Source organism: Homo sapiens, chromosome 2 (assembly GCF_000001405.40).
Source record: "Homo sapiens chromosome 2, GRCh38.p14 Primary Assembly".
Taxonomy (NCBI): domain Eukaryota; kingdom Metazoa; phylum Chordata; class Mammalia; order Primates; family Hominidae; genus Homo; species Homo sapiens.
The window spans coordinates 137,867,624-137,939,712 of record NC_000002.12 but is presented as its reverse complement, the minus strand read 5'-3'; the positions used below and the strand labels follow the sequence as shown (position 1 = coordinate 137,939,712).

General features: G+C 38.5%; 1 long non-coding RNA gene across 1 annotated transcript; it reads left to right on the top strand.

Annotated features, from left to right (window-relative positions):
- The first annotated feature begins 11,780 nt into the window (after positions 1 to 11,780).
- LOC101928273 (uncharacterized) lies at positions 11,781 to 60,959 on the top strand. Its single transcript, NR_120402.1, has 3 exons — positions 11,781 to 11,811; positions 13,305 to 13,476; positions 59,862 to 60,959. It is a non-coding gene; the product is annotated as an uncharacterized LOC101928273 (long non-coding RNA).
- The last annotated feature ends 11,130 nt before the right edge of the window (positions 60,960 to 72,089 follow it).

Below are 72,089 nucleotides of genomic sequence, written 5' to 3'. Positions count from 1 at the left end.
TCGCATGATCTGAATTTTTTTCTCTCCACTGTCACAAGGACAGAGTAAACCCCTCATACATCTTGGTGTCATTCCAGGGAAGTTCAGGAGTAGGAGAGAGAATCTGAAAGTCTGAAAAGCATCTAAAACAGATTGTGTTAACTAAATGACATGTCAATTACTAGATCAAACCAAGATCACAGGACTGCCTCCACTATCAGTGGGGGTGCAAGTTTACAAAGACTAGTCTACATATAGAACACTAAAAGGCCCCTGTTTTTCCCACATTTGACTCTAACATGGGTACATTTGCAACCCCACTGCACGTGTGTCATCTCATTGAGTTCCCAGAACAAACCTGCAAGGTAAATATTACTATTATTCTGATGAAAAAAACAGATCCAAAGAGGTCATATACTTTACTCCCAGTTTTACAGCTGGACATGTAATGTAGAATCAGTTCCACATTTGCATATAGATCAGTCTGAATCTAAAAGTCATGGTCTTCCCATGATGACTCATGAGTTTCTTTGTTTCTTGAATGTGGAAACATACAATGCTTTGTGTATGAAGGAAGATAAATGTAATTGATGTTGGGTATGCAATTTGCCTTTTGTCTTCAGGGACTCTTATTGGGACCTGTAAGGAGACATAAAGGACAAAGTGTTGTAGTCTAGTAGGTCTAAAGGCAGTGTGGCATAACAGAGAGATGGGTACAGAGCCTCTAGAAGCAACAGCGTTAATGTTAGAGCTGAATGTTACACCTTTGGAGCTGTTGGAGAAATGAAGAAACACAAAAATAATTATTGTTCAGGAGGTAGCAAGTGGCATGTGGTGTTGGTTTAATTAGGAGAGGTGAGAGCAGAGCTGAACTATTCAATGAAACAGACATTTATTTAGCTCTTAATATATATATGACACAATGAGAGAATACAGTGATACCTAAACCATGACAGGGTACAATAGGATAAAATATTATACAAGATGGTGCACTGAAACTGATTTTTTTTTCTTGTTTTAAAAGCAGCTTCTTTCTTGCTCTAATCTTTATAAAACTAAAAGAAAATCTGCACCTGTTTGGAGGAGATATGGTGCAGAGCTCTCAGGAAGGACTGAGCCAGTTAATAAATTTGCAGCCCCTTTTCACCTTGTCACCATCTCGCTCTCTACAGCAGTATCTGTGGCCTCTATCACACATTTTGCTTCTCTTATTTTCTTTATACTCTTATCCAGTTCAGCTTTGTTTGTCGGCTCTTATGCAACCTACACAAGTGGAATTCTCCTTGGACTCTTTTGTCTCCAACATAAATTGAAAAACCACAACTTTGGCAATGGCTGTGGGACACATTTCAGTGCACTCATATCTCAACCAACGGAGTCAAAGGGATCAACTTGTTTTTACTGACAACCTAAAGACAAAGGCTCTTCAGGGCTATGAGAAAAGCTTACTTTGAAAGTGCGGTAAAGGGGATTTTAAAGAAGAAAACAAATGGCAATTGAATTTTACTGTTTCCAGGAAACAAAAAATTAGAATTTTAGACTCTTAAACTCAGATTGCTGGAAAAATAATTGGACCTTTATTTGTTTGCTTTAGAGAAGAGAGAGAGAAAAAAAATCCCTTAATTGTCCTGCGAGAATTAACTGCAGATGGAGAGTAGGTTCTTAGGAATTTCTCACAAGGGAATCAATGGCACATCCTGCCCACCCTGTCCCCAAGCTAGATCAGCAGATTCCTGGCCAGGAGCCCACAATTATCACGTGACTTCAGTGGCACCAGCAGCTCCCCTACATACCTGACCCAACCAATAGCTCATGCTGAGAATGGTGCCTGAGAGGCCCCAGTGAACTGGCAGGGTGGCATGGGGCTTTCTTGCTAGAGAAAGAAACCTGCCCAAACCATGACTTTGCAGTGTGCTCAAGGTTTACATGGGGTTTTCTGGAAAGATAGTGGCGGGGGTGAAAGCCACGTATCTGTTCTTTGCCATTGCCTTTTCCTAGGGCCTTAGTTCTCTTGCTCTTCATTCTTACCAAGACAGAAAATATTGAGCAGTCACAGGAACTCTTTTCTTGTATGTGCAGAGATATCATGCACAAATCTGGTGACTCTGAATGTACAGTGGGAGGGCCTCAAGAGCGCTCATGCGTTCAAGGTGGAAAAAGCCCCTCACTACTCACTGTACATCCATCCTCAAACTGGCACACGTTGGCTCTTCCCTCATCCTCTAGAGCTAAAACATAAGCCGAAGGTGGCCCTACACTCCTTCTTCTTTATAGGAACACATTGCTCATGAACTTCTGAGTCACAGCCCCATAGGCAAACATAGGTGAGAAAAGTTTGGGGAAAGAACTTGAAAGTAGCATGCACTAGAGAACACTCTGGAAGAGCTAAGAAAAGGTGCACTTTTTTTCCCTCTTATGTCTAGGAGGTCCAACAACTGTGAGGAAGATTCAATAGGACTATTCAATAGCTAGTTATTCACAAAATTTATTTCCTTCCACACTGTAGACAGCTTTTCCCAATCTCCCTTGCAGTTAGGAAGAATGCAACTGCATTCAGCCAGTGGGAAGTGGGCAGAAGTGATTACTGACCTTGGCCACTTACCCTCATGTCTACAATTCTTTCTCTTCACTTGCTGCTGAATATTGACACTCAGGGAGATCCTAGAAGCTCCGTGCTGAAAATGGTGGATCCTCTTTCAGCCTGGATCTCTGAAAGACTACGTACCCTTCTCTCCTCCTTATAAGTAGAAGAAAGACCAGAGCATGCTCTCTCTCCCCCAGCCTAGCAGTGAGAGCACAGAGGAAAGAAGATGTGAGGGCACAGTGAGAAGGAGGCCATCTGTGAGCAAGGAAAAGAGCCCTCACTAGACAACAACCCTGACAACATCTTAGTCTTGAATTTCTAGCCTCCAGAACTGTGATTTTAAAATGTTTTGTTGTTTAAGCCAAACAGTCTGTGGTATTTTGTTATGGCAGCCTGAGCAGACTAAAACAACCATAGATGCCACTCTCGCCCCAATCCTTGTTGCAGATTGAATTTTACATGATGAAAAATAAATGCCTTTTTTTTATTAAGCCACCGAGATGTCAGGCTTTATGTCTTACAACAGCTAGTGTTTACATTTCTGATACAAAGACTGCGCAGAGCTAATCAAGTGTGTGATATCCCTTTTCTCAAAATGTACAGGCTGGATTTTTTTTTTTTTTTTTTTTTTTTGAGACGGAGTCTTGCTCTGTCTTCCAGGCTGGAGTGCAGTGGCGCAATCTCAGCTCACTGCAAGCTTTACCTCCCGGGTTTGCGCCATTCTCCTGCCTCAGTCTCCCGAGTAGCTGGGACTACAGGCGCCTGCCACCATGCCCGGCTAATTTTTTGTATTTTTAGTAGAGATGGGGTTTCACCTTGTTAGCCAGGATGGTCTCCATCTCCTGAACTCGTGATGTGACCCCCTTGGCCTCCCGAAGTGCTGGGATTACAGGCGTGAGCCACCGTGCCCGGCCCAGGCTGGATTTTTACATGAAAACTCTGCCTTAGTGCAAAAGATTCCTTGGGTCAACACTCAAGATTATTACAAAAAAAAAAAAAAAAGCTGACTAATACTTCATTAACAGATATTTAAAAAATAAGAGTACTTATTTAAGCCAGCTAATTTTTCAAACATTTTATGACTCTCAGCTTATTTCATTCTCATAGAAATCTATGAGGTATAATTCTTATTATCCCTGTTTTATAGATGAAGACACTGAAATAGCTATTGCAAAATTATAACTGAGAAAGAGATCTGACCTAACCAGCTCCATCTTGCTTCTAACCTCTAAGCTGTCCTTGTTCATTCCTGGGTGTAGAGTGTAGAACTAACTTTGGGAGGATCTTACTTTATAGTGTAAAACAAAGATGTTAACAGCCCTTTCTCTAAACAAACGTCCATCTTGCCTGGGGATTAGACTGCCTTTGTAAGACTAACAAATTAGCCACAAGATTAGAAGTTATGGTTTAGGGAGTCATGCAGCTGGAAGCTACAAGATCTGATCCTCCCTAAACTGCTCCTAAGATCAGTGCTTGAGATATTTTGCAGACCCTGCACTTGATGGATCAGCTGGCACCCAGTTTATTGAAACACTCAGATAGATAAACTGGCTCATCTGATCCTGTGGTCCCCATCCAGGAACGGACTCAGTGAAAGAGGACAGCTTTAATTCCCTATGATTTTATCTCTGACCTAACCAATCAACACTCTGGACTCACTGGCCTTCCTCCACTCACCAAATTATCCTTAAAAACTCTGAATGCCCTGGGAGATGGATTTGAGAAATAATAAAACTCCAGTCTTCTGCACAGTTGGCTCTGTGTGAATTTACTCTTTCTCTATTGCAATTCCCCTGTCTTGATTAATTGGCTCTGTCTAGGCAGTGGGCAAGGTAAACCCACTGGACGTTTACAACACGGAGGCACAGAGAGGTTGAGTGACCAACCCAAAGTTTCACAGGACACAGTAGAGTCAGGATTTGAACACAGACATTCTGACTCCAGACTCTATGCCCTTAACCACTACTCATTAGTGGTTAATGAATTAGAATTCATTTATCTTTTTTTGTCCATATTTTCATTTATTTTCTTTAACTTACAATAAAACTTTGATTTTTACACTGGCTGAGGATGAGGTAAGAATACTGCAAATAGAAAAATCTTAATTGAAAGACATAATTTATCTTATTCTAGCACCAGAAATGATCAGGCCTGTTTTGACCATGAATCACAAACTGTGCTCTCTAGACTTTGGGATGAGATGGCGTGGGCTCAGAGTCTGAGAAATCTCTCTCCCTCACTCCCTCTGCTAAGTAGGTTCCATGCTCTATTCAAGTTTCAGAGATTCTGCTTGGTTGGGGCCTGCTCAAGGGCATGAGCCTGCCTTTATGTTACTCCTATGCTTTACACTTGGCACATCACAGACCATGAAAAAATAATCTGGTGGAAATGGCAACTTTGGATTTTTAATACCAGTTGCTAACATTTTTCCAAATATATTTATCTTTTGAATAATCTAAGGCCCTTATCCCCTTAAGGTTTACATGACTTACTTTATACTGCTTTTACTTTTCAAGGCAGTTAATCTTTTGTAATAACACTTTGTATTCAGTTATGTTCCTTTGCTTAGTTTTCAACTTTGTTATTCTCCAAGCTGATTTTATTAATTGATGCAGTCAGGAGCATATGAATTAATTAGGTGATAGTGAACCAGGAGGAAATCACAGGCCTCAGTGTGAGACAAATCTGGATTTAAATCCTAGCTCTAACTCAGTCCGTGACCTTGAGGAGGTCAGGTAGGTTCACTGGGCTCAGTTTCCAAATCTCTAAAATGTAGGTGACAAAATCTACCTCACAAAATTGTTGAAAGGACAATTACATGTTTGAGAACATGTTACTGTAGTGTCTATAACCTATCAAGTGTATAGCAAATGATGATGATGATGATGCTAATTAAAAAAATATCTAATGAAAGTCCCAGAAGTTTTACTTTAACATGTTGATTTTTGTCCCATGGAAAGGCATAGGATTTGGTGGAAATATAACCCCAAAGTTATTATGTATTGCTCTGTAAGATATTAAAAAGTTTTATATATAACCCAAATATCTTATCTTAACATTTTAAAATTAAGTGTTCTATAAATATCTACCTCCTCAAATATTGTTTGAACTAATCTTAATATCTAATTGTTTCCCCACCTAATTAATGAGTTGAACAAAATCCTTACCATATATTCATATTATATTTATATCAGTGTCCTAATTATATCTTTTGAAATTATGCTTTTTAGCAATAAGAATAAAAGTCATAATCAAAATGTTAGCACTTAGCATGGGAATGATTCTATCAGTCAGGGTTTAGTCAAGAAAAACTGGTTGCTCTAGATAATCCAAATTAAAAAGGTTTAATGCAGATGTCAAGAAGCCTACACAACCATTGGACAACTGGAGGAAGCTGAGGTCAATGAAGCCATGGTGGACAGCCTCAGCCTCAGCTCCCAGCTGAACAGTTCTCTGTTCATTGTCCATTGTTCTTGAACTTCTAGACATTTCTCTTCAACCATCACAGTCTGCAATGATGAAGGACATGGCTTTCTGGTGGAGCCTCTTAGAATCTCACAGCTGTCCACATTTCTGCCTATAACCACCTCTAGCCTGTTGTTCGTTTCAGCCTTCCAAATCTTCAGCAAGAAGGGACTTCTTGGTCAACCAATCTGTAAACATATGGGGAAAGGCATTCTGCAAATATAGCTCCCAGCTTCTCAAAAGACAGAGGAACCCTTAGAAGGGAGTGTTGGTGATGCCAAATTGGCAGTAAATAACCCATGACTGCAGCTCAGCTTGGCACCTAACTCTGTAGGGCACTCACTTACTTCAGGAAGGGTGCATTTACTCAATAAGGCAGATTAAAGGATCACTTGGTTCATATGGACTCAGAAAAAAGTGGGCTAAGTGATCTTTAAACAGATTTGACCAAGCTGGGGAATACCAAAGACTTACTATTTTTCAATCAGAGAACACAGCATGGAATAGCAGGAAGAGTGCCAGACTGGAAGCCAGGGAACCTCAAATTTTCTCTTCTATGAAACAAGGAAAATAGTATCTGTCATGCCTCAGAGGATCACCACAAGCTTAACATATGTGGAAATATTTTAAAGTGTACAAGCCCCGTATCAATATTAAGGTCCCCATATGAACATGAAGACCTAAGGTTTACTTGGCTTAGTCCGAAGAAGCTTCCAGTATAAGGCTGGATTAGGAAAGATGAAAATGGAGACATAAAAGTTGGACTGGGGCCAGGTGCAGTGGCTCATGCCAGTAATCCCAGCACTTTGGGAGGCCAAGGTGGGTGGATCATGAGGTCAAGAGATTGAGACCATCCTGGCCAACATGGTGAAACCCCCCTGTACTAAAAATACAAAAATTAGCTGGGCGTGGTGGTGCATGCCTGTAATCCCAGCTACTCGGGAGTCTGAGGTAGGAGAATCACTTGAACCCAGGAGGCGGAGGTTGCAGTTAGCCGAGATCACACCACTGCACTCCAGCCTGGGCCACAGGAGCGAAACTCCGACTCAAAAAAAAAAAAAGTTGGACTGGGAGCCTTACAGAGTTCACACACGTTTGTAACATTCTTCAGATGTGGTCTGCACAAATTGGAGTTATTAGTCCAATTTTATAAAGAAAAATCATATTTTGAATGTAGCCGAAGAACTTCCTAATTAAAATGATATGATCCTTAAAAGGTTTTTTGGGGGTAATGGAGGGAGGATCAGGAGGATCAAAGTAGAATGCATATATTTGATAATAAATATAATATTTGGTCAAAGAAAAATAAAAGTTCGACCTAATCAGTTTGCAGAAATGCCTAGAAAATAAACCATCTTCTAAATATATAGTGATTTTAAAGAGGATAAAGTATGAGGAAAGGGTGGAGTTATCTGTCAGAAAAAATTATATAATTTTACAACATTTTATTTTTATTAAAACAGAGCATGGGTTAAAACCACCATGAGAATTAGGTCATCAAACCATCAACAATAGACTAATATTCCCCCCAAATTCCTATGTTGAAATTCCAATTCCCAATATGATGGTATTAGGAGACGGGATCTTTCAAAAGTGATTCGTGATTCATGAATCGGTGAATCAGATTAGTGCTTTTATTAAAGAGATGCAAGAGAGATCCACTGCAAGGGAAAGCCATTGTAAGAGAAGACACAGCGAGAAGACAGTCACTGTCTGTGAACCAGAAAACTGAGCCTCACCAGATACCGATTCTGACAGTGACTTAATCTCAACTTTCCGAGCCTCTAGTACTGTAAGAAATAAATTTATGTTGTTTATAAGCTATCCTGCTTATGGTATTTTTGTAACAAAAATGTTTGTAACAGCCCAAATGGCCTAAGATACCATCCCTAAGTAGGGCAGTCATCGTAAAGTAGTTACAACACAACAAAAACAAGGGGAAGACTTAATTGAAAAAATTCATTCCTGAGACGTAATAAAGCAGGTGAATTTAGTAATGGGAAATGATTCTGCAAGGGACTTTTAGCATTATCACCCTCCAGAAACATGTCAGAAAAATCTAGAGCATTATTCTCTGGGTGGGACAGATTTGGGAGAATGCATGCTACCTTATCAGCTCTCTGTTCCTCCCTGGGAGACTGATGCTTCCTAATGCACAACTCAATTCAAAGCAGCAATGTACTCTGAAGTTTCTTCTCTTTCTTTCTTTCTTTCTTCCTTTCTTTCTTTCTTTCTTTCTTTCTTTCTTTCTTTCTTTCTTTCTTCTTTCTTTCTTTGTTTGTTTCTTTCTTCTTTCTTTCTCTGTTTCTTTGCTTTTTCTTTCTTCCTTCCTTCCTCTTTCTTTCTTCTTTTCTATTTCTTTTTTCTTTTCTTTCTTCTTTTCTTTCTATTTCTTTTTTCTTTTCTTTCTTTCTTTCCTTCTTTCTTTCGTTTCTTTCTTTCTTTCTTTCTTTTTCCTTCCTTCTTTCCTTCCTTCCTTCCTTCTCTTTTTCTTCTTCTTGAGACAAGGTCTTACTCTGTTGCCCAGGCTGGAGTGCACTGGCGTGATTACAGCTCACTGCAGCCTTGAACTCCTGGCCTCAAACCTCTGCCTCCTGAGTAGCTAGGTCTACAGGCATCCACCACCATGCCTGGTTAATTTTTTAAAGTTTTTGTAGAGACAGGGTCTCACTCTCTCGCCCAGGTTGGTCTTGAACTCTTGGCCTCAACTGATCTTCCCACCTCAGTCTCCCAAAGTGTTGGGATTATAGGTATGAGCCACTGTGCTCAACCCAGAAAGTATTTTTATGTAAAAATAAATTATGCAATGGCACTTTATGAACTTCAAAGAAAAAATACTTTCTTTGTGTTGTTCTTGTTATATCTGAGAAGAAAAATGATGATTAAATTTCTAAATAAAACATATTCTGTTAATTTACAACTTTTCTCAAAATGGAAGAGTTTAAATTGTGATAAAAAGTAGTAGGTAGAGTGTACACCTATGTTCATAACAGCATTATTTACGATAGCCAAGATTAGAAACTACCCAAGTGTTCATCTACACATGAATGGAAAAATAATTTGTATATATATATATACATATATATATATGAATATTATTCAGCCTTAAATGGGAATGAGACTCTGACACAATACTACAACGTGGATACATCTTGCAGGCCTGATAAATGAAATAAGCCACAAAAAGACAAATACTATAAGCCCACTTATATGAAGTGTCTAAAGTAATAAAATTCATAGAAATGGAAAGTAGAATTATGTTTGCCAGGAGCTGAGGAAAGGGGAAAATGAGGAGTTAATGGGGATAGAGTTTCAGTTGTGACAGATGGGAAAGTTCTGGACATTGATTACACAACAATGGAAATTCACTTAACACTATTGAACTGCACACTCAAAAATGGTTAAGATAGTAAGTTTTATGTGTATGTTACCACTATTTAAAAAATTAGTTAAAAAATAGTAGACCGAAATTTATTTCTAACGGTGGCTTCCCACCACCATTTGGGGGGAGTTCTGTTGTGAAATTTTAGGTGATTTACTTTCTCAAATTGTACTGAGTCATGGGTTTGTTTTCCCATGGAAAAATTACTAAAAGAAGAGTGCGTGGAAACACATAACACTTAAGTCACTTCCATATTGCAAAGGTATGTCCATAAGACCTTTGACTTTGATAAGATTTGTAAAAGCTATGCGGCCTTTTCTTCCTCCTCACTCCATCCCGTCTCCCAGGGCCAGCCTGTTCCTCAAAAGAGTGAAAAACATAGGAAAATTACTGCCAATCATCCAACCAGACTATCTAAATGATGTAAAGTAATTATTAAATTTTACTCAGCCAATACACTGTTTGAGCTTGGATTATAAACCACTGTTTACTCTCACAGTGTCTGGCAAAAAATAGGCACTCTCATTTTGTTTTCAACAGACAGATGGTGTTTGCCCTTCTAGAGCTCAAGAAGGAGGGTGATCAAGCAAATAGGCTTAAGCACATTTTGAGAAAAGCAACATGGCGCACAGCCCTGGGGCAAGACTATGTCGGGCTCAGGACTTGAGTCTGTCATTTACTAGCTGTGTAATCTTGAGCAATTCACTTAAATATCCTGATCTTCATTTTTTTCCTGTGTGAAATGACATTAATAAACAATGTCTGTAACAAGAAATGTAAAGGCCAAATGTAAAGAAATGTAAAATCCTAAGTCCTGCATGCCTTCTACCACTGGTCTAGTCACATGTGCCAGCTGAACATTCCCTGGGCCGCAATTAATGTGACTGATGGTTTTATCCCTGGTTTTCCCAGGGTGAAATCTAGACACAGGAATCCTGAAAAATGCCTCTGTGGAAAGATAGATTGAAAGCAGGTCTTCTAAGGGAAGCTGCAGAATGTTTCTCCCTCAGCCTATAGTTTGACAGAATGATAAGATATCAAGATGAAACCCTGAAGACCTGAGGATTTTTCACGGATTTCATTATTCTATTGAAGACCTAAAAAAAAGTGGCTAAAAAAGATATTTTTAGAAATTGCTTTAATATGGTTTTTATTAACATTTATTTAATTAACTACATAAAATCTGTATATAAAAGAGGCAAAAGTTTATTCTTACTCTCAGCCAGACAGTTGCTGATAAGGTAGTGTTGACAGGAATCTCCCTGACTCAACAACCATAAATATGGTTGGAATGTGGTATTTGCTCTTCCTGGAAACAATGCTTCCCACTTACAGAGTTTGTATTCAATATGGTGTTAATACATAGACCTCATCCAACTATCTCTCTGTGGAATCTGAGCTCCTACTCAAGTCAATATCCTATAATATGCTAAACAGAAAACCTCCTGTATTAGTTTCCTGAGGCCACCATAACAAAGTACCACAAACTGGGTGGCTTAAACAACAAGAATGTATTCTCTCACTGTTGTGAAGGTCAGAAGTCCAAAATCAAGGTGTGTTAGTAGGGACACCCTTCCTTGGAAAGCTGCAATCCTTCCTTGCCTCTTTCAGCTTCTGATGGGTCTTGGCATTTCTTGGTCTGTGGCAGCATAACTCCAGTCTCTGCTAGAGTTTACAAATGGCCTTATCCCCTGTGTCTTTGTATTTTTCCATCTTCTCATACGGACACCTGGCATTAGATTTTTGTGTGCACCGTAAATCCAGGGTGGTTTTATTCCAGAATCCTTTTTATATCCCAAATATATCTACAAAGATTCTGTTTTCAAGTAAGGTCACATTCTGATGTTCCAGGTTGGAATGGTCTGAATGTTTGTATACCCCCAAAATTCATATGCTCAAACTGTTTTTTTTTTTTTTTTGACACAGTCTTGCTCTGTTACCCAGGCTGGAGTGCAGTGGCACCATCACGGCTCTCTGCAACCTCCACCTCCAGGGTTCAAGTGGTTCTCCTGCCTCAGCCTCTTTGGTAGCTGGGATTACAGGCGTGTGCCACCACGCCCAGCTATTTTTTGTATTTTTAGTAGAGATGGGGTTTCACCATGTTGGCCAGGCTGGTCTCAAACTCCTGACCTCAGGTGATCCTCCCACCTCAGCACACCCAAAGTGCTGGGATTACAGGCATGAGCCACCACGCCCAGCCCATATGTTCAAACTTGATCCCCAATGTGAGAGTATTAAGAGATGCAGCTTTTCTTTTGGGTCGGGGTGGAGGTGGGGGTGATTAAGCCATGAGGACAGATTCCCCATGAATTGGATTACTGCCCTATAAAGAGGCTTCAGAGACCTTGGTCAACCTTTCTTCCGTGTGAGGACACAGCAAGAAGGCACCATCAATGAAGCAGTGAGTAGACCCCTGCCAAACGCTGAATAGGAAGTCATCTTGAACTTGCAGCCTCCAGAAACTATTAGCAATAAATTTTCTCTTGTTTATAAATTACCTAGTCTATGGTATTTTTGTTATAGCAGCTCAAATGAACCAAGACACAGATGTACATAAATTTAGGGAAAAATTATTCAACCCACTATACCTCTTTCCTTTTTTACTAATTCGTATTTAATTAATGATGCATGTGGTTTATTTAGTGACAACAACATCTATGGTCAATATGTGAGACTCTCAGAAGAGGAAATGTAACCATCAGCAGCCAACAGAAAGTGGGGGGCAATAGAAATTCTACCTCATTCCCCAAGTTAGAGAAAAAAAAAATCACTGCATGGAGATATGAAATAATGCTTTGTGGGTCTGTTTTCCTATAGCTTCTGTATATGTCAATCTTCTATGCTCAGCTTTCTTTGTATCTTATTTTTTAATTTTAGTATAAAAATGAATGTTTTATTGCCTTCAATTTACCATTATTATTTTTTACATCAGTTGTTCTTTGTGTGTGTGTATGTGTCAGATTTAGTTTTCTGGAGTGTGAATGCATGTGGTGTGTGTGTATGTGTGTGACCTAAATAAGTTTATCTCCTGAAAAGAAAGCAATATCAACATTTAAAGATTAGGTTAACAGAACTCACTTTATTAAATGCCTGGTATGTGTCCAGGCCTTGAGCTGAGGAATAAGAACAATGATGAGTAAAGACCATCCCTGTTCTCAAGGTGTTTGTAGACTACAAAGGAGCCTGCAACCTTACAGCAAAAATAAAGTAAATAAACACAAACCATGGAGCATGTTGCACTCACAGAGGTTCATTCTCACCCATTTTGAAGATACTGGGAGTAATTGGAACTTTGTTGAAGAAAACAAGGAGATCATTTCTGTTTTGTCTGTGCATCACCATGACTACCTAGCACCATGGAGAAAGGGACCCCCTTTCAGAGCACAAACTCTGACCACAGAGGGCCTTTGTCTATCCTTCATTTTACTCTAAACTTTTCTCAAAATAACCATGGATGAAGCTGGAAAACATCATTCTCAGCAAGCTAACATAGGAACAGAAAACCAAACACTGCATGTTCTCACTCATAAGTGGGAATTGAACAATGAGAACACACGGACACAGGGAGAGAAACATCACACACCAGGGCCTGTCAGGGGTTGGGGGCAAGGGGAGGGATAGCATTAGGAGAAATACCCAATGTAGATGACGGGTTGATGGGTACAGCAAACCACCATGGCACATGTATACCTATGTAACAAACTTGCACATTCTGCACATGTATCCCAGAATTCAAAGTATAATAAAGTAAATAAATAAATAACCCTTTGTGAAGCTGTACTTCTGGAGAAAAGCCCACACAACTATGGGACATTAAGTATGCATCACAAGTAAGATTTTAAAAATAATTTAAAAAGTATTATTTCTGCTTTTGTTTCCTTGTCATTAAAAAAGGTTTCTGTCTTCCTCAACCCCTCAAGATCAGCGCTTTAGCTGCAAGTAAATGCCTTCTTGCATTGGATTCTTCCCATAAACTTCCCTGCTCATTTCTCCCGTGGATTGGGCCTTCTATGACTGCACATATATAGTCGCTTCAGAATAGAAAGCCGCTTTCTCCCTTAGCAAGGTATGGCTTTTCCGATGTCCCCTCTTGCTTTGCCAAGTTGAATTCCAAAGTTGTGTCAAATCTCAGCTAAATCAGTGTATTTGCCTTTCCTGCCTATGGCATTAATTGCACTTTACCGCTGCTATTATTTTCCATGCAACTTCTTAGTTAATTCCTTAATGTATTTTGGGATACCATTTGGGTATGGAGATATTATGGAAATGATGTAGAAAGGGAATTAACTTCAGCGCTACAGGTCAGAGTTACTTAGTTACTTTTAAGCATTTGTTTTTGCACCTTCTTTTTTGGTCCCTGGGAGCCTTGGACAATAAGCTGTTATCCACTTTACATTTCTGAATTATACTTACATGAATCTGGTGCCAGAGAAAGTTCAGTGGTAAAGAATTAAAACTGATTATTCCACTGTTTACAGTCAGAGCTGGTGACTAATGCGGGTGCCTCTACTGACTCCTATAACCGTTGCTAACCTTCCTCAGAGGAGTAAAGTCCATTGAGACCCACTATCCTCTAGACTCCTATTTTCCTCCACATAAAACTATACATTTTGTTAAAAAATTGGATCTGGAGTTTTACTCTCTCAGGCATTAACTAGCAATTCACTTTAAGAAAAGTACAAGGAGAGGGGACAGAATGAAAATTATAAGTTACCCTTTGGATGGGCTTATGAAGGGCCCATTTACTCACAGAGTATAAGAAATGGAATGTGTATATTATCGAAAAGCAAACTGGAGTCAGCCATGAAGATGTGAGTGTTAAGAGAGGGGATTCTCCATTTTATTTTTATTTTCTTTTTTAACTTAAGAGCTAATTTTACTAATAAAGCAAAAATCCCTGTCTGCCTGGCCCATCATACTCAGTAGAATATAGACAGACTAGGCACATGACAATGGCATAGATCTTCTTGGGTTTGTGCCTGTCGAAAGGGGAGAAATTGTTCTTTTAGGATCCAGACTTTGAAGGCAAATAAACGAAAATTTCAGTCCCAACCCCACATACTCCTCATTGTGTGGTCTTTAGTAAGTTTCTGAAAATGTTTAAGTTTTGACTTTGTCAGCTAGGAAGTGGAAATATTCATTTAAGCCATAAGTACCAGGTCCTGGCTGGGTCAGTTGGCATGCTTTAAAAAGGATAACTGAAGGGGGTTTTATCAAGAGTTCATTCAGGGTATGGACAAAGCTAAGGAACCCACTAGGAGTAGGGAGGCACCCAGGGACTAGTGGTGGTGAAGGCCATTCCCACCATCAGGCCTGTAGGGATGGGGGAGGTAAGAGCTCTTATCAGAGCATTGGGGAACTTGCACATGGGAGAGACTATCCAGCAAGAGCTGCTTCAGTGAGGGATGCTGCCACCGCCACTGCCACATCACTGTCTGGTTGGCGGGGGTGGGTGGGGGTGGCCTCACTCCATAAAACTTGAATGAGGCTGAAATAACATGTTACCCTCCTCCAATGACCAAGACCAGAAAACTTCATCGCCCTACCCTCTAGCCAATCAATCAAATTCAACTTTGAGATTTAATACAGGGTCTCTGGAAAATAGATAATCTCTTTTTCATTTGGATTATGAGCCATAAGGATGTTGACTTGGGCCAAACAACAGTCACCTTTCCAACTATATAGAAAGAACTTGCCCTTCAGCAAAGACAATGCAAAAAGAGCACAGAAGAGTCCAGGAATAGGGAGAAAGAGGCAGGCCCATGGTGACTTTGTTTGAGGCCCTTTGTTTAATTATATCTAAAGGCAGTTATGCTTTTTAACATTTCAGTAATATGATTCTTTAATATCCTATATTGGAAGAGTCAAAAAGGTTAATAAGGAAATATGAAGCACCCAGAGGTTAGCAAGAGCAGAAAGTCTCTATGATACCAGAAATGGACAACAAAGGGAGGCTGTGGCACTATGGGATTCTCTGAGTTGGGGCCTCAGTAGGACCTGGAATCATGGAGAAGGAACTGCTTAGGAAATGCTGAAGCTGCCAGGCTGGAACCATGGCAAAGAATGCACAACAGAAACCGAAACCAGAGAAGAGATATGACCTCAAGTACAGAGAGTGAGAAGAAATAGTCTGGTTTCTCCTTCCCTTCCACCCTTTGGATGCCCTCTCCCCTGCCTTCACTTAGCTAAACCTAATTGTGAGACTAACATTCAGAACTGAGCAGGAAACAGGGCAGGATATGGCTTTCAGAACAAACAAGTAATACACATGGTCAGGACACATTCATTCTTTTTGACTCTTTCCTTCCAAAATGCATTACAAACTTTAGTGAAGGATACACAATTTTTTTGTTGTTGTTGTTAAATCTCAGAGAACGGGGGTCAGGTTATTTCCTGCTTAGAGACTTGAGTGGGTTACAACATAAGACAAGGCAATTTGGTCTGATATTCAAGTTCGTTGAGACTATTGCCATAATTTATGGCATGGAATAACATGATAGAAAAATGTAAAGGTAAATTGAAATCCAGTCAAATTAGGCTACTTGCTCTTTTTTGTTAGAGCATATTGTCCTGCACTTGCTAATAATATTCCTTCTGCCAGGCTTAACATCTTCTTCCCCATTTTTCTTTACTGAGATTTTACCTTCACATCACAAATTGTTATTCCTTCAAGAAACATACTGGCTTGCCCAAACTTTGTTGTATCTCTCCCTTCTTAAATTCTTATATCATTCCCATGGCACTTAACAAATTAGATCTTGTGTTTTAGATATTGAAATTTCTATCATGTGTTTGATAATAGATTGTGATTTCTGCAAAGGCAAAGAGTGCTTTCCTCAACTTTGTATCCTTTAGGGTGGGTTTAAATGATCTCTTATACCTACTAGCTGTTTGATAAATGTTTGTTGTAGCAACAAACATGAACCTGAAACAGTAATGCAGAACCTTATGTTCTAGTATTTTCTACGTCACATTAGTGTGACTTGCAGAGTCGCTCAGCTTAGCTTTCCCTATGCACAATAAGTTCAGACTAGATGAATTCCAGGGTCCCTCCTGGCCCTTTCAGTTTCCTAATTTCAAGTAGAAGTTGGAAGATAAAATTTGTAAGCAGAAATTTTATAGTTCTATTATGGAATTTCTACTTGGGGAAAGCTAACATTTCATGATCTCATTCTTGCTGGATTCTTTCTCAAGATTTTCCATGGAGCTGAAATTTATCCATGACCTTGAGAAAGACATGCAAATGCTTCATGATCCTCACTCCACTTTCTTGTCCCTAATGCTTTTCTCCTCTGATGATTACTCATTTCACACCCCAAAAGCAACTCATTTTATAACCGTTTGTACAGCACAGCAAGCAGTAAAGAATAAGAAATTATAAAATATTATATCCTATGAAGAAACACTGCTCCTAATGCATCCACAAAGAACAAAGTTCATAAATGCTGGTTTGTCAATTATAATGGTAAAATATGTATTTATATAATACATATGATAGATGGATGCTATTAGAGTGGGTTCGGCATATTTATTAAAATGTATTTTTATGAAAAAAGATTAAAAAAAGAAATGTCTGCTGTAAGCAGTTACATGAAAATGGATAAATACAAAAGCAAGCACAAGGGTATTCAGTAGAGAATTTTGAGCCTGAACAATCAAGTTTCAGGCAAATCTTGCGTGGTTCATAATTTTAGCCCTTTATTATGCAAAGCTGCCAATTCAATTTTACAATGCAAAGAAATGTTTGGCATGATTATCAAGTTATATTTACTGTTCTGTGGATCTACTAAAAGATGCACTATCTTGAAAGAGTCTGTTCAAATTACCTTTGAACACACTTTTAGATCCTCATTGGTAAGCAAAAGTTGACAGATTAAAATGTATTCTTTCTTAACTAGCATCAGCATGTGAAACTTTAGAAAAACTGGTAGAGCAAATGATGATTCAGTTGCAGAGCCAGACAAATAATTTCCAAATCAACAAATTCAAACAGAGAAAAAAAGTTGCTGATCTTAGATGAATTGCCACATGTTGCCACTTCCTTTCACATGTGTCTTGGTAGAAAAACTCTCATATAGAATTTTTCCCACCCATCAGAATAAAGTAGTTGTTATCTCAATTTCCTATCTCCTCTTCTGCATCTCACCTTCTGAGGAGAGAAATATTATAATCTCAAAGTGTTCATTGCTAAACCCAGAGATAAGGGATTGGGATGCAAGTTGGAAAAACCAGGAAAGTACTAAATTCTGGACCTCTCTTCCTCCTCTGGCTTCTCTCTCATCTCTCTCTCTCTCTCTCTCTCCCTTCCTCTTTCTAAAAGAAGGCTTTGAAAGAGTTTTATGTATTTGCAGAATCAAATTTCTCTCCTCTCTTCTCTCTTCAGGGCACGCTGTTCAGGCTTTTGTTGTCATCTCTCCTCTAAAACTGTTTCAGTCAACATTGTCAATTATCTCAATGCTACTGACACCAAAGTTCTAGTTTCAAACTTTGTCTAACTCAACTGTAGCAGCATGAAACACAATTTATTACTCTCTGCTCCTTGAAGCATTGTCTTGTCTCCCAGGAATATACACTGCCAGTGTTCCTTCTCTTATTGCCTGCTTTTTTTTTCAAGGTTCCTTGCTGGTTCCTCTTTTTCTTTCTGACAAATAGAAGTGTTTCATGGCTCAGGCCTTGAAACTCTTCCCTTATCTATCTATCTATCTATCTATCCATTCGCACTCACTTTCCTCATGAGTTCCTCTAGTCTTGTGATAATTTCTAAATACATAACTTTAGTTTCAGCCTCTTTCCCAAAGTATTGACTCAGAGATCCAGCTGACCACCTGATGTCTCCACTTGAATGTTCAACGGCCATCTCAGAGTCAACATGTCCAGAACCAGGCTTCTATATTCAATCCAACCTCCCCAAACATGCTTCTGCTCAGCCTGCCCCAACTCAGTGGGTGGTGACACCATTGTTCCAGTCAAGACTGGGACAAGGGTGAAGCAAGCCAGCCACTTGGGCACAATATTTAAGGCATTGAGAGCATCAAGGAAGTGCTGACCTTGCTTTTGTATGGCTATGCAAGGGCTTCCTTAAATTTTATGCCCTCAACATCTCACTTGGCTCACCCTAGTACCATCCCTGCTTCTTGCTCAAGCCAAAAACTTCAGCATCATCCTGTATGCCTCTGTTTCTCCCATTTCCAATCTACCAGGATATCTTATTGGCTCTACATTCATTAATATTAAAGTGTTTGATCCAGTAATTAAAACAAATTAGATATATCAAAAGTAATGGAGGAGTTTTTTTTAAAAAAATATAATTCTTGTCCTAAAGAAGGAAAACCAAAATTCTGCTCTTATTTTCACAAAGGCAGGGAGCTAAGAGAGGTAGACATACTGTTTCAGAGTGTTTAAAAATGTAATAGACTTTGATTTTTAGACCAGTTTTAGGTTTACAGAAAATGTGAGCAAAATATACGGGGTTCCTGTATACTCTGTCCCCCAACCAACCTCCGGTTTTTCCTATTATTAACATTTTGTGTTGGTGTGGCACATTTGTTACAATTGATGAACCAATATTCATGCATTATGATTAACTAACATCCATAGTTTATATTAGGGTTTAGTCCCTGTGTTGTACGGTTCTATGGGCTTTGCTAAATGTATTATGTCATATTTCCCGTTACAGTATCTTAAAGAATATTTTCACTGCCCTAACAATCTTCAGGGGCTTATTTCCCCTCAGCTAGCAGTGACATCTTTAGGTACAAGTACACACCACCTATAACAACTTAATTTCTTGCCTTCTGGGCAAGCCAGGGCAGTGACTGAGGGCAGCGACAATGTCACCTATCTTCCATTCAGAAGCCTGTGTTTGTTGCAGGGTCCAGGGTTCCTGGGTCCAGCCTATGTGCCCCAACGATGTTCTCCTACACTTGAAGACAATGAACTTCCAGGCACATCACAAATGCCAGGTGCTCTGCAAAGCTGTCCTGATTCCTCTTAGCCACATGCATTGCCACATTTTCTTTATTCTAAGGTGTCAGGCACATGATCATGGTGTTCATCAGGCTGTCTGATCGTCCGATTATATGTCAGTCTCCCAGACTAGATCATGGGCTTTTTAAGGGCAGAATCTCTGTCTTAGTCATCTGTGTCTTCCTCAGGGCCTGTACTTGCCATTTGTTGATGATATGAAAAGAGTTGGCGTTGTGAGGGGGAGGAAGAAGGATAGAGGAATGAATAAAGGGAAATGAGGGAAAGAAAAAAGACAGGAAGAAAGGGAAGGTGTTTGTACCCATGCACTTGGTCACAGGTTGCTATGGGTGGGCACAGGTGTTCAGCGCCACAACGACGGGAAGATGAGCAAGAGAGGGCATCTCTGAGTCAGGGTTGGTGCATTTCTCACACCCAACGATCCAGCCACATCGTTGAAAAATCTGGGATATTGTACTTTTTCCCATCAGCAGCTCTAGTTGCACATGAGAGACTACTGCCTGCTATTTCACTGACTTCATAAAGTCCTAGAACCTCAGGGTTAATGAGTTCTTAGTTACGTGGAACAGCTTTGTTTGATAGGTTATTCTAGTTTTATATGTAAGAAAACTTGGTGTTCTTATATTATTTAATATATTGATTTGCTACATTGTATAAAAAAATAAATGAGACTTCTTTAAACTGTCTTAGAAGATGTCTCAAGTCTCCTGTGGCTCTCAAACCTCAGTGTGGACAGGCAGTTCATGACATTTGTTGTCCATAGTGTACTTGTTTGGACAATTTCTCAATTGCCAAACAGCAGTGATGTTTTCTGCGACAGATGAATTACAAAACAAAACATTTCACATTTTGTCCTCCCTCTGATAGAAATCTTTGTGATCCTAAACAATCAAAACTCTTTAGTTTAAATTGGAAGTATTATTAAGGAAAGTTGAAATTTTATGATGAAATTGAAGATTCAAAAATGTATCTATATTTGGGAATATTGATTATGATTTTAATGTTAATTTTTTTGAGCCGATACCATTTCCAAAAACGTAACCTACAGAAATACTAAAACATGCACAGTTATAGCTTAAAAGAATGTGGTGAAATTATTTGCAGTAGGGCAAAATTTAAAACAATGCAAATGGTTTTCAAAGAGGATTAAGTAACTATTTAATGATGAGTAAGTAGTAGGTTAAAAAAGGAATTATTTTGAATAATAAGAAAAATAAAGATTCTAAGATACATATTTAGTGAAGAAAGTCTCAGGATCACATGTTTGCTCTCATTTCATTTTTGCAAAACAAACAAGAATAAAAACAAAAGCTACACACGTGCGTGCACACACACCACAAGACACTTGTGAATTGAAGGGGGTAATGTTAATATTCACACAGGAACCATCAGTGTGATATAGGAGTGTCAAGAAAACCAGGATCTATAACCACCTTAATTTAAGGGACTTTATGTTCTGTATTATACCTTACTGTCTATAATAATAAAATTAAATTTTCCATACTTAAAGTATCTATAAAAAATAAATTGAGTAAATTGTATACTTGGATCTCAAGTCCAGTTCCTCTAGTTCTCTCAGAACTATCTCCCTTCATTTCAAAGTTCATGGATTGATTTTTGTTTTTCATAACATGTACCACTGTATTTTAAATTTACACATCACCACGGCATTCTTTTTTCTTGTTCTTTTATTATTAGAACATACATTTAATCCCTTCTGACAATCTAGCCATTGTAAACCTCCCAGGTTTATCAACTGTCATCATCCAAGTACCCACAGCACAAATTTCTGGTATTACAATGGTCTTAAATTTTGTCCTTTGGATTTTTTGAAAATAAATTATAGTGTCTATTTACATGGATAAAGAGTGACCACTGTCTTCAGCTGGTTCCTGTTGATAATGAGGCCAAGACCGGGGCCTTCACTGAATTCCCACATGTGCTTGGTTGCAAGCCACACTCAGGTGACAGTCTTGCAGTTGCTGCTATTGGTCACATGAAGACTGGGAAAGAGAGTGCATCAGATCAATATAAACTTATTTCTCTTGCAAAACATAACAACTCAAGGCACATGCATTGTGAATATTGGGTCAGAAGCATTATCTTCATATTCAAAGACTAGCATGTAATTATCAAGAACAGAAATATAAAGAACATAAATAGCCTGATGATAGAATTGGTGCACATTTATTATTAGAAATTCTATTTGAAATCCAGAGAAGAGTAACTGAATGGATAAAAACATACCGGATATTAGATGACAGAGAATATGAGAAAATTTCAACTTTTTTTTCCGGTTGAATTTAGCAATGTTTTGCTCCTTAGTTGACTGATTGAATAATTTGCCTCTCCCAGGATGTAAATTCTCAGAGATATTCCTTCTGCCATTGTGCCAATCTAGGTCACAGCTAGGATAGGATTTATATGCTGTCCTGGTCAATATCCTTCAGAAATGCCCAGCAGAACACAGGCACAAATATTCTCCTTCAACAAATACTCATTGAATATGAAATCAGACTTCTGCTGGTACTGAGGTACCAGTACTTCTACTGGTACAGAGTCATCTGGAGGGCTTGTTATGAGGCCTCATTCAGTATGAGGCAAAGGTTGTGAAGTTTGCATTTAAGTTTTTAAAAAGTCATGTATAAAGAGTGGCCACCATGATGATTAAACACATCATATTGTGCTCTTATAAAATTTGATCAAAAACCACAAACTTCAATGACAATAAGTAATTGGTCTTACTTGGTCTGTTCATTCTGAAAAAACTGAGTCTTGTCCTATACAACAGGGCTGGAGCAGTTGCAACATGCACCAGGTGGAACATGTTTAAGAGCTAATGGATAGCATTGGTTTACATTTCATGTAAGACAAACAGAGTAAATTAAGGACACATTTCTAGTATCTTCAGATATTCAAACAAGTAAATATTTCATATATCTCAGTTTGCTCCTTTATTTGTGAAACACATTTATTTTCATTTTGATAAAAATGTCTCAAAAATGCCTTAATAATTTGTGCTTTGGTGAGGGAAATTTGGAAATAATGAATGTGAGCTAATCCTCTCTTTGTGACTTAAGGGTCCTCATTTGAAATTATCATCTTTGGAGCTATGCTTTTATAACGTGATGCTCATTGGGTATTTGAGGTATAATGCCTGTCTCTAAACTGAATTGCCCCAAACTGCTTTATAGTAGTTGATTTCACTACCAATGTTTTCTCCTTCACTCTTATTTTGTATTTCAGTATACCAAATTTACATTGTTTTTGTTGGTTTTGTTAGCAACAGAAACATCAGGTGAATTAAAAGACACCAAGATAAGTACTCATCAAACTAAAAAGTTAAATGCAATTAGACGTTATTTTTGCCAGAGGGTGGGTGGGTAAATTTAGCATAATGCAGTAGTTCTCAGTCTTGAGCATGCTTCAGAGTCATCTGGAGGGTTTGTTAAAATGCAGGTTGTTGGGTCCCACCCCAGAGCCTCTGTTTCAGCAGATCTCGGGTGAGGCCTGAGAATGTGCATTTCTAGCACTTTTCCAGTGGATGCTGCCCATCTGAGGACCACACATTGAGAGCTACTTGCTGCAGAGAAAAGTGGAATGGGGATAGTTTAAAGAATCAGTAAGTGTTTAAGTTTCAGGAAATGTTTGGAAGTCTTCAAGTAGAAAAAGGGGAATGTTAATTTTCTCTTCACATATTGGGCATTACCTTTATGGAACTCTAACACAAAGAGGGTGAGCTGTGGGAAAAAATCAAGGGATTTGTATAAAATGATAGATTACAGTTACATGTTAGTTCACAAAATGATTTCGGGAAGGTATGTTAAATAATCCCAACATTATAAACTGATACCGCACCGAGCAACCTCACTCTCCAAAATCCTCTCATGTTGCCTTTGTGCTGGCCTGGATGGACCATTGGTTGGACCCCATGTGGCATTCCTAATGTCTCTATATTCTGATCCATTGATTGCCACTAAAGTGCTTTGCCGACAGATTTTGTTCTCAGATGGTGCACGGTGCTGAAGAGAAAATCACTTTGCAAATCCAGTGATTTCATGGGCCACTAGGCTCTCTGGATTCTCTATTACCCAGTTTATCTTCTGTTCATTTAATGTATTGCAAACAACATTGAATTAGTTTGTTGGACAATTAGGTAAGATATTAAGCTAAAGATGTACATATAAATATGTCAAGTCATTATTTTAAGAATACGTCTGTAAGGCATAGTTGGAGAAGGCTTTTTCTTGTGAACCCTGTGAAGGCTTTTCCCCGCAACTCTGTAATAGTTCAACAGGTACCAACTTTTATAAATAATACTTCTTTCTCAGAGGTGTTCACAAGTGAGAAAAAGAATTTTCTACAATGGATGTTTTAAAAAATCACTTCCAAGGAAATTAGTTCTTGTAAACCTCCTGAAATAAACATCAGGAAATTAAATTGGCGTTTGTTTGTTAGTAGAATGAACATCCTCAAGCAAATCCAAGATTGCAAATATTTTAGCTCAGGCCTAGTTTCTAGTCTCTGAAAGACCCTTCCTTCCTGAGCTATGACCACCTAAAGCCCTCCTGCAGCTTCACCATTGCCTTAACTTTCAGCATGAATCCTGAAATGATGCTAAGGAGATTTACATGACTACATGTCTATAAGCTATGGTTTCATCATTTTTTTCTTTGTCTCTGAGCTAATGCTGAGAAAATACCCTGGTTCTGCTAAGTGGATCTCAGTGTTACTTAGTCTCCTGCTCTCCGGGCACCCAAGTCTGATTCCTCAGCACCCAAGTCTGATTCCTCAACTTGATCCTCTTTTGTTACCTGTGATCGTCCTCAGGAAGGGGTATCCCAGTCCTGGATCCTGGACCACTGTCTTGGACCCTCCTCTGAAATGCCAAATATTCCTAATTTCAATTTGCTATCCTTCTTGTAAGGATGAATTGTCTCATACTGCATCCAACTGTTTGGACAGGCCAACACTTCATTTGCAACCCTCCGTGGGTATCTACTTATCTGAACTACAACCTGCTATCCCTTGATCCTGTTGGACAGGCTACTGTAGCCTCGCTTTACATCTGTGATGGAATCCATCCACCCAGATCCTATTCAGTAACAGAGCCTTTTCTCAAATCCCAGCCCGTTCTCATCTGAGCTACATGACAATAAGTAATTAATTGGTCTTACTTGGTCTGTTCATTCTGAAAAAACTGAGTCCTTACTGAATGGAGTTTCATAAGGACTGAGTTGTTATGGAACGATATTATACATGGGAGTGATGGACATGAAAAAGCTACAATATCTCTCTTGAAGAAACTCATTCATTCATTCTTTCTTTTTTTTCTTTTTTGTTTTTTTTTTTGAGACAGAGTCTCACTGTCTCACCCAGGCTGGAGTGCAGTGGCATAATCTTGGCTCACTGCAACCTCCGCCTCCTGGGCTCAAGCAATTCTCCTGCCTCAGCCCCCTGAGTAGCTGAGATTACAAAATTAGCCTGCCACCATGCCAGACTAATTTTTTTAAAATTATTTTTAGTAGAGACAGAGTTTTGCCATGTTGGCCGGCCGGGTCTCCAACTCCTGACCTGAAGTGATCTGCCCGCCTCAGCCTCCCAAAGTGCTGGGATTACAGGCATGAGCCACCGCACCTGGGTCATTTTTGATGACAGGGCAAACAAGCAAACAATTGAAATACAGGTTGAGTATTCCTTATCCAAAATTCTCGGGACAAGATGTGTTTTGGATTTTTAAAAAATTTTTCAATATTTGCATTAAACTTACTGGTTGACATCCCAAATTCAAAAATCTGAAATCTGAAAATCTTTAATGAGCATTTCCTTTTGAGCAGGACCTTTGAGCATCGTGTCAGTATTCAAAAAATGTGAATTTCAGATTTTTGGATTAGGAATGCTCAACCTATACAATACTTTAACCATAAATTCTGAGAACCTTTCTTTAAAGGATGTAGTAGACGAGGTCAGACAATTGTCCTTCCATAAACATTCATTCTATCATTTGTTCAAACCCCACTGTGTTTCAGGCATTTTGTTAACACATCGGGAATGGACCCAGAGGGCCTTTCTGAGAATTGTGTTAGACCCAGATATTCACCCAGGCCCAGAGCATCCAAGACCTTTTGCCTCCAAATACCAATGATAATTTGTCTTGTGGTCCTAAGATGTTAATCAGAGCTGCTTATAATAGCCTCTGAAACTGGCTTCTCTCCCCTGTAGCCCCAGATGGTCTACTCTGGACCCTGAATACATTAGGTTGGGGGATTCTAAGTGCAGTCACTTTGTTGCCAGGTCCACTTTCTTTCCAGAACCTCTGAATCAAATGTCAGCCTGTTTTCATTGTTCCCTTTCTGATTAGCTGTAGCTGGATATACTGAAGGAATGAAAGTTTTCTGAGCTGACTGCACTGATAAACCTAGAAGGAGACCATGGTGATAATTGCTTTATAATTTTCAAAAGTCAGCATTAACTGCTGAGTAGCAGAGTGGATTACATTTGCGTTTTCAGTGGAAATGATCACTGTGATGTCCTTACTGCCTCCTAACTCATGAAAGGAACAACTGGCTGGTCCCTGGAACTCCCTGTGTGACTGGTGATTGCCCACGGACTTCTAAAACAGTCTTTACTCTGAAGATGTGAATGTTGCCCATGGCCTTCAGCTGATGGATGATATCTGGGCCTGAGATGGCAATATCAGGTATTTCTGAAGATATCCTAGGGAAATGTGGGGATTGCCATGGTGCCTCTGAGCTTACCTCTAGAACAGATACTTTGATAAGCGCTTTTGTTTCTTTCTCTGAATTCTAAATCAGCCCTAGAATTCTGGAGGATAATTCTGAAACAAGCCCTACCCAGTCAATTTTCCTGAAGTTTCATGAGGATTCTGAAGAGCGGTGACAGGTGTTGGACTAAAACCAGGGAGGAAGGCCAAGGTGAGGAGAGCACTCAAAGGCAGTGGGTGGACAGAGGTCATCCAGAGGCTTGCAGAAAATAGGACCAAAGCCATGGCCCCAGACAGGAGTGGCAATCCTAAGTGCAGTTTTAGTTGCGCTTTCGAGATAATGGAAGTACAAAATCAGTCACTTAACCTCTTTTAACATCAGTTTATTCATCTGCAAAACATTGACATGCTACCTCACAGCATTCTTCACATGTAATAAGAAACGGCATGTTAAAATACTAAACAAAGCTTAAGAAGTGATGCAAAGATACTATTAGGGTAGAATGCAGATTATAATTCTATCACTTATCTCTTTCTTATTTTCTTATTTTCTGAGAAGCTCTTATGAACATTGAGTTAATTATTTCTTTTCCCTCCTTATTTATGAGCATACATGTCTTATTCAAGGTTTAAAATATCACTTGGAAATTAACAAGGGGTTTCACAAATATAGTCATATTCCTTATTTGTTCACAATATTTTGTCCCAAAATGTTGCTTTTTAAAAAATAAAAGAACTACTTATAAAATTGTGATACAGTCAAGGCAGACTATAAACAAATGCTCACCAGCCAACAGAAGAAATCTATCCTGCAATATGGAACACTTTCCCAGTGTACCATGATAGTTCCTTAAAGCTGTTATGAATTATTCCATAAACTTGTATTTAAAGACTTTTAAACATGCAGATTATTGGCCTGAGAAACCATTTCGTCTCAAAAGGAGCATTTGCAGGCTGTCGTGCAAATCTGCATTTGAGCAACTTTCATATTATGATCTTAGTGAATTCTTGACCAGATGGACTTGAACAGCTGCTACCCATGCTTGGGAAGTCCCTTTGCTTGAGAAGACAAAATAGCTCATTTGTTTGCAATTCTTTCCTGAAAGTACACAAGGGCAATTTTCTACATTGTGAATTACTTCTATCAGAACAACATTTTCCCTGAAAGACCACAGCTCATTATACTATTTAGAAACAAACAAAAATACATACAAACATTTTTTGGGGAGTTTTATAATTTGTGCCCAGAAGGGACAAGTTTCTTTTCAGATTAAGTTTTAAAAAATGTTCCTTTATTGCTGTTATGTTCAAGCTGACATGGAGGTTATAACTGAGAGAACCCCCCTCTGAAATAATAATGCCTTACATTTGTATAATACTTTATACTTTTCAAAGTGCTTTCAGGCACATTATTTCATTTGATCTTCAAAACAGCTCAGTGAGGCAGGTAAAGTGGGTGTTTTTATTCATTACATTATAGATAAGGAAATAGGTTCAGACTGCAAATATTATCTGAGTATCTACTAATTCCATCGTATTGTTCTAGGTGTCATAGAGGATAAAATAACATGTATTCCTAAAAGAAGAATCTTGGTTTTAGATAAGACATAACAACACAAAGCTAAATAATACATAAATGTACAATATGGTTCAAAAGATGACAAAAGACAATATATGGTCATAGTATTAGAAGCACGAGCAAACTGTATTCTGGCAGATTAAGGGAGACTTCTTAAAGCAGGTGCCACCCGAATATATATGCCTGGAAGGAGGTTTGGAATTTGTGGAATATTTACTCTTTGGCATCATAATCACCTTCTCATATAACCTTAGAATAGAAGAGCTTTTGGCATTCATCTAGTTTGTTCTGATACTAGATGTTGGCACTCCCTATAGCACCCTAGGCAAAAATGTTGGAATAGCTATGAGTCTTAAAAATTCTATCTTATGAAACCCCGTCTCTACTAAAAATACAAAAAAAAAAAAAACACAAAAATTAGCCAGGAGTGGTGGCGGGCACCTGTAGTCCCAGCTACTTGTGAGGCTGAGACAGGAGAATGGTGTGAACCTGGGAGGCGGAGGTTTCAGTGGGCCGAGATCGCACCACTGCACTCCAGCCTGGGTGACAGAGCGAGACTCCGTCTCAAAAAAAAAAAAAAAAAAAAAAAAAAAAAAATTCTATCTTATATGCAGCTGCAATCTCCAGTTCTATAATTCTACCCTCTTGACTAGAGTAAAACAAGACTAATTTATTTTCTCTTTCTGTGGAAAGCCTTTAATATGTCTGTAGTCAGCATGATAGCTTGATCTGCCTTTAGTCTTTTCTTCTTTCCATTTAATCTTAAAGCTTCTGGAGATACAGTCATTATTTTACTGCTGGGCCCGTATTTTATTTGTCCAAATTATCTGTAACTTTGGCCATCCCAAACTGTTACACTATTGTAGATATGCAGATTTGAATAAGACTCTAAAAACTATCATTATCTTTCCAATTCACTGCCAGCATGTCCACTAATACTGCTAGTTGTGAACAATTCTCACATATAAGAGTAACTAACTTTTGTGTAAAAGCGGCATAATTAATGTGCCTGGAATGAGTCATGGATGTCTTCCTAAAGAACAAAGGCCACCTTCCTGAAGAACAAAGACCACCTTCATTGTGATGGCTTTTTTCTTTTTCTTTTGTATTTTTCTTAAGCCATTAATGATCTATGCATGTCTGCACAGATGATACTTGCTTAAGGAACTAACACCAAATCTCTAATACAATAACAATTTTTGGTATTTTGTTTCTCATTTTTATTACTGGGAAAGTAAAAATTAACAGCTCGTGTAAATTAATAATCCAATACTGACCTCTGGTGTGTAATGAAGAAATTGCTTTCTGGATGAACTTAGCGGATGCTTGCGAAAAGTTTTATGTTTTAATATAAGAATGTCTTTCTCCAAGCAAAGAAGTTTCCTAGGCTATAATTAAAAATGTGGAAAGTGGGAAAAGTAAATCTAAGTAACTGAATGTAGAGAATGTCTCTGTGGTAGTTTTTAGTAGTGGGTAAGTAAAAAGGAAAAGTGAGAACAACTGACACTAGAACTGCCCCATTCAAAAATGTTTTTTTTTTTTTAATTCGGCCAGCTTTTAAGAAACTAAACACAGTGAGTTGCGAATGAATGATCTACCCTCCCTCACTTGACTATATTTGAATTGGACTTAAAAAAAATGCTGTTTTGAATTTCTCTAAGTCACCTCCTCAGATGGTAGATGTGTTTTCATTGCCTGCCACTCCCCAAAGTGTCTCTCCATTTATTTCAGACACAAGGTCCCAAAGTCACAATTTTCTAGTCTTATTTGCTCTTCTTTGCTGTCCTGTAATTTTCTAAAGCCAGACCATATGCCTGCTTTATAATTCAAAGGCATAATATTTGTTAGGCTGGTTCTTGATTCAGGTTTCTCATTCTCCTCCCTATTTTCAGTATGTGCCCTTCCCTCCCACTCTATGCTCAAGTCAAATTATCTATCTAGCATTTCCCCCAGTGGTACCTTCTGAGCAGAGGTACTGCAGAGTGCACAGATATGGCTGAAATGAGTCAGTCACTTTGCAGACAGAGGTGTAAGCCATGTAGGTTTAGGCCTCTACTGCCACCAGAGACCCTATTGCTGGGCTACTCCCTCCTGTAGTAGTGCTCATAGAACCTTAGAAATTCACCTGTTGAGGGAGTATCACTGGGCCAGTCGTCAATGAACCCAGATGCCAATTTAATCCTGGCACTGCCCCTGACTTGTTATGGGACTTTCTGCAATTCAGTTCAACTCCTAGGCTATGAGACTTCTATTTTATAATCTGTAACAAAGGGTGATTAGATTAGATGATTTCTAACATCCTTTGTAGTATTCCAATTCTACAGCTCTATACATGTGGATTCAGGAGGCTAGCTCAAACCCTGGGTTCTTCACTTCTTGCAATGCTCTCTCAATTCCCTTCTTCTCCCAACCTCTAGCTTGTCCAGATGTTACTGTACTTGTATACTTCCTGTGTATACTAAACCATTATATGGACTACACTCTACTGTATCTATTTGTCTATCTTTTTTCCTTCATTGAACTAAGATATGGTAGGCTGTTACTAGCTATCTATGGAGTGAATGAGAAAAGAATGCATATCTTGTCTTTATCCTGCAGGTCTGTCTCTGCCACATATTTCTGAGGAGCTCCTGGGACTGCAAAACTCTGGAGTCAGCATTGACCTTTTATCCTGGTTCTATAAACCAGATCACATGCAAGAATATTGCCTCTTAAAAATTCTCAAAAGTGATGAATAGCTATAGTCCATGCTAAAGGAAAATGGAGCACACCAGGTTGTCAGTGAGAGCTGAACCACTCTGAGTAATGGAGTGAGAAGTTTTATTAGGTTGGTGCAAAAGTAATTTGTGGCTTTTGACATCAATTTTAATGGCAAAAACTGCAGTTACTTTTGCACCAACCTATAGTTCCCAGAGTCAGGTAGACTAGGAAGAGGCAGGCAGAAAACAGAGACTGGGAGGTGGAGAAGAGTTAGTGAAATGATTTGAGTTTGGAGACAATGGGGTGAAGGCCCAGAGAAAGTTCCACACTCTTGGGGTGGCCACAGGAAAATTTTAAAACTCAGAATTTAATTTGACTAAATTTGTTTGCCATTTCAACTCTCAATTTCTAATTTTCAATAAACTTTTCTATCCTCACAAGTGCTTTACATGGGTAGGTTTTTGTGGAAAACAGTAAAAGTGATGAACATTCTATCTGAGTCAATGGTTCTTGGTGTTCAGGACACTTTAGAATCACTTGGGGAACTTTTGAAATCTGGATGCTGATGTCAGATTCCTGAGTGATTACAACAGAATCTCTGCAGGTGGGACCTAGGAATCAGTATATCTTAAAAGATCCCAGGTGAATCCAATATGCAGCTTGCTTTGGAATGAGTTATTGTGAAACAATAGACTACAGTGATCAACGTGAACTCATCTGAGAGACTCCTCGGCAATCATGTCTGCTTTGTTCTTTAATCAGTTCTATTTCACATTATTGGAAACAACTATTTTAATTTTATAAGCCTCCACTTTTCTCAAAACTTCCTCCTCCAATTCCATGTATACTCTCAATTAATGACTTCCCTTCTACCTTTCAGATATAATTGGAGCTCAACATGAAAAAATTCTTTATTTCCTGTCACCAAATCTGTAAATGTGTTTTTTCTGAATTACTTTTCACTAGTGCCTTTCTATCAATATTTGACCATCCAAAGTCATCCATCTCTAGAAAGTAACAATACAGAAATATAGGGTGTATATTTGTTGGAAATAAAATAATACTAACAAAGACCTCTCTGAACCAACCTAGAAAAGAGAACACAGTTTATTACTACATGAACATAGTCAGATTTCTATGCACGTAGGTACTACAAAAGTGACTAAAAAGTCTAGACAGACTTTCACATAATTCATTTAGCAAAGCAGAAGAAAGAATAACTTCTCATCTCCTCAAGAGACAAAGGGCTACATCCTAAGATAGTCCTCTAGTGAAAACTCCCAAGTAAGTTTTGGAGGCATTTGCTTACAATTCCAAGTGTCAGAAAGTCCCCATTATTCCATTGCAAAATCAAAAAGGCAAACCTGTTATTTGGACCCATTAAGATTTCAAGGAAATACTCTAAGGAAGGGGGATGGAGAGATAGTGAGCTCCAACCTCAAACAAGTCACCATTTTACCCTTACGGTATGCTTTGGTTGGTATATGCATGTGTATTTCTTAGCTTTGTGAAGTCAGAGAACCTAGAACACCTGGCCTCTAGACCTTTGTATCCAAACACTATTTCTCCATGAAAGAAACCCATGCTCTTTGGGGAAATGGTAAATTTTTAGAATAGGGAAAAATGGTCAATTCTTCTGTCTACAGAAGAAGGCTGCCTCATGTGGATTGAAGCCACACTGAGTGAGGGCTTCAATGCAGGTAGGTGACCCATGTGGGGTGTCAGAATCAAAGCAATGTGAGGGAGCATCCAGATAGACATATTATCCATCACCTGGTGTCTAAACCCAACAGGCTAGTGGGAAGAGAACACCCATGTAAGGCAGTGGCACAGAATGGGATGAAAAGGATTTGCATGTAGAAAAGGCAGGTCATTGTGGGATTTTTCTGGTCTAAATAGAATGAAAGCGGTATCTGTTAAGAGGGCTCCAAGGTGCCAGGTATTGAAGCCAAAGAACAGGAGAAGGAGTCCACGTAGAAGTGGTGGCAAAACGCAAGCAAGATGAAAAGGGCATCATCACAGTGATGTAGCATGGTTGGATTGTCAGAGCCTGACTGAGCAGGGTGGGGTGAGCGCCCATGTGGGGTTAGCCCAGGAAGGATGAGAAGAGTATCTATGTGAAATGGATGATAATCTAGGGAGTAGGTCGGAGCCCAAGGATGGCATCCAAGAATGAGGGTGGCCAAGCAGGAGGTGTTGGAGCCAGAGTAGAGTGAAGAGGGTAACTACACACAGGGGTAACTTAATGTAGAGTGCCAGGGTCTTGAATAGGGTCTGAGGATTAGACAGTAACAGCGTATTAGTGGGAATACAACCAATGCTGACAGTTGTGTTGTGAACATGAAGGATAAATCCTGTTTGTAAAGAATAAACCCCAAAATATTTGGTGATAATTGGGAATCAGGTCAGTAACTTATTCTCTAATGGCTCAAGAATTTTTTTGTGTATTTTACTTGCAAATTTTGCCTAAAGATCAATATATAAATATATATATATACGAACCAGCAAATAGCAAGTTCATTCTTAGGTATATTCTCAATAGAAATGTATACATACCGAAAAGCTTCCTGTTTGGATATTTGAAAGGAACCACCACATTCCACAGAACATACTTACATGGGGCTTTTATTTAAAGGCAAAGGATATGGTGCAGCAAGTGAGAGTGCAGGCATGGACTGGGAGTCTGAAAGACGTCCAATGTTGAAAGCTACCCAGGGCTCCAAGTATTCACAGACACAGAGTGTGCATTCTGTCTCCAGTGTGAACCACCATGATTCTGTGCTAGGAATCTTGCTTTCAGGAGGGCTTGGAGGAGAAATTCTCAACAACCCTTTTGTGTCTCCTTGTCCATGTAATCAAGCTAGGTTTCTCAAACCAATTAGGCCAGCTGTAACCCATCAGTAAAAAACAGACCCTGCAGGTTACCAGGAATCATTTCTTGACTTTTAATCATACGTGATAAATCTCATTGCAGTTATCTTCACCAAGAGTAAAAAATCCAGATATCCAGGTTAAAAGACGGAGCTTTTTCTGTTCAGCTATAAATCTGCACATATTTTTACTTAAAAAAACAAGAATATTTAAAGCATCATATTCATAATAACAATAACTGAAACCAACCCTAATATATCCATTAGTAGAAGAAATAACAACTAAATTGTGATCTATTTCTACACGGAATACTATGGAACAATGAATAAATATGCATTATTGTTACATAAACAACATAGATCAATATGGCAAATAATGTACTGATATTCCCTTTATGTAAAGTTCAACACCCAGGCAAAACCAATCTCTTGTATGATAAATTAGGATATTAGTTGCCTGGGGTATTAAAAAAAGAGGAATGGGCCAGGCATGGTAACTCATGCCTGTAATCCCAGCACTTTAGGAGGCTGAGGTTGGCAAATTGCTTGAGGCCAGGAGTTCGAGACCAGCCTGGCCAATATGGCAAAACCCTGTCTCTACTGAAATTACAAAAATTAGCTGGGCATTGCAGTGGGTGCCTGTAATCCTAGCTACTTGGGAGGCTGAGGCATGAGAATTGCTTGAACCTGGGGGTGGAGGTTGCGGTGAGCCAAGGTGACACCACTGTACTCCAGCCTGAGCAACAGACTGAGACTCTGTCTCAAATTAAAAAAGAGTAATGATTGATAGTGAATCTAAAACAAGGTGACAGTGGCTGATTATGTTTTTTTCCTGTCTTAGCTGATAGTTAAATGGCTGTGTTAACAATGTAAAAATTCATCAGTCTTAAAATTTGTTCTTAGATGTGCTTATGCAATATTTCAATAAAAGTGATTTTTAAAACATTTTATATAGGGCTGCACACATACACACACATGTGCACACACATACTCAACATTTATACTTGCTTTGTAGTCTTCTCAACAAATCCATTTAACTTAGCATTGACTGGGTGGTGACATTATAGCATGTGTTTCGTTATTCTCTACCTTTTAAAGTTTTCTTCTATTATTTCTGTTTTTGTTTTCCATTTTTCATGTTTTATCTCTTGGTGACTCATTTAGGTGGATATCACAACTTATGAATTCAAATTCTATTTCACTTAATGTTTCCCTCATATTTTTCATCTTTTTATATGTTTTAAAATTTATTTTATGAAAATATCTAACTGAGGTTGATCCTCAATTCAATTTGAAGGCATGGGATGTTCATGCACAAAGTATTAGGCAGTTACTTTAAAAAATGAGACAGATTTCAGTCTTGTAATGTACAGGTGCTATAATATAAAAATCATATTATATTTATTTATTTATTTATTTTGAGACGGAGTCTCACTCTGTCACCAGGCTGTAGTGCAGTGTTGTGATCTCAGCTCACTGCAACTTCCACCTCCTGGGTTCAAGCGATTCCCCTGCCTCAGCTTCCTAAGTAGCTGGGACTACAGGCACACACCACCATGCCCAGCTAGTTTTTTGTATTTTAGTAGAGATGGGGTTTCACCATGTTGGCCAGGATGGTCTTGATCTCCTGATCTCATGATCCACCTGCCTTGGCCTTCAAAAATGCTGGGATTACAGATGTGAGCCGCTGCACCTGGCCCATATTATCTTTTTAAGTTAAAAAATAGTACAATATATGTAGTATGAGACCATTAACAATATCTGTGTGTATGTGGTCTGTGTGTCTTAAAAAGAGTGAAGGCAAGTGTATTTCTAGAAACATACTTTATTAGTTGGGTGCATTGGGTTGCAAGTAACAGAAGACATTCTTATAGTGACTTAAGCAATAAAGTTATTCAATTTTTCTACAATACAAGACCTCTGGAAATGGAGACTACCAGATTTCCTGCAGCAGCTCAACAATTTCAATCACCCAACTTCTTTCTGTTCCGCCATCACAGCACATTCCATTTTCATTCTATGTAATTCCTCACAGTTATAAGATCACACACAACTAACACAACTTAAATAATTATGTCTTTAAACAATAAAACCAAAGAAAGAAAAAATTTCATATATATGGCCATCATTTTCATTAGAGGTCAAAATCCTACTAATAAGCTCCCTGCTTTGGCATTCTTCCTAAATACATTCTATTAGCTGGAAACAGAACAAATGTTCATCTCTAAATCAATCACAAGCAAAGGGAATTACATTAACGTTTGTATTAGTTCGCTTTTGCTCCAGTAATGCTTAAGAAACATGACAAAAAGTTAATGACCTATAACAGCAAGTGTTTACTCCTTGCTCGTGAGTTTTGTGAATTGGTTGCAGCAGTTCTACCTTAGACTACAGATGAGATTCAGGTGTGCTCCAGGAATCTCTCCTTCCTGGACCCATGTTGAAGGACACAGACTACTTAGGGCATTTGATTTTTATAATGCTGAGGAAGATTGAAGAGGAGAAGCTTCTTTAAAGTTCTGCTTAGTTACTTCTATTACTATTAACCTACCAAATTCTATTGGGTAGAGCAATCACATAGCCAAGCCCAAAGTCAATGATACAGAGAAATATTCTCTTTCCTTATTAAAGTATGGTAAGGATGGGGAGGGAAAAAGAATCATCTTTTAATTTTTTTTTTTTCTGAGACAGAGTCTCACTCTGTCATCCAGGCTGGAGTGCAGTGGCACAATCTTGGCTCACTGCATCCTTCACCTCCCGGGTTCAAGCGATTCTCACGCCCTAGCCTCCCAAGTAGCTGGGATTACAGGTGTGCACCGGCATACCCAGCTAATTTTTTGTAATTTTAGTAGAGAGCTGTTTCATCATGTTGCCCAGGCCATTCTTGAACTCCTGAGCTCCAGCAATCTGCCCGCCTCAGTTTCCCAAAGTACTAGGATTACAGGCGTGAGACACTGAACCTGGCCAGGGAACAAAGAATTATGAACACACAATACAATCTACTACAATATTCATGGCCTAGAACAATTATGGCTCATCCTCTCAGATTGGGAGAGGAATCCATATTCTGTGAACTTGTTGCAACAATACAAACATAAAAAATCTATGATCATTGTAAACAAGAAATAAGGAATTGTGGCTACTGAGTAGACAACAGTTCAATGTTGACTTCTCACTATTTAAACAAATTAGACTTTTTTTCTAATTGAGAAAATTCACAAACTTGAAGAAACAACTCCAATATTGATGAAAATAGCAGTGATTTATTTATTGACTAAATATTTTAATTCAATGATTTGGAAAGAGAGTTTTTAATCTTTCAGAAACAATTCTACCTTATTTTAAAAAGGCTGAAATTTATATATATGGGACATTCATTTCACAGTATATAACTCTCTGACACCTTCGGTGCCCAGTTTTATTTCAGGCAGGACAGCAATATTTATCCTCTTTTAATTCTGGCCTATCCACTGGCACAGATTGGTCTCTTATGTTACTATCATGAGCTAGTGATATGGGAAGAGAAGCATTGCTGATCTGTGAAACTGGACAATACATTTAATCTGCCTTGGTATTTAAACCACAGTAAATACCATTTTTAATTGGGTTTATGAAATGACATCTTGTTCAGGGCAAGGATCAGTATTGAAGAGGAGCTATACTTAATGCTAAATTAAATGCCCAAGTTAAAGCTAAATTGTTACACACACAAGTCAGTAATTTCAGGTCTATAACTGGCAAATAAATCACAAATTGACCTCTTTGAGCACACTGCAGGAAATACTTTGTGTGACATTATATGGCATTAATTGTAAAAGCCAAATCTGACTTCTTTCCAATTATATGTCCAAAAATCATAACTGAGAATTCTCTCTCTTTGGATTTTCTGACATTCTTTCCTTAGTATTAAGGTAATGAATGGCTTCAAAGCTGAAGTTATGGGAAATTCAAGAGCTTATCCAATAGTTAATATCTGAATCTTAGGATTTATCAACTGTAGCATATCTAAAGACACAAAACCCACCTTCTCTGATTTCTTGCCCGCTCTAGATGTACAAATACGAAACTCATTGCAAATGGAAGTGCCCTATCAGGCACAATTTTCATAAAGGGAATTTAAATAGCTATTTTAATTTGTAGACCAGACTGTGTAGTCCAGAAATCTAAGACTAATGAGCCACTTTCTCAGAAAATCACTTCTTCTAAATAAACAAGGTCTTTTGCACTGACCCAGGAAATCTGAGTTGTAGCTGAAAAAGTAATTATACCAATATCATAATAGGCATATCTACAACAATACAAAAGAATGTTCTCTCCATCTCCAAATGGAGATTCATTCAGATGAAATGCAATTTATCTGAAATGTTTTAAATGTTTTCCTTTGCACCTCTAAATGGGCAGAAAGACATTTCCTTTTAAGAATAAAAGAGAAAATCCATTATTTTTATTTTTTCTTTAATATATAAAAATAAATAAATTCCCAGACTAAATTTCTCCCCTACTAATTTAATTTGGAATAAAATTAGAACCAATCATTATGAGCAAAATGTTTTCAATTAAGACATAATTAATTAAATGTGCAAATGCAGAATACATTTGGATGTGCTATCAGATGACTGATTATACTGGAAATCTAATTTTACACTTAAATTGCCAGCCACACACCTCGTCTTGAGCTGTTGACCTATAGCAAGTGATCATAAGTTGAACCTTACCTCTGGAGGAAGTGGCCTCAGTGGACAAATTTTTCCTGCAATAATTCTATCACCATGCCATAGTATCTGTCTGCAGAGAGTAGTCAGAGGTACCTTGCATGAAGGAACTTCACTTTTGCCATCCTTCTTGTTTTTCAGACAGCATTTTGTTTGATTTTAAATAAGTGATGCATGTCTTGGCAAATTGTGAAAGAAAGGCCTCTTTTACTCTTTTCTACTTACTAACCCTTTTCTACTCACTTTCTCTTTAAAGTTGATAATTAAAGTACTAATGTGTGAAAAGGTACTGAGCTTTGAAAAATTTTTGGATTATTTAATATTGCATTTTAAATTATCTAAGTTATAGATACAAATGTCTGAATCTATACTTGCTGTTGGTGTTTATGGGTTAAGTATATCCTCAAACTAACCAGGATAATGAATTTTATTGCCTCAGAGATAGAAAGGATGATTTAGCAAGGTGTATAATGGATATGCAACCATGTTGCTCTAAAACATGAAGAGATTCCCATCACATAATTTAAAAAATGTATAGGTCCAAAAATTGGCTACAGTCAATAATTCTTCTCTAAATCTGATGTTATTTTATGTTTCCTGAATATTTGAAAAATTTGTAAAATGTTTTCAAGGATTCTAAAAAGTGAGTGATTGAGGAGGAAAGCAAAAGTTGTCAGTGAAAGCATCTGTTGAATGTCTGCTATGTGCCAAGCAGTCCACTTGGTATTCTCATATGTCATGTCTTTGTGCATCAATTACTGATCCATAGGTTGGTGCAAAAGTCATTGCGGTTTTAACCATCACTTTCAAGGGCAAAAACCGCAATTACTTTTGCACAAAACTAATATCATTTCTCAGTCCCAAGCCAATGTTTCAATACCTTTTTTTTTTCGATGCTGACTCAGACATCTATGTCCTTCCATGAGGCAGCACACTGTCTCCCAGAGCATGATAAGGAAGTTCCTTGGGTTAGATACCTTTCTAGCCTGGAAATATAACAATTTGCATTTCAGCCCATTGAATTAGACATTTTTGTCTTCAGATAATTTCTTTGGAAATGCAAATGTTCATCAAAGTTTAGTTACCTTTTGGGTCACTGAAGCTTGAATATTAGCAGGTTTGCTGGTTAGCTTTCTTCAAGAATAGTGGATATCTTGCCACAAAGGGAGAATAGGAAGCCAGAGGGGAAAGACGGGAAAAAAACAGGGATAAATACAAGGGAAGGAGATAGATGGTATTAGCATTTACTACCCCATCATTGTATGGACCTTGATTTTTTCCTGGAGTTGCTGAAGGATGGCTTGTTTTCCCTTTTCTTGTGTAATTTTTTGATCCAGTTGTAGTCTCACTATTGAAAGCTGACTGTAGAAAGAGGAATATTCAGAAAAATAGGCAAAGTGATGTCACGGTTTGCAATCTTCAATTGGGAAATCCAAAACCATGGTTCTCAACCTTAGCTACTCATAGAAACCATCTGGGAAATTTTAAAAAATCCTGATGGCTGGGTTCCATGCCCATAGATTAAAAAAAAATTCTTCCAAAGGATTCTGACATCCTAATCAGGGTTGAGAGCCACTGCTCCAAAGAGCTCAACATAATCAAATGGACATTTATCAGGTGCTCACAAGATTTAGAAAGGCCCAGCAAAAAGCAAAACCATAGAGACGTTGAGTCCTCTTTTGCTTCAGCATTCATCATCCAATTCCAACTCCATGTTTTTCCTTACTTCCAACTTCCATCTTTGCCCCAAGCAACCTGGACATCTAAAGATTATGGTGGTAATAGAAAATGAGAGTCATCAAAAAGCTCCAAGTTTAGTGAAGATGTGCAAAGGGAACCAACCCTTGCTGAAGAGTTCAGTGAATGAGCCAAGTTTCTCCAGAAACTGCTCAGCTTTGCAGTGATAATTTTCTGTGAAGACATAGACTGAAATGGGAATAAGGGATAGAAAGTTGAAAAAGAATTTTCTCAGAATCCACGTGTAACCTTACAGAAGGCAACCAGGAGGGTTAGTGAGATACATGGAATCATGCAGCTGGGGTGAGACAATGTAGGAAAATCAAGCATGAGATAGGAAATCAGGATACTGTGTTTCTTTGTGAAGACTCAGTTCCCTCTAATTGCTCATAAACCTAAACTCCCTACTTCATTCTTTGTAACTTTTTTCCTCATTTCTTTCTGGAATTTTTGGATTCCCTTCTTTTTAAGATAGCTTGAGAGAAAGGATTATCAGAGTCAACCTAACAGGCATTTATTAAGACACTACCAGGGGCAATATCCTCAGTAAATGATTGTCAAATTTTAATATGTGGTTAGAAACACCTGAAGGACTGCTGGGCCCCACACTCCGAGTCTCTGATTCATTGAGTTTGAGCTGGGGCTTGAGAATCTACATTTCTAGCAAATTCCCAGATGATATTGATATTGCTGTCTGGAGGCCACACTTTGAAGACCACTGCTTCTAGGAATGGGAAAAGAAATTAGATATCAGTAATCTGCCCTTAATGAGATTGCTTAAGGCTTTGTATTAGGGATGTACTTTGTCATAGAAAATTCATGTAAATGACAAACTAAGAACACTGGCAACATATTTTAAAAGTAAAATATAGTACAATACATTCCAGAAGTTCTGAGAAGGATAAATAATTAAGTAGTGGTGAGGCAGAAGAGGCTAATTAGAGATGACAAACAATAATAGAAAAACCATGGGCCACAGAGCTGGGGGTGGCCTGGAGCTGAGCTGAGCTTATTAGGGAACAACTGCATATGTGGACCTAAGGACAAAACTCAAGGTTTTAAATGCTACGAAATGTAGGGCCACGCTGCTGGTGCTAATTAAGCACTGAGAACTAGCTTTCATACAAGGATGAGATCTGTACATGAGAGCTGAAACAGTCTCTTGCTTCTTGATCACGAATATCTTCAGTTAGATGCAGAAAGGGTCCAGTGAGGGTAAGTGGGTTACTCAAAATTCCTAGCGTTTAATTAGTTTTAGCTAGTTAAGACTGATTGTGATGACACACAACATTTAACTTTGCTGTCTCCTAGGCAAGTGCTGCCAGAAATGAAAAGCCTCCTTTTTACAGAAAAGAGAACATGGAAGGGCCGTCCAGAGTTCAATCTCAAAAGCAATGCTGGGCAGGGAGTGACAAACGGTTGAGGAGTGTGCATTAACCTGGGTATTGGTGATGAAAAACATATCCTGAAATTGGAGATAGCAAGATCCTTGGTGAACTGTTGAGCAGATTGGGTTGATTTCAGTGAAGGATGTAAAAGGAAAAATAAAAATATTAATGCTTCTATGTAGCATTTAAAAGTTGTGACCATAAGATAGCAAGTATAATCACACACCAAAAAATGACATCTGTGTCCCAAGTGAGTGGTAGGCTTCAGTGTAGTCACCCAGAAAACATTAACTATTTGTCATATGTTCAAGATACACTGAGACATCTAAGAAAATAGAACTTATTACCTTGTTACATGTGCATGTAGGTGCACACACAGAGTATTACTCAGCTAATTTTTTCAGCTTTATTCTATATAACTATGTATTTTTTTTCAACCTTATTCTGCCTGACTATCCAGATTTTACACTGTTTAGATTTGGCTGTTTCCAAATTGCACAAACTGTCTTGAACTGATATGGACAGAAGGCAGGCAACTACTGGTAGAAGACGGCAGGGTCTTTGGCAAGGGCTCCACCCCCAAGCATGGACCCACAGCCCAAAGTGAGAATGATCCCTGTTTTCCTGCCTGAATATTGCCTTTTGGCCCACCCCCACCCCACCTCACTCCCTATCCTGTGCCTATAAAAACCCCAAGACCCAGACTGAGTGGACAGACACACAGAAGAGAGAAGTGTCTGGATGTTGAAATGAGAAGCAGCAGCTGGAGGTTGGGGACTATGGTCACAGAAGAGTCCAGCCAGACACAGCGGGCTCCAGGGGAAGATTATCTTCCCGCTCCACCCCCATTCCAGCTCCCCTTCCCACTGAGGGCCACTTTTACCACTCAATAAAGTCCTCCACATTCGTCGCCTTCAATTTGTTCATGTGATCTGATTCTTCCTGGTACCTGGACTCAGGTACCAAGAGAGCAAAGTGTAAAGGGCTGTCACCCCGACCCTCCACTGAGCTGGTTAACACTTAGCCATCCACAGATAGCAAATGTTAAAGGAGCACTGGTTGTAACACATGCCCTCTGGGGCTCTGGGGGTCGCAGACAGCCCCTCCCAGACAGCAGAGGTAAAAGACCATTGTAACACACTTTGACACTGCTGCAGAACCCACACAAAGCTTGCTCCTGCTGGAGAGGAGCAACAGGCCAGTTCCAGCATTCATTTGCTCTGGTTCCCACACTCATCCATTCATGTGCTTCCTTCCATAAGGGATTCAGCATGGTAATCAAGTAAACAAGCCACCGATGTCACAAGTCCAGCAAAGGGGTCAAGGGAACTCTCCTGTTTCAGAACCATTGAAAAAATTCAAAGAATCTGTGATAAGCTTGTAACCAGTGCCCTGGGATCTTGTGATCTCCCAGGATAGAAATCAGGAGAGATCACCAGATGCAGTAATGAAGGAGAGTTTATTACCTCTCAGGGAGCCAGACATGAGAGAGGAAAAAGGAGTGGGCTGTTCCCTGAAGATACTGTGTGGTTCGGTTAGGTATAGGGTCTTTCAATAGGGAAGGGTTACATCAGGGAATGTATAGGGGGAGTTTTGCTAGCACCTGCATAATGGCTCAACATGTTTCTTCATACATTGCATGTAGCGTTACCATTTTAAATCTCCACCTCTGGGCATGAACTTTAGTGTTAAAATGAGGAAAATGTAACTTTAGGTTGGAGTTTAAGTCTGACTCTGCATGTGGGACTCTGGGAAAGTCTCTAGGCCCCTGAAATAGGAATTTGCAGTTAATAGCTTCCTGGGTCTTTTATTGCTGATTGGCTGAGAGTTAGATAAGCTAGAGCTTGAGTTGAGGGGCTTTTATCCTTTTCCTTCAATCTTAAGATAGGGAACCAACCAGTCGGCCTGTCTCAGGGTCTAAGGAAAATTCTGAAAGGTCAGCAAGAAACCTAGTATTATAAACGACAATGCTATCAGCACTTATTTAAATATGTAAATATAAATTTAAAAGGGCCTATTAAAGTCATTCTGAGCCTGTACATTTAACCCATTCTAAATGTTTACAGGTATTTAGATATGAGAAGAAATTAGACCCAAATTATGCATCAATATCCAATATGAGTACACTGTGTATTAAAGATCAGTATAATCTCCCACAGACTGTCCTGCTGAGTTAGCCAATATACAAAGACATAGTTTGCTTTATATATGTTATAACATGAAAGAAAAGATATGTAGCTCACTGCCATTCAAAAATCCCAACAAATTATAGAACTGCCTCTATTGTGAAGCTGGCTAGTTGGGTGTTTTTGTTTGTTTGTTTGTTTGACAGAGTTTCACTCTTGTCACCCAGGCTGGAGTGCAGTTGCGCGATCTCAGCTCACTGCAACCTCCGCCCCTCCCAGGTTCAAGCGATTTTCCTGCCTCAGCCTCTCAAGTAGCTGGGATTACAGGTGTCTGCCACCACACCCAGCTAACTTTTTGTATTTTTAGTAGAGACGGGGTTTCACCATGTTGGGCAGGTTGGTCTCGAAGTCCTGACCTCAGGTGATCCACCTGCCTAGGTGCTTGTTGTTTTTTAAAAGCCATCTTTCTAATGAAATGTAACACTGATGATTACCTTACACATAGATGACATTAGTCCTTACATACTAATCTCAGTGCTAACTACATGTCTTACACTTTCTAAAATTTTACATTTTCTCTGTAGTTAAAGTCATCTTACAAAAAGACCAAAATTTTACAAAGATTTAATTGTCTTGGATTTCAAATCACAACTAATTTGATAGTCAAATGGTTAAAAACAAATTGATTTTATGAAAAATTCTTATAGTATTAAATTCAACATGGATTACCATTAATAATAGAATCCTCTGCTGGCTGTGAGACATGCAAAGTCGCAAAGCCCAGATCCACAGATTAGAAAGGATTTTGACGTGTATGATTGTCTTAGTCAGTTTGGGCTGCTATAACAAGATACCATAGACTGAGTGATTTAAACAACAGAGATTGATTTCTGGAGTTCTGGAGACTAGGAAGTCCAGGGTCAGGTTGTCAGCAGACTCTGTGATTGGTGAAGACCCACCTCCTGGTTTGCAGACAGCTATCTTCTTATATCCTTAGATGGTGGAGAGAGAGATCATCTTTTCTTATAAGGGCAGGAATCACACCTATGAGGGCTCCACGCTCATGACCTAGTCACCTCCCCAAGGCCCCACCTCCAAATATCAACAACTTGGGGGTTAGGCATCAATATACGAATTTTGGAGGGACATAGATATTCATTCACAGTAATAGTGGGCACTGTTGACACCACACACAGACATCCTGCATTCCTCTGCATTCCTTTTGCTCTTTCTGTAAGCCTCTTCCAGCTGCTTTGTGCTTTGCTTCCAAAGGCTTCCGAAGGCCTGAAACTGAGACTGTCTTCTTTTTTTTTTTTTTTTTTGAGACTGAGTTTAGCTCTGTCACACAGGCTGGAGTGCAGTGGCGAGATCTCAGCTCACTGTAACCTCCACCTCCTGAGTTCAAACGATCCTCCTGTTTCAGCCTCCTGAGTAGCTGGGATTACAGGCACCTGCCACCAAACTCGGCTAATGTTTGTATTTTTAGAAGAGATGGGGTTTCCCTCTATTGGCCAGGTTGGTCTTGAACTCCTGACCTCTTGATCCACCTGCCTTGGCCTCCCGAATTGCTGGGATTACAGGAGTGAGCCACTGCACCCAGCCACAACTGGGACTGTCTTTAAGGATCTCTGCACGGAGCTGAGAGAATGGGGCGTTTTAACCCTCTGTACAGTTCTTAGGCAGTGACTGACTGGTCCAAGTGTCTGAAAGTCTGACTCCCTGGCCTCAAGTTGGATGAGGCTGCAGCTGGACTTTGAAAAAATCACTTTCTTGGCTTCTCTCTCTTCCATATCCTACTTTCCCTTCTCCTTCCCTATCTTCCTTTGAGATCGCCTTCTTAATAAATTACTCCCACATGACTCCTCATCTCAGGGGCTGCTTGAGGAGAACATGACACAAGACAAAATATGCACAAAGAGCTTTACAAGAAAATTTTTAAAATTAAAAAGTTTTTAGTAGAGATGGGATCTCGCTTTTTTACCCAAACTCTTGGGCTCAAGCAGTTCTCCCACCTCCGCCTCCCAGAGGGCTGGGATTACAAGCATGAGCCACCGCACCCTGCCAAAATAAGGTAACTTCAGTAACCAAAACATAGGCAGAGACCTTCGTAGCACAGACTCTGCACAGATTTCATCTCAAACCAACAGCAATCCAATATTCTTTAGTTACCCCTCAGAAATATTTAAGTAAGGTTGTGGGGAAATGGTTGTTATAAGACAAGGAACATAAATTGATGCAAGTAGATTTATTACAATGATCCCATTTCTACTCACAGGTTACTGAGGCCCAAAGAAGTAAGTACTGCACATTGAGTAAGTGGCATGGGACCAGCCCAACAGGTGAAAGAAGTTGGAAATCTGTTTTATGTCTGAATTTGGAATGCAATGGCAGAAATCTGTTTTATGTATAAATTTGGAACACAGTGCCATAAAGTATATCCTTTACAGGTTTTATGCAAAGCCTGAAATATAATTATAGAAATTTATTGAATTTCAGATGCAGTTTTGTCTAGGAGAACTGAAGCAATGAAGCATAGGAAAGACAGATCTGCAAAGAGCCAAAGATGGCAGAAAGACTTCTGGAACCTGGAAAAAATAAACTAAAGTGTTACAAGTGATTAACCTAGGAAGGAAAGAAATGGAGATAAACTTGTTTTTGATTTACTGTAATTTTCTTTATTCTCCATATTTTCCATAACATGTATTAGTTTTATAACCTAAAAAAGTAAATTAAATTTTGGTTACTGCATAACTTTATACTTATAATACTGTACACTTAAAACAAAATTTCCATTTTTAGGGAATATAGTGACTATGAACAATCATGCCAGGGAACATTGTGCAGTCATTAAAAATAATGTCTATGAAGTGTTTGGGTATGACACTGAAAAATGTCATAAGATAATATCAAATAACAAAGCCAGGGTTCAAAACTTTATCTACTATTTGATATCCACTGTATCAAAATGTATAGAAAATACAAAAAGGAATTATTACACTGTTATAACTGTCATTTAATTTTCACTAGATTGTGAGGTGATGAATTTTTCTTGTTATTTATATCTTATGTACATTCTGTACTGCATTTTTGCAATCAGGCAAAGGTAAACTTAATACAATTGGAAGGCAAACACTTAGGTACTCTTAGGTCTGAAATGCTAACATCCCGAGGTTGTACTTCTTAGCAGGCCTAGGAATAATTAGTTCTATCTAAAACATTAGAACTAATTTACGCTTTTAAATAGATCACATTTTTCTCTGCTTCACTTCTCCATTTTCCTTCAAGCATCTATCTTCCTTTGAATGCCTGCCACTTCTTTGTCTCAGGAAAGCTTAAATTTATTTCCAGCAGTTTTCTTCACATTCACATGAAAAATACACATCTGCTGCCACTGCTGCTACTGTGTGTGTGTGTTTCTTTTTTCATCTCTTATCTCACTGAGAGTATGCTAGCATTTTTCTGATGATTTATGAAAAAGTAAATATAGTTTTCCAAGGCTATTCACCCCATGTAAATTTCTAATGATCCCAAACGTGAGGGTGTGTTTGACAATGATGCCTTGGTAAAAAGCCAGCTGCTCTTTTCATTTGAGCAATAGTCTGATATTATTCAACTCACTAAGTGAGCTTGTTTGTTTCAACAGCTGTTGACTTCATCTCCCTCTCAATGGATAAAAAGAAAAAGATAAAAAGGAAAGCTTCCCTCCATATCCCCGGCCTGGCTACCTTTCAGCAGGGCTCTTTACTAGGTGGTAGACATCTTATCCATTATTAGAATCAGGGACTTTTGAAGTTAGGAAAAATTTAATAGATTATAATTGCCAAGCACCCTCTTGGAGAAGTCGTTTTACATTGCATACATTATGGTGTCATTAACCACTTTTTGTCAGATAAGAAAATTGAGACTCAAATCCATTAAGTAGCTTGCCTATGGTTACAAATCTCGTGAAGTGAGAACTTTAACATATCTCTCTTTTCTCTCAAAGACAGAACTGTAAGGTCGAATAAACATTTTGGACTTAAGGCCTAATAAAGGATATAAACCACAAAATTAATCTCTTGTTAGGCTTCTCTGCTTACATTTGTATACTTGCTTACAATCTTCAAGCAAGAGAACTCTGCCATCTAGAAAGAAGACGTGGGCCCATTCTGCAGGCCCAGAGGATGCAGGGACAGCTGCAGGTTCACATTTCTCAGTGGCATCTATTCACATTTTCTGATTCCAAGTCTCAAGATGCCATTTCTTCCTTACCAAGGTCCTGGTTGTTGCATGGGATTGCTGAGGACGTAAACTAGGTTTCCCTTAAGGTCCACTGTTTTGTTTTTGTTTTTGAGATGGAGTCTCGCTCTTGTTGCCCAGGCTGGAGTGCAATGGCACGATCTCAGCTCACTGCAACCTCTGCCTCCCGGGTTCAAGGGATTATCCTGCCTCAGCCTCTCGAGTAACTGGGATTACAGGCATGTGCCACCATGCCTGGCTAATTTTGTATTTTTAGTAGAGATGGGGTTTCTCCATGTTGGTCAGGCTGGTCTTGAACTCCCGACCTCAGGTGATCCATCTGCCTCGGCCTCCCAAAGTGCTGGGATTACAGGCATGAGCCACCAAAGTTCTACTGTTCTGATAGTTGGTCCTGGCCTGGTCTTCAGCATGGTCTCCCTTGGCTGTAGAAAAAGATGGTTTGTTTAAGAGCTGCCAAGGGATTTTCTGACTTTCTCACTTTGCCTTATGCTGACCAACTGAAGTCTGCCCTTTTCTCCTTTCCGTTTATCATGGGACCCATCCACAGCCTTTGTAATGACCATTTACCTTGTACCTTCAAAAGCCAAAGAAAATTGCACAATCTAGCACACCCCTTCTGTCAGAATCCCATCTGTATTAGTTTCCTAGAGCTTCTAAAACAAAATACAATAAATTGGGTGGCATAGAACATGAGGAATTTATTGCCTCACAGTTTTGGAGACTAGAAGTCCAAAATCAAGGTATCGGCAAGGTTGGTTCTGAGAACCATAGGGAAGAATCTGTTCCATGACCTCCCCGTTGGCCTCTAATTGTTCTTGTTGATGCCCTGTGTCTTCTCACCATCTTTCTTCTAAGCACGTATGTCTCCGTGTTCAAATTTCACTTTTGTGTGAGGGCAACAGTGATATTGAATTATGGCCCACCCTAATGATATCATTTTAACTTGATTATCTGCAAATGTATTATTTCCCAGTAATATCACATTCCCAAGTACTGGGGGTGAAATTCAACATCTTTTGAGGTTACATAATTCAACCCGTAACATTATCTTAATTTGCTCCAGGTGAAAGTTTTAGCAACTGCAATGCTCTAGTGTGTCAGGGCACCTCTGGGCTCCATATACCCACTGTGATGGGGTATTTATTGCCATTTAGCTGGTGACTTAATTCTAGAATCCCATCCTCAGAATCTGCCTCCAAAAATCATCTGTGCCCTCCTGACCAAATACCTTAGGCTGGACTTCCAGTAGCCGACTCTGAGACACAGATCATGAACAAGGTATTTATTAAGGGCCAGGAGAAGAATGCAAGAGAAAAGGAAATGAAGAACAGAGAAAGGCACAATTTTAGCCAACTCCCTGGCCTCAGCCAGACCTTTTGGGGAGCTCTAGACCATAAATTATGTCAGAATTTGCCCCATTTTGAGGAAAGGGAGTTAGGCTTTCAGAATCTTGCACAGTCATTGGCTATAGGCTTCCCTAGACAGATCTACACTACCAGGCATTCCAGGCTCTCTCTGGGAGGGTTGGACTGGCCCAAGGTCAGCCTCTGAAGAAGGTCACAGGGGCAGACCATTTGGAAGAAAGCACAGAGAAGCTACAGGATGCATGCACATGGCTGGTAAAGTTGATAAGAAGGGGTCTGGGGAGAGCACGGAGAGAGTTCACTACCCAAAGCAATACACTTCTGCCCACTTGTGCTGACATTTACTGAGCTTCAACACAGGAATGTTTTAGATAAAACATTACTCTGGAACATTAAGGGAAGACCAAGAATGCCTTGAGATAGGACTCAGCATGTCCTGGAAGCAGGGTGCCATTTTGTGGGAGGGAGGTGCCCAGCAGAGGTAATTCTTGGATCCGTGACACCTGCAGTGGACAACTGGCCAGGAGGAGCCACAGGAACCAGCCCCACTGGCTCAACAATGCCAATCATCAGCAGCAGGAGGCTCTGAGTAAGACCCTATTTGTGAGAGTCCCCTGAAACTTTAAAAGACAAACGCAGGAGAAGCGGCGGTGAAGATGGACTAAAGGCCTCATGGTAACAGGTCTGTAGGTAGAGCCAGAGAAATCAATGCTTACTGTTTTTAATGTGTCACGCTTTTTCTTCTTCCTTTTACTGCTAGATGGGGTTGGCAATCCTTTGTTGAGAACAAAAAGTATTTTACATTTTTCCACAGTGGTAAAGAAAAATTTACGGGGCTCATTAGAAATATTTAGTGGATGGAAAGTAGTTTGAAGGAATCAATGAAGTTGGAAATAATAATCAAAAGAAATCAGAAAGGGGTAGAGAAAGATAGAAATTTACAGATTTCAAAGCAGGGATACATGAGGAAAAAGGTTACATAAGTTCTCTCTTTGAAGCACAGCAGGTGTGCAGGAAGGGAATAACACCCATCCAAATGCTTGTGCTCAAGAGATTCAGGTTTCTCTTAAAGTGAGGTCCTGGGAGTGCAGACTGAATGTATTTGAGGAAACCTAGGTTCAGACAGGTTAATTGATTTTTCTCAGAGTTACACAGCTGTGGATTTCACAGCTTAAAAAAAAGTTACAAAAATCCTAATGAGAATTATAACTGAGAAGTAGGTGTCTTTTTTGCTTACAGAATATTCTATGGCAAATCCTAGACTCAGGTTCTTATAGCCATAGCCCCAAGCTGTGCCAAACATCCCCACACACCCACTTTCCCAATCTCTCCAACAGACCTCATAAGTTATCTAACTTATGTAGTTATGTAGTTATGTAGTCTACGGCTATTTAGCCAACACCTGCATACAATCATCATTTATTAAATTGCCTAGGCAAACCAACATCAGCTTTGCTATATCTGGGCAAATATCTCTCCTATATTTGGCCTTTTAGCCACAGTGTGATGATTGGAATGTCTTACAGAAAGGAAGCTTTCTCTGAGACCCAATGCAAGGGTGAGGCCGCAAGCCTCTGACGGAGGTAACTTCCTGACTTGTATTTGGGATTTCTCCAAGCTGCTGAAATAATACTTGTAGTGTTTCATGGACACATGGAAATTTAACACCTCCAAAGTTAAGCCTGACGCTCTAAGGTGGAATGCTGAAAACGCAGAAAGCAGAGCAAGTGTAGGTGATGATTGCGTTTCACCTTCCTAGTGCCTTCATAGGGAGCTTCTGGATTTATGTCTCACTGGGTGAGGCCGCCCTCTCCTGGCCGACGATCCCACTGGCTCAGTCACAGCAGGAAAGCGAGAGCTGCAGGTTGCAGAAAGACAGAACTCCACTCTCAGGGGAAACTGCTGACAATGCCAAAAGTCGGAATCTCTTCACTGTCTCTTCACATCCCAGCTGTCAGAGAAGCTAAATTTAAATTTTAACTTAAGCAAGATTGTGTTTTTTATAGAATATTTCAACTCAGAGGGCAAATTTCATTCTAATGTGACAAAAGCAGCATTAGGAAAAGACTTGAAAATGTGTGCTTTTGAATGTGACCTGAGATATGGCTTCCAAAGCTGGCCATTGCTCTCCTGGCCCAGAGCCTGACCCCGCGTCATGATAGGAGAAGCTGAATCTCATACTCTGTAAGAACCTGGCTTACTCCTTCATTAAATGTGAGCTCCTCATTCTCAGAAGTGGATCACTGTAGTTTGAAGGATCAACATTGATCAAACATACCCATTTCTGCCAGTTTTACTCCCCTCTCTCCCCTCTATGCTGTTACTAAACAAGAGAAGTTATTCTACAATTTGTGTAAGTTATAAAATAGTAATTAAAGATTTTGGAATATGTGAAAAATTAAACAATCCCCCTACCTACCTACAGTATTATTTTAATGTTTTTCCTTTTTCTCATTTTATATGCACATTTACACTAAATGTTTATGTGTACATATATATTTTAGCCTATATCTATTTTTATTTTATTATATTACTTTTGATTTAGTATGTGTTTTATTTACTATGTAATATATGACATAGAAATATATATTTTATATTATCACCTTACATTTATAGCTTTCTTCTGTAATGTTGATTAATTATCATCATGAGTAAATTATATTTAGAGAATATGCTGCAGCAATAAAAAGCTTAATAACAAGGAATCTGGACTAAAGTAGATCAGGGTAAGCTTACATCCAATTAAGAAAGCTCTTCGGACACATATATATTCCACCTTACTCCTGGAAGCAAATGGAGCTACTAAAATGTAACTTACATTCTTAAGTTTTCCATGATCTGTGTACCCCTGTTGCCAAAGATATACTACAGTAAGAAAAAAGAGAATTTTATACCTGAAAGATTTTGGTCTGTGCTGGCTTGTAGGGAATATTCTCAAAGACTAGCTTCAACTCTGTCTGCCGTTGTTCCTAATAAATTATCCAAGTATCCAAAAGTCTAGAGTTCATGCTGCCTCCAGCCATTGAGGCCATTCACCTGGTGAGATGTGTTTGCCCCAACGAAACACGGGCCCCCTGGAGAATATATACCTGTCTGCAGTCATGTTCCATTATGGTTTTGCTTTCAGTTAGCCAATCATATATATAATTCATAGTAAGGGTATCAAGGTCTGTTTTTTTCCACCAGCAAGCCCATGGCAGTTTGGGAACCAGAGGCATTCAGAGTATCTGAAATCACTCCAAGCCCCAGGGTGGGCTGGACCTACCTGAGAGCCCTGTTACAGGGCGAAGGCAGGCTGTTCTGTGTCTATTTTCTCCTTAAGCCATTTCATACACACATCTTTGATGAGAGCATCTAAGTGTCATAAAATGCTGACATTGGACCCAAAGATAAATTACCTTGAATGAAATGGGCTGGGACTTCCAATTAGCAGCAGAAATTCCAGGAATTTCCATATTACTTGGCACCCATATTATCAGCTAGATATAGGGAGTTTGGACTTAAAAATTCAGGAGCATGGGGATGCATGGTAGTGAATTCCTGTAATTTTATGTTGCCTTGGCATTCACTTTGAATATAAGTTGGACTTTCTCATACAAGAAACAGGGCTTAGTCACCCTTGGCACAATTTCCAGTTCTCTATTTCATCCCAGTTCCTTAATGTGGTAATCCAGATATGTGCCTTATACAATTGCCCCCTGTTGACCATCTTCCCTAAAAGATAGCTAGATATCACCTATTGGCTTACCCCACTGACTCCTCCATCCCCCATAGACTGCACAGATATGCTGCAGTGACAACGTCTCGGTTAACAGCATGGCCACATAGAACTTGCACCAGCTTGTTTTGCACCAGCTTGTCTAATTTAAACTTGCAAATTAGAACTCCCATGGAAACCCACCTGGATAATATCTTGGAGTCCAATAAAAGCTTTAGCACACAGGCCCCTCACTCTCTCTTTTGCTCTCCACTTTCTGGTTCTGGTTGAGCATGTATGTCTAGAATGGCTCCCCCTACCCATTGGCCCTACAAGGAGGGCTGCCCTTTTCTCTAATCTGTAAGTAATAAACTCCTTCTATTATTATATGGTTTTAGTTGCATTGCCTCCTCTGCATCTCATCTGACTGACACACCTGAATCTAACTTCTTTCCAAGGGAAAGCTCTCTTACACAATGGATATCTTGGTAGAAATAAACTGGGCATAGGTCAGACAAGAGCCACAAGGGGGCCTGCTGGTATAAGCATGTTTCCTGTGAGTGGGACACCTGGTCATGGGTTGAACGCTTAGGCATTAGGCAACACTTAGGCATTAGGCCATCCACTAGGATAAAGAAGTCACTGTAGACATCCATGACCAAATCACTGGAGCCCTGTCAATGCAGGGTTAGAATTCATACTCATTTTCCAGAGAGAAACCTCAAGAACAAATTAGAAAAACAAAATTGCAGTACTCACCCACAGCCTCCTGCTTTTAGAGAAGGGGGTGCCTGCAACTTTCCCACTAGCCTTTCACTCTCTGTCATTTCCCATCTCCATACGAGATAAAAACTTTAGCTCACCCCTGCTAGGGAAGGGCAGAAGTGAGGAGAAGCTAGGCAAATGGTTGGAACTGATTACTTCTCATATTTCATCCTAATTTGCATTAGTGCTCAACTTCGCATCACTGTCTCTGTGTATATAATTTTTTTAGTAAAAAAATTTCCTCTTCTTTTCAATTTTGAGCCTGAAATTGTGAACAATTTGATTGCTATTTTTTAGTCATATTAAGATTCTCTTAAAATATACTCACACATTGTTATGTATCTAGCAGGCATATACTAATGTATGTTCTTGTAAAAATATGCCTATGGGTATTTAATGCTGGAGACAATTACTGTGTTTCATTTCAACTTCAGTCCACAGCATGGGACCTCTTCTGAAAGTGCATGTACAAAAATGATTATGTCTAGTATAGCTCAAAGTATTATCTTCCCTTCTCATTCCTGGAGAATATTACATTTTTTTCCTCCCTCCAGAATTTTGTAATTACTGTAGGAAAAAGAAAAATTAAACGATGCTAAATTTACCAAGTGCAGATCTTTCAAAACTTCACAGGTAAAGGTGTCACAAAAACATTTTTTAAAAAAATGGTTTTGTCACAGCTTTAATTAAAGAATTAGCTAAAGACTTGCTGTCTGAACATGAAATTATGCTATCTCACAAAATCTTTCCCTCTGTGATTAAAATTTGTAATCCTCATGTTCTTTTTTGATTTCCTGCTATATAAAAATATATATTTAGGGCAGGGCACAGTGGATCATGCCTGTAATCCCAGCACTCTGGGAGACCTAGGCAGGAGGATTACTTGATCCCAGGAGTTTGAGACCAGCCTGGGCAGCACACACAGACCCCGTCTCTGTCTGTGTGCGTGTGTGTGTGTGCGTGTGTGTGTGTATATGTGTGTGGTGTATATACATGTGTGTCATATATATATATATCTCACATAAAAACTAATGTGAATTTCCTTTTCCTACCTGTACTGGATCAAGTTTAAAAGTCCAACACACATAGGGGAAACATTAAGAAATGTAAGTCATTGTCATCATCATGGTCATCGTCACCAAACCCTCATTTGGCTGGTGGGAAACAGATTCAAATTCAGTTCTGTTTGAAGTCTGAATTCAAGACATTCACATGTTGAGAGCTTAATCCTTATCCTTTACTGCCTCATGTACTCTGTGTAACCAAGAGAGATGATAGACTTGTATTTATTTGTGCCTTCACTTTGGTTCTACATGGACACCTATTCATCTTCTACATAAAACTGTATTTATCCTGAGCCAGTCTGGCTAGGCTTGTGTTCCTGAATATTGAGAGCTGTCTGAGTAAATGCTCTCTCTAGATAATTTTATCCTATGTCATAGGTTTAAATCTTACCCAAATGCTGGTTATTTCTAAACTAACACGTCCAGCTTTGACCTCCCCTCTGTGTGCAGATTCAGACACCTGACTGCCAAATTAACACCTCTCCTGGGACACCTGAGAAGCATTCTGAATTTAACCACTCCAAACAGAAACTTTGATTCCTCCCTGCCCCAAATATGGTGCTTCCCCTCACTTCCAGTCTTAGTGGAAATATCATCTCTAACTATCCAGTGGCTCAGGCCCTCAATTTAAAAATCAGCCTGGATTCCCTATTTCTTACACACTCCACGTCCATTCCATTGGCAAAGCCTGTCAACTTTATCTTCACAACACATCCTAAATCGAGTTCTCACCTTTTTTGTAGCTACTACCCCAGGCTATGCTTCCATTATCTCTCTTCTAAATTACTGCAGTCACTTCTGACTGTTCCCTTTACTTCCATTACTATTTTTTTTCACCACCTCAATCCCTGGCTATTTTCCAAACAAGAGCCAAAACGATTCTTTCAAAAACATAGATCAGATCACATCATTTCCTACTCAAATTCTATAACAGATTTTCATCACATGAAACAAATCCATAAGTCTTCATCATTATCTCCTAGGCCACAGGGAATCTAGGTCCTGCTCATCTTTTGTATCTGTTACTTACTACTTTTCCCTCTGCCACTCTATATCACTTTTGCACTATTTTTCTTGACGTTTATTAAACCTCCCAGCTCTTGCTACCTTAAGGCTTCTGATTGGCTATTCCCTCTTGCCCCAGATATTGGTGTGGTTCTTTCATCATTTCTTTCACGTCTGAGCCTTCTCTCCAACAATACTCTCTCTACACACACATTGTGTCATTCTATATTCAACCACACTTCATTTTTTCCTCATAGCCCTTATCACAACCTAACACTATACTATGCATTTGCTTCTTAACTTGCTTACTGTTTTCTTCATTAGAATGGTCACTCCACAGGGGCAGAGATTTCGCCAATTTTGCTCATCCTTGTATTAAAAGAATTTTTTAAAGTGCCTGGCACACAGTAGGTTCTAAAAATAAGTGTTGAATTTTAACATTATGCTTTTAATATTTTTTCTAAAATAGGCCTTTATGCTCTGTATTCTTAGATTATGCTGAACACAATTGTCTTTAAGATTTGCAGCATTTGTTAGAAATGCTAGTTGTGGTGCTCTGTTAGAAAGTACAGATCCAAGGCTGGGCGCGGTGGCCCATGCTTGCAATCCCAGAACTTTGGAAGACTGAGGTGGGTGGGATCACAAGGTCAGAAATTTGAGACCAGCCTGGCCAGCATGGTGAAACCCCATCTCTACTAAAAATACAAAAAATCAGCTGGGCACGGTGGCACGTGCCTGTAATCCCAGCTACTCAGGAGGCTGAGGCAGGAGAATCGCTTGACCCCGGGAGGTGCAGGTTGTAGTGAGCCGAGATCGTGCCACTGCACTCCAGCCTGGGTGACAGAGCGAGACTCCGAAAAAAAAGAAGAAAGAAAGAACGAACAGATATAAGAAAAGTATGATAAAAGTGTGGGAGGCTGCAGTTGAATATGGCTTTAGTTCTCATTTTGAACATCAATGTAACAGCCACGGTAGATTAACGGCTTCCCTACTTTCTTTTTTTTAAAGCATTACTGATTACATTTCTCATATTTTTCTTTCACATCTCTTACATCTTATTCCATGAAATAAGTACATTTCTTTTCCTGCCCTTTCTTCCTGTTTAATGTTTATTCACACTTCAAAATGCATGTAAAATGTTAGCTTCATCAGCACTCACAGTTATAACTTTTTCCTCCTCTTCCAATATATAGCTAATTATATACAATCTTACTATAGAATTTATTATGTTATTGCAATCTGATTGTTAAATAAACTAGATTTAGTGAGATGAAAGCAGAAAACATAGCTACTCTCTTTATCCACTAACTTTCAAATTCCCACACCCAGAGGTTAGTTTCAGATCATAGAATTTGTCATTGTGTTCAGGTACTGAGTATTTCACCTTTAAGTAATACAAAAGCAGCATTATCTGACACTGTTTTAAAACTATATTTGGAAATACCAAGAATTTAATAGCCAAGATAACTTTGAAAGAGAACAAAGTTTGAGGATTTACATGATTAAATATCAAAACTTACTATAAAGCTAAAGTACATCAAACAGTAAGGTGTTAGAACAAGCATGGACACACAGAATAATAAAACAGAAAACAGATCAGAAACAGACGTTTCTATATATAGTCACCTGATTTTTGACAAAAGAACTACTACAATTTAGTGTGTAGAATGGCCTTTTCAATAAAAGGTGCTGGATCAACTGGATATCTATGAGGAAAAATTTATTTTGACCCCTCCTCATACCCTATACAAAAGCGAGTCTGTGATTTGCAAAAATCACATCAACTAGATCTGAGACCTTGGTGAGAAATGTAAAATCATGTAGCCTCTTAAAAGAGAACATAGGACATTATTTTTATAACATTGGGATAGGCAACGATTTTCCAAACTGTACACAACTATAACTATAATTGATAAATTAAACTTTCCTAAAATTCACAATTTCTGCTCATCAAAAGACACCCATTTAGAGAGTGAAAATCTCAAGCACACACTGGGGAAAATTACTATATATATAACTAAGGATTTGTGTCCTGAATATATAAAAAGAAGCTCCTCAATAAAAATGGTCAAAGTGGTCAAAAGACTAGAAAAGGAACTTCACACACACACACTCACACACACACACACACGGTCAATACGACATCATTACTTATTGGGGAAATGCAATGAGACACCACTACACAATGACTCAAACTTAAAAGACTATTCAATGTAAAATTTAATATGTGAGGAAGTGGAGCACCTGGAACTCTCATACACTGCTGACTACAGTATAAAGTTTTACATGAACCTAGGAAAATTGTTTAGCAGGATCTACTTGTTTCAGTGTTCACTGGGTGGTCAGGTTGTGCTGCAGGATAGACTATCACAAGAATGTGGTCAAATGTGGTCAAGGTTAACAGGGGAAGAAGCGCCGCCCAGGGGAGAGACCAGTGCATGATTTGAGGTCACTGAGAGCAGACAAGACGCCTAGCAGGCTCAAGTGGTACAGTGTTTACTTACACCAAAATGAGAGAGAGAGTGTTTACAAGATCCAGTCCCTTGAAACGTGCCAGTCCCCCATAGGCAGCAGATCCACTCCAAAGCCAAGGTGGGCAGTATGGCTGCAGGCATCCCACTTTATGCTGCAGTAAAAGAATCCCCTCCCCAAAACCCACCTTTCCCATTCCCTCCCGCAGCTGTGGGATCTGAAATACGAAAAGCTGGGGAGAACCATTCATACATTCACTTAATCAGAACAAAGGAGTGCACACACTGACTCAGAAGCAGGGAAAGATAGTCCCACACAAGGTGACAAGCCCAGGTCAAGCTGCGAGGACTCTATCTCTTGATAAGGAAGTGTTCCAGGCCCAAGCCCATTCTTACGTAGCTGAGTGGGGGTGAGTATGAGACTGCCTTTCCCTACATTACGAATGTTCAATGTGGTCTTCTGTGACCCAGCAAGTCCACTCCTATGCACTTTACCCGTGAGAAGCACACATACAAATATGTTCATAGTAGTTTAATCCCTAATAGTCAAAGCCTAAAAACAATCCATCCATCACTAATGGAATGGATAAGCCAGTGGTGATACATTCCCACCACGGGGAGCTATACAGCAGTAAAAATACACTGCCGACCACACGACCCTCAGCATGACACCCACAGACATAATGTAGGGGGAAAGAAGCCAGCCACAAAAGATTTCATAATGCATAATTCCGTTTATGGAGAGCTCAAGAAGAGTTAGCCATCTAAAGTGATAGAAGTCAGGTTATTGTTTGTTTCCTGAGAAGTTCTGGCTAGGGTTTACATGGGTGGAGATAAGAAAAAAGTCATCCAGCTGTACATTTAGAATTCTTGACTTATGCATTGTATGTTTGCAAAAAAAAGGAAAAAAGTGCAACCTAGTCTAAAATAACTTCATTTCCAGCTCCCCGTCCCACTCCCAGGCTTGATTCGAGGCTCTCCAGGCTTGCAGAGGAGTAGGGAGTAGCACATCCACTTTTCTTCTTTCTTTATTCCAGTCTTACCTGCTTTCTAGCTGACCTTAAGGTCAGGCACAGGAGTGAGAGAGGATTTGAAGAAAAGGCCAGATCTTTCTGGACTGGGGCTTCTGTGAAAAATTCCCAAATTCTGCCCCTTTAATCACCCCTTGGATGGTGATTGTGTAAGGGACAGCCTCCCAGGGCACCGAGTCCCCCAGGGCGGACGCTTCCCGAAGTGCCCCTGGCACAGGCGGCTCTCAGTCACCTTACCCGGAGCCAGTTCTCTGGGGCTGAGTCTCTTAAGATGTCTACAGTACTGCTACCTCCCATGAGATAAACTCTTCCTACACGAAAATCCCACTACCTCTGCCTCTCTATAGAATTACGGACTCTTCTGATCATGTCGTTCTGCCTGCGCTCCATCACACAAAACACTCCAACTTCTTTCACAGAGAGGACTCCAGTCAACAAGAGTCACGCCCTGTTCCTGTCTCCTCAACTCCAGGGCTTCTGGTGTTTTTTGTTTGTTTGTTTTGTTTTTGTTGTTGTTGTTGGGTTTTTGTTTGTTTGTTTTTTCTTGAGGCGAAGTCTTGCTCCGTAGCCCAGGCTGGAGTGCGGTGGCGCTATCTCGTCTCACTGCAACCTCTGCCTCCCGGGTTCAAGCAATTCTCCTGCCTCAGCCTACCGAGTAGCTGGGATTACAGGCGCCCGCCACCACACCCAGCTTATTTTTTTGTATTTTTAGTAGAGCCGGGGTTTCACCTTGTTAGCCAGGATGGTCTCGATCTCCTGACCTTGTGATCCGCCCACCTCAGCCTCCCAAAGTGCTGGGACTACAGGCAAGAGCCACCGCGCCCGGCCCCGGCTTCTGCTCATTAAGCCATTCTTTGGATGCCGCTTTCACTCTTCTTGAGGTGGTGGGGGAGGAGGGGTCCAAGGAAGGGGGAGGAGCACAATTTGCCCACAATTCTCTTCAAGGAAAACCCCACCAATTTCATTTCTTCAATATCCTGGCCTCCTCTTTGCAGATGCTCTTGTTTGGAGGTGCCTATGGGCTAAGGTTTGCAGAATCAGCTCCGAGACCACCCCGACTGGGAAGTCAGATGAGATGGTCTGTCCTCTTCAGCTAATGCCCATTGTCCTTACTGTGGAGTATCAAAAGAATAACGGACATCACTGAAGAAAATGCACTTAACATCCTGTTATAAAACATATTTTTATTTATTTTTTTCACGTGACTACTTTTCTCTTCACCCCCTACTTTATTCACACTTTGAGAACAGACTGAAATGCATGTATTTGTATCCTAAGTGCTCAGATCTGATAAGGTCTGATTGCTGGAAAACAATGCATGAGAGTTTATATTCATTTAGCAACAACACACCAGTCTTCTAAACTTATTCTAATTTAGACATGTAAAAAGTACAATAGCAATGCATCTGTATCTGTCAGACTAAGCTAGCTTATGCTACAATTGTATATAAAACAATAGCCTCAGTGACTTAAAACACAAAAGCCTCATTTCTCACGCATGCTACATGTGCATTGCAGTGGAGTTTGTGCATCATAATGACTCAGGGATCCAAGCTGACTGAGGCTCTATCTCCACTTGTTTCCATGATCACAAACACAGGAGGAGAGGGAAATGTGAAGGACATGCTGGTTTCACAAGATTTTGCTCAGGAGACAGATGTCAATTTCCCTCACAGTTCATTGATCAAAGCAAGTTGAAAGGAGAAGATAGATATGAATGGGGTAGAGAATTCTAATCCTCTCCTAAAGAGATAATGAATATTGCTCCCAAATATTTTCCCCAAAGCTAGGAGAAGAGGCTTCAAATTCAACAAATCAGGCTGAAAAGCCTATACTCTTAATCCTATCAATCTATCTGTGTAATTACTATACATAACTATATGTGCTATCTCGGAACACATACAAACATACACATACTCACACAAATACATAAGTAGATGTATATTCCTTTTTAGCGTATTACAAAATGTAAAACCATTTCCAGATTTCTGTCCACATCTAGATCTCCCTTTGCCCCAATATTACAAACTTGGTGTTCATACTTTCAATGTGCATATTTTCATAATTTCATAATAAAGTTATCAATAAAAATATATTATATTGTGTTTCATATTTAAATAAAATGATATTTTTGTCACTTGCTTTTGTCACTTTTACTCCACATCACATTTGAATTAACTACAGATTTTGTTAATTCCTCTTAAGTTTAATTGACATTATAGTCACACTGTGAAGACACTGGATCATATACTGGATTTCTCAAGAGTCCATGAGTCAAATACTTTTTTATTCTGCTTTAAAATTTATTTTACTTAAAAAGTTAGGAAGTCTTGACAAATGCCAAAGCAAATGTGTTCTGTGGCTTCTTTCAGTTTTGTCTATGATGGAATCAGGAAGAGAGACTTTCAGTCAAAGCAGGAGGGCACCAAGTTAGATTACAAAGTTGATGCACAGTTACTTATTCTAAACCTGAAAAAATGTTCAAAAGCTCTGTATATCACAAAAACCCCAACAACTGGAAGGTACCACGTATTACAATGTGTCCCAATACATGGCTTCGAAGACTAGAAACCAGGGTACTTGTAAGTGATCAGATATCTTCTGGATGTTCTAGATGATATAACTAGCTGCTATGGTTTGGAAGTTTGTCCTTTGCCTCATGTTTCACTTGGATCCCCAATGTTGGAGGTGAGGCCTATTGAGAGTGTCTAGGTCATCGGAGCAGATCTCTCATGAATGGATTAATGCCCTCCCTCAGGGTGAATGAGTTCCCCCTCTTAATTTCTACAAGAGCTGATTGTTAAAAGAGCCAGGCACCTCCCCCTCTCTCTCTTGCCTCCTCTCTCTTCAGGTGATCTCTGTACTGGCTGATGCCTTTCACCATGAGTGGAAGCAGCCTAAGGCCCTCACCAGATGCAGATGCCCAATCTTGAACTTTCCCACTGTAAGAAGAGTGAACGAAATAAGTCTTTTTTCCTTAGAAATTACCCAGCTTCAGGTATTCCTTTATATCAATATTAAATGGACTAAGACAATAGCTGATGCCAATTCTGTAAACAAGAATGTCAAGGGTTCAAAATACAATATCTTTTTCATCACTTCAACATAACTTTGAGTCTGAAGTAGTCACTATACTCACACAAAGCACTAGCACAAAGCATTTCTGTTTAAAATATATTATCAAAATACACTTTCAAAGGTGCAAAAATAAACTCCTATAATCATACAATAACATTTTGGGAGCCTAGTGTAACTATTTTAAGATTCATGTTTTCTTTTTAAAATCAGAAGTAAAAGTTTTCTTCTTTAAGCAGAAACATTTGGTTTTTGGAAATATATTGAGATTTGACCCCTTTAAGGTTCCTATTTTTATAACCTGATTTTAATTTGTTGATGTCATACATGTTAAACAATATATTTTATGCTGAAGTCAAAATTCATCAGATTTCTCTGAATCCAAAGGTTTTAAGAGAATTTCCAAAGGTTTTAATTTCCAAAAGCTTCCAAAGCTTTTAAGAGAATTTGTAATTAGACAGGGGCTATAAAATGTTGTAATTTACTCTTATAGATAGATCAGTGATTATTACATTTCACAGTATGTATTAAGAAAACAATTAGCTTAATTAACACAAATATATACATTTCTTGGAAATACTGATTTTTTTCAGCTAACAATTTGGTAAGGGATCTTCTTTCTTGTTAAGAAGAAAATGTGTGGAGGGAAATTCTACTTTCAGTAATTTCTACCTCTTTCATCTAGTCTTGTATTTAAACACTGAAGAAAGTTCAGAAAGGATAGATGCATAGGCCCTGATTGCATGTACTCCTGCATGTAATCCTGCATGTGATTAGCTGAGAAAATATTCTATTTATGGACAAGATTTTAACAGCTATGAATAGTACTTCTTCGAATCTAAGACACTGTCAAATTACCACTCTTCCTTCTTTTATCCTCCTCCTTCCAATTTTTTTTCTTAGAGAAGTAACAGCACATTTATGAAAAGCTTTTGTTTTCTTCCAATATGCATAATATTGACTGGGTCAAGTTATATGTTCTTTGTTATTTTTACACTTATATTTTAAATGTTTATTTTTATACTATTTTACATCAAGAATGAATTCAATATTTAATCAAACACTATTTTGGCCTCTATTCATAAGGTCAACTTTTTTTTCATCTGATTTACTGATATGATGAAAAATGTGACTTAATATTGAATTATTCTTTAAGTTCTAGAGTAACCTCTTCCTGATCCTATTTTATACTCCTTTTTAAATTTACTAAATTGAATTTTTTAATAGTTGTAATTTTTGGTTTTGTTTTTGAATAATAATTTATTTTTAATTTTCTTTTTGTTAACATGAGCTTCTCAAAAGGAATTTTAAGCTGTTTTTAATATATTTATTTATTTACTTATTTTTATATCCTGGAAGAGTTTAAATAGCCTAGAATCTGTTGCTTCAGTATTTAAATATACTGTTGGTAGAGCATTCTGGGTCTTGTGCAGCTCAGAGAAATACATTTTTATGTCTTTCTTCAAATAATAGAGACATTTAAAGTTATATTGTTCTGAATAAAATTTGGCTATTTACAAGTTTTGGGAAAAATAATTCTGTGACTGTTTTCATTTTTAGAGTAATATGCCATTGCAGCTCTTATTTCTTACTCGATGTGTTGAAATTTTAAAAAATAGTTTAAAAAATATTTTGGAGCTAAAATATTTTTGAGTTTTTTTTCTATTTGTTGTTATCTCTCAATTTATTCCAATGTGGCCTGGGAACATTGGCACTAAAATTTCATGACAGATTTTTCTGTATGGTTTAGTATGTCAATTTGTACAAAAGCTCCATTAGAGAAGAATATTTGTACATCTTTTATAAGATTTCACATAAGATGTATGTTACTGATTACATTATTTAAATATGCTATATCCATGTTTTCCTTTGGTTTAAATTGTTTGCAAATGACTTAAAAATGTATCTTAAAATCATTTCCTAAAAATTTCATTTTGTTTTACATATTGCAATGCTATATTATTATATGGGTAAGTGTTTACAAACAATACAATTGTCCATGGAAAACTTCATATCAACTTAATTGTTTGGCCTTAAGTTCTCTTCATTATACATTAATATCATTGTTCCTTTGCTCTATTAATGCATGTAGGTGCCCATCCCTCCTCCTCCACACCAGCCCATAAAATCAGAGGATCAATTAATTGTTTTAAATAATACATAAAATGAAACACTTGCATGGATGTACATAATAAGCTATTTTTCTCACTACAGGCAGAGCTATACTATAATAATGAGAAGTTTGATTGTGAATAAAAATTCAAGTAAAAGGAGTTAATTGGATGAAAAGATACTTAACAGTATTCTGTTAAGAGAGGCAACATAACAAGTTTCATATCGAATGACTGAAAAAGAAAGAATATTTAATGTTCTAGGCTTTATAGGCTGAAGTTCTCTTTTTTTAATACTTTGTATTTAATTTTTTTCTTTTATCATGTTAACGGTTTGAGTCATGTCATTAACATGCTATAAGTTTCTGACCCCATACAAAATAGACACTTGAGATATGCTGCAAAGCCTTATTTTTTATCAGAACTGATGGCCTGAACTGCAAAATTTGGTTCCATTTCCATTAGCCATGGCTGCTTTAACGCTTGCTCCAACCTGTGTCATTTGTGTTCTTTTTCTTGGAATACAGACTTTTCTTTAGATTTATTAGGTTCATGCAAAAGTAATTGTGGTTTTGCCACTGAAAGTAATGGCAAAACCACAATTACTTTTGCACCAACTTAATAATAAATATTATTTTATAATTATTCTAAAACAGATTATAGCTACACATAATACAAGTTTCTTATTTTGAATGACACAAACTTCTCATGTTTATGGCTATAACATGGTTTCTATCAGATTGTTCTGAGTCTTTATTCAAACACTTGCATCCCAGAAAATAAAGATGGAAATCAATTAGATTTAGATTTAGATCAATTACATTGTTAAGATGCCAGATGACAAGTCCATTTTTTTGCGATCCGTAAAAGATAAGACTTGGTTAGGGGAAGTGTTGTTCACTGTGCTGAAGTTATATTATTCATGTTGGTTGTTACAAACCAGATTAGCTGGAGCCCTGCTTTATTTCTGTAAGACTTAGGATGGCAGTGGCTGACCCTCTGCCGCCCACCAAATATACACACACAGCATCCTTTACTTCACAGTAAGTGCAAGCTAAAAATGAGTACTCTGGATGGCATTGTGTGTACTAGCACATTAATACTACTCTAAGAAGAACTAGAAAGATTAATGTTTACTTCTCATCTACTGCCCTTGTGCCCAACACCTTCCTTCGGAACTTGACAATGGTGCTAGATTCTGCCAGATATTTATCAGACTTTGACTTTGTCCTTGATGTCTTAGCTGTTGGTCAGCCTACCTCTCATTCTGATCTCACTTATACTATATCTTGCAAAGATTCCATAAAATTTCTGGCATATAACCAGCACTCCTCCTCAATTTCCAATGTGGTATAAATATTTTGCTATGGATTTCAGGGAGTTGGAAAGGTGGTGAGGAAAGAGGTTAAATGTGCAAGTTCAGCTTGCCCTGTTATGTTGACATATGTCATTTAGTTAATTTAGACTGTTTAACAATATTAACCTTTCAGTGAATTGGCAATGTAATCATTGGAAGTGTATGGGCCTGAGACAAAGGCAAACAAACCTACTAATAACTTTCAACATGATCTTACACAAGACAATCAATCTGGGTTTCAGGTTTCTCACATGAAATATGAGATAAAAGGGTTGATTTCTAAAGTTCTTATCACTTCTCTAATTTCATGACTGTGGTTTTTAACAGTGCATTTAACTGAAGCAGTTCACTAAGAATACATTGCACCACTGTTTGAGGAGTTAACCCTCACATATAAAACCGTCCTAAGTAAAAAGGGGGTGTCATTCTCTCTGGATTCTGAGAGAACTGCAGTAATAACAAACAACCTATGTGTACCCAATTTACTTATCTATCACACGGTAATTGTCCATGTACAGTACTTGATGCTGTAGATATTTTAAGGACCATTTCTCTTTGATGTTCTTGATGAAAAATGTCATGCTGCATTACTCAGCATTTAGAACAAATGACGGTTACTCCGAGCTTGTTGCCAGGCAGCTCCCACTTTTACTTCCAGAACACACGATGGCAAGGGGCATCTTTTGAGAGCTTTTGAAAGATATTAAAGATCAAGATAGGTCACTTTCATAAAGTCCTTTGTCCCTGTTAATTCTTTAAAAAAAAATTAGTCAAATTCCATCTGATAAGAAGGCAAATGCTTTTTGGGAAGCTCTATTTGCACTAGGGAAATAGCAAAGAACACTACTGCCTATAAAAGGGAGGTAGTTATATTAGTCTGTTCTCACGCTGCTTATGACATACCTGAGACTGGGTAATTTATAAAGGAAAGAGGTTTAATTTACTCACAGTTCCACATGGTTAGGGAAGCTCACAATCATGGTGGAAGGTAAATGAGGAGCAAAGTCGCATCTTACATGGTGGCAGGCAAGAGAGCTTGCGTGGGGGAGCTGCCCCTTATAAAACTATCAGATCTTTTGAGACTTGTTCACTATCACAAGGACAGCATGAGAAAACGTGCCCCCATGATTCAATTACCTCCTACCAGGTCCCTCTCACGACACGTGAGGATTATTACAATTCAAGTTGAGATTCGGGTGGTGACAGAGTCAAACCATATTAGTAGTACTAACACTTTCCCAGCACTTACTAGTTCATTCATTGCTTCATGCCGTTATAAGTCATGCAAAATTGTCAGAGGCATAAAACATTTCCTGGATTTGTTTCCAAGATGATGGGATCAATTATATTAATTAAATTGACCAGCTAATTTATTCAAATGTCTTAGTAATCCGCTATCCAAGAAGTTTGTTGTTTTTATTGTGGTTTGAAATACATTTGACTACTAAATGAGATTATAGTTTTTACCTTGAACATCCACTCAGCCAGTGCAGTGAATTCTAGAATATCCAGTATAGGGGGTCATCTTGTGGCAGGCCAGGTTTCACTAATACAGGCTTCCGTAACAACTGTTTCAGCACTGACTGAGTGGTTAAGTTAAATATTAAAAGCTGATAGAGCCAACGCCCTTATACAAAGGCTAGAATATAAGAAAAGCCCACCAAGAGTTTTGCCTAGGCCTTTCCTGGGCCTCGAAGTATGACAAGATATTGAAGGAATTCTTAACAGGACCCGTTTAGGATTAAACAAGTTTTACTGTGGGTCTGAAGAAACTCCCCAGAACTCCAGAGAGAAGTTTATTGTGGGTCTGAAGGAATTCCCCAAACCTCCATGATTTAGCAGGAGGTAAGGGTAGTCACCCCAGCACCTGGACCCATTTAGATTAAGTAAATTGACTAAGGCTCCAGAGGAAGGTGTTCAAAACTCAGACTTTAGTTATAGATTAGAAGTTAATCACTTGTGTCTTTAGATGAATGCACACTTACACGTAGAAATATGGCTTAGAAGGTATATAAGCTCTGGAAAACTTTGTAATTTTCAGTTGGTCTGGTGATAATTTCCAGGCTTTATCCCTGTACCCGGTTACAGAAGTAAACTCCCTTCTCTCCCAGTTCATCTGCATCTTGTTATTGGGCCACGAGATTAAGCAGCCCAACCCTTGGTTTGGTCCAGGAATGATCTGGTCTCAGTTGAACATATCTTGCTACAAAGAAAGGCCTATTACCAACATAGGTGTTTCTCATTTTGAATAACTCTTTTAAAGGTTAGGTTTACTAATGTCCTCTTGTTTCTACCAATTTGTCCTAATTTTTCACCCATATCCTCATTCACAGCCTCATTGTTCACCCCATACCTGCAGAGAGAAACGAAATATTTTCTTTTTTTATGCATGTAGTCATCCAACAAGTTGATTATTGTATATATAAAGTATATGTGTGTATGTGTTTAATGCACACTACGTATTAGGCACCATGCTAGTCACTAGAACAAAATAGTGATTAGTATAAATATGGTGGCAGCCCTCAGAGAGTTTACTAGGCAAGAATACCATGGACAAATGAGCTGTCCCTTCCAATAGATAGTCAGTGTTTCCAATCTTTGAATTCAAGGTTTGGAGATTAACTTTGCATCTAATAACCTTATGTGTGTTCAACTTTCCCCATGCCTCAAATTAATCATTTAATTTTATATTTGTACAGTATTTAAAATATAATATTTCATTGCAACTATGCGGTGCTTAATAGAATAACAATTATAAGCCCTGTTTATAATAAGCATGCCATATTAATAGTACACCAATGTATGCTACTTCCTTGATCTCATTTTTAAGTATGAAGAGGCTGAGATTTATCCAAGTGACTTATTCAAAGTCATAGAATTAGTAAGTGGAAGAGTTAGAACTAAGACCCAGTTCTCCAATCCTTAGCCCTCTGCTGAGTATTAGCCATGGGAAAGGAACCTTTGGTTTGGCATGGAGAAAAGGTATTCTCTACTTTTCAATCAATCCTATAAAGTGATACCAAACAGCACAAATGGCAAGCAGCTCCAACAATGGAGTAGACATTTAGAAAGGACTTTCTCTATTTGCATATTTAAAATATGAATTATCATAGAAAACTAATTTTGGTTGATGCTCAAATAATAGTGATATAGTGATTAGAAACACGGCACTGCAAGTTTTGATCTGAATACTTTCAAATATGTTTGTAATAAACAAAAACACTTTTATAAGTAGCCCTGGGAGGAAGTATTGAGGATTTCTACCTTTACTATTCCAGAGGACTCCAGGCTTCACCCAGTCAGTTGAGCCTACTGTAAATAAACTACAAAGACAGCTGTAAAGTAAATACCAAGAAATATCAGAGCACGTTAAGCTTCATAAATCTCAGAATGTTATCTTGACTCATATTGAGAGAGAGTTATATCTAGTAAATATAAACCATCCTGAAACTTTGTTAATCAATGACAGAAGGGGCAGAAGTAAATCTCTGAGTCCTGGGGCATTCTTCTGTACAGAGCTGTACATCAAACTTTTGCTGCTAATGAATATAATTCATCAAGAAGATTTTTAAAAATTTTATATAGTTACATAGACTGCTCTCCTGTTGTGGAAACATCTGCTTAGAACCTCAGAAATTAAGGTATTTAAGCTTTTATTTCTTAAATAGGACTTAATAACAACAGGCAGAATTCATATTTAATTGTGAAGGCTTAATTGTTGTCATTTCTAGTTAACTTCAAATTAAACTTATAAAATACACACCCATGCATGTATGCACACACACACACACACACACAGACACACTTTTTAAAAAACTTGCCAATTCCAATAGTGAGAAACAAATCACAGAACTCTTTTAACATGTCCATGGCTATATTGATTCTTTAAACTTTATGTTTTCATGTACATTTCAATTTGCAGATGGCTATAAAATTGACATAAGTATGATAACATAAAGCAATTTTAGAAAACTTGAGAGCAGCAATTCATTCAGTGGATAAAACAAATATTAATAAAATTTATCTAATTACATTTACTTCTTCTGTATTTCTGACTATAAAACTAGGTAGAGGGGGAAGGTGGAACTTGTTATGGTGGGAGAGCAAAGGACTTTTGAGCCCTCATAAATAAATAATAATAAAATATGAGAATATGGGATATAATTTCGTATCATAGGATACATAATGCAAGTCACACTATCTCATACTATGCATGGTTTAATTTTACCAAAAGAATAAGCCTTATTATTTTTCCCAGTAAGAGTCAGCAAATAACCTGTGGTTATGATTTGTTTTCTTTAAGCATGAGCTACTAAATAACACTTTGCAGTTGAATGACAATTTACACTCCTGTTGTCAACAAAAGACCAAATCCGTATAGAAATGGCATTCTTATTCCATAATGATATATTTATTTGGTGTCATTGGACTTTGATCAATATCATTTTCTCAAAACATAGAACTCCTTTCTCGTGACTAAAAGAACAGCTTATATCAAGTCAAGTCTTCTAGTCCTAGTATCAGAATTTGATTATATGTTCCTGAATTTGTATCTAACTTTCTTCTTCCTTTGTGAAATCAAAATTATCTCTAGAGTGTTTTTAATCAAAAACAGTTACTAAATAAGAGATAATGAATGTGATGTGTTTATCACGCCAACAAGGTTTTATTACATCAAATGTTTGTAACATTTCAATGTGAAAATTTTTTTACACTTATTTGTTATTAAGGTCTCATTATCTGTGAGATAAGTCACAAAAAAACAAAGAGGTGAATGAGTTCAAGAACGCATGGAGGGTTTGTTAGTCTTAGGCACAGGAATGGGCTTTTGCTTAATCTCACAATTGCATGGGTTTAGCTCTTTCTGTCTGTAAACATTAGAAAAGATTTTAGCCACAAGTAAATGAAAACTTGAGTTACAGAAGTTCAAATGAATCAGGGTGTATTTTTCTCAAATTTTTTTTTAAGTCTTGAGTAAAGCAGCTTTAGTGTTGGTTTAACAGCTTGATTGTAGGGTTAATGTCTCTGAGATTCTTTGGGCCTTTCCTTCATCCTCGCTACCCTGTGGTCCAGGATATCTACCCATGTCCAGTTATGTTATTTGCATTCAAAGCCATAGCAAAAGGACAGGGGACCAAGACACTGAGCCTGTTGTCTTTCAAGAAATCAAACGTTTTTCTATTTTAACTTCCCACTGTCCTGTATGGCTACATAGCAGGCAGAAAGGTATTGAGATTTTTCTAGCATCTAAATGCAGAGGTGAGCAAAAGAGAGAAGAATTGAGAATAAATTTTGGATTTGCAAACCCACGGTGCCTACCATAACTGTTGATTCTCAATCTTTTTTGAACAAAAAGCCACACAGTAACTACCTGTTAAAAAGACTCTATAGACTGCCAATTCAGAGGAATGATAGTTTGAATTTGTAATCTCTCTTTACTGAACAGACAGGGTATTATAATTGGTTATATTTCTACCACATATACTGGTTGAATTTATGACATTATCTACATATTTACGTAATTTCTCCCCTCCAGGTCTTTAATCAAACATCACTTTCTCAGTGAGACTTTCTATGGCTATAGAAAACATACACTTATGTATACTTATATATCCACAAAGTGGCTGTTAATTGATTATTTATTGGACTTGGAATTGGTGGGTCAAATCCGTATAGTTTTAAAGATCAAAAGAGACCTGTTCCTCTTATCCCATTTTGTGACATGCAAACTTGACAGTAAGGAAGCCAAATAAACCTACCAAACTAAAAGCTCTTGATACGGAGGCTGTGAAAAGTATGATGTATTTTCTTTGTCAATCACTAGATTTTATTGAAGATCTAAAAGGTCTTAGCACAATATTAGGTACTTGGGATATAATTTAGACATTAGGTATTCTCTATGTCTTCAGGAGATGAACAGTTATTGACTACTTACAACTTGACAAATGGACCACCCCTCAAAAACGTCAGGGGCCTACTTTCTAATATAGAAATTTATACGCCTTGAGTAGGAATACTTTTACTTTCTGCTTGGCTGATATTGCTTTCATAACTCTGAAATTTGACTCATTTTGCTAACATACTTGATGTTAACATTTTAGCCTTATATATTTATAAAAATAATAGTTTGAATTACTGTCCCATAGAAAGAAATGCAAGCAATTTAAAATATGCTTCCCCTCAACTCAAATTTTGTCATTAAAATTCAATGAAGCTTCTTCATGATCCTATAAGTTATCTTAAATACTAACTGCTTACTGCTCTTAGCATCTTGGGAAGAAAACCAATGGGGTATTGCTGAATTTTTTGGAGGCATGCCATTGAAACAATTGTAAAGATATGTTCAAACAAGGGCCTCCAAGGTCAGGTCTATGCTTATTTTATAAATTTGTTTCAATGATCATAGTCTGCTCTCTGGGTCATATAATTGATTAAAAGATTGTCTCCCATCTGGCCTATGTACCTGGTAGGCTGCCACCAACTAAATTGATATCCCATAATGAAATCCATACCATTTTAGGATCACTATAGTTAACCATAATGTATGATATAGTTTCAAATAGCTAGGAGGAGGATATTGAACGTTCCCAACACAAATAAATGATAAAGCTTTGAGATAACAGATATGCTAATTACCCTCATCTAATCACTATATATTATAGGTATCCAAACATTACTAT